The 72,089-nt window shown below is 38.5% G+C and overlaps 1 protein-coding gene across 1 annotated transcript; it reads right to left on the bottom strand.

Moving 5' to 3' along the window:
* Nucleotides 1-18,933: 18,933 nt before the first annotated feature.
* LOC132635803 (DNA polymerase delta small subunit) lies at nucleotides 18,934-49,532 on the bottom strand. Its single transcript, XM_060352340.1, has 15 exons — nucleotides 49,379-49,532; nucleotides 49,148-49,277; nucleotides 48,486-48,592; nucleotides 48,246-48,372; nucleotides 47,933-48,040; nucleotides 47,095-47,210; nucleotides 46,912-46,995; nucleotides 39,137-39,205; nucleotides 38,983-39,054; nucleotides 38,776-38,867; nucleotides 38,572-38,699; nucleotides 38,202-38,303; nucleotides 38,066-38,133; nucleotides 34,477-34,543; nucleotides 18,934-19,221 (listed from the first exon to the last, which is right to left on the bottom strand). Exons 1-14 carry the CDS (start codon nucleotides 49,445-49,447, stop codon nucleotides 34,484-34,486), a joined length of 1,332 nt encoding a protein of 443 aa, XP_060208323.1. The 5' UTR covers nucleotides 49,448-49,532; the 3' UTR covers nucleotides 18,934-19,221; nucleotides 34,477-34,483.
* Nucleotides 49,533-72,089: the final 22,557 nt, after the last annotated feature.

Genomic DNA, 72,089 nt, shown 5'->3' with positions numbered 1-72,089 from the left:
GTGGTCAATGTATATAAATGATGATTGTTGATTGCGATATTGTGAATGTTGTTGTGAGCGTGTGGGAGTTGATATAGCATATGGGAAAGGTAGTATCAACAAAGGAAGTGCTGCCCAATTTTTCCTAGAAACAGTAGCACGTTCTTATAGTCAAATTAACTAACGTTAGTGTGAATTCTCTCTTGAAGGTAGAAATGTGATATCGAAGGAGAACAAGCAAGCGATAACTTAGTTAAACGTCAGAGGTATGTGAGGCTAGTCCTTTCTTTCTAATGTCATGAATCTTCTAGCATGATTTTCCTTCCTCTTTATGAGTTCCTATATTCCAGAAAGCTAAAAGCCTATGTCTATGAATAGCTATATAAGATAAGAGACATGTTATGATTCTAAAATGATATGATGTTATTTATTGCTCACACTCACCTTATATGTTAGTTCCTTCAAGGTGAGGCAGAATGTCAAAGAATGCTCCATAATGAAATCGGGGGATCACGACCTTACGTCACCCCGATAAAGTAAAGTTATTCATAAGCCTTATGCATGTATTATGATAAGTATGTTACGATAAGCATATTATGATGAGCATGTATGATGATGATGATATAACATCGCGCCTATTTGGCCGGGCAGTCACCGCTAAGGCAGGCAGCTATACTATACACCATGGCAGAATGACATGGGCAGACACCACTAGTGGGCAGCATGAGATGATACCCCGGACGCGGGAGGCCTGGACGCAGGCTAATGTTATGATTATCACACCGATCCGATATGGACGGGCAGCTTATACATTATCACACCGATCCTATATGGACGGGAAGCTTATATGTTTATGCATACATGACATGATGATGGTTATGAGTAAGCCAGCATGCATTATTTCTTTTACACTTGACAGCAAGACACATTTATTCCATATTGATACTTCTTTTATATCATTGCCTTATTTCTTTGTTTATGCCTCTCATACTCAGTACAATGTTCGTACTGACGTCCGTTTCCTTTGGACGTTGTGTTCATGCCCACAGGTAAACAGGAAGGAGAGCTCGACTCAGATCCGTAGTAGCTGTCAGCTGATTGAAAGCACTCCTTTGTTCGGAGGTGCTTATGATGATTCTTTTGTGTATAGTCATATATATATATATATTTGGGCATGACGGGGTCTTGTCCCGTCCTTATGTTTAGCACTCTAGTAGAGGCTCGTAGATACGCAATGTGGTTTAGATGATCTCACAAGATTGTTATTATGTACATATATATATATATATTATTTTGATAGCCGAGAGGCTTATGCATATAAAAGTATTTTTATGTTCACAAATGAAAAGTTGTTTTTCTTATGTCCTAAGTATAAATTGACAAAAGAGTAAGATGAGTAGTAGCACGAGTGGTGCTCGGTGGCAAGCCCCGGGTACCCGTCGCGGCCCCTAGCTGGGTCGTGACACTTTCCAACAGCAAATATTACTTCTCTTCTTCTTGCCTTTATTTTTGTTTCTAGAGTTGTAGTTTAGCTTAGAAACTCCAACAAACTCTTTACTTCCATACTAATATTCCATGACACCTCTCATTTTCCTTCTAACAGATTCTTCATTGGTGAGGGAGTCTGTTTCAACAATCAAATTGTTACATCTCGGAAATTTCTCCGTACTTGTATGATAAGTGGAATGAGGAAGAGTTTGAGTGTATATGTTTTGTTAAGTCGGGAATGGCTAATTATGAATTTTCGGAAATAAGAAAGTCGCGGAAAAATTTTCAGCCCAGTGGTCGTATATGGCACTATACGGCCCGTAAAGTGATTTACGGACCGTATAGTGCAATCGTCCTCCAGCTTGTCCAAAATCTCAACTTTCTGTAAATTGTGAAAATGGTTAAAAACGACTTGGAGGACGGCCCGTAAACTGGTTTACGGACCGTAAACCTCAGTCGTAAACTGCCATGTCCATCAGCCAAAACTTTCTGTCTTTGAAATGGTTAAATACGGCCATGGAGGACGGACCGTAAATCAAAATACAGTCCGTATATGGTGGTTTACGACCACTGTTCATCCCGATAAGAATTCATTAAAGATCAGATTTTGTGATTATTAAAAGGGACTTGGACTTCAATTCATTTCATTATTCATCCATACAACTCAAGAACATTCTAGAACTCTCCAAATATTTCCTCCACAAGAATTCAGGAGAAATATCAAGATCATCACCACTAAATTCATGAAAATAAGTATAAGAACACATCAAAGGATCTTCTAAGTCAAGAAATTTCAAAGAAGGTGGAACTAGGGTTTTGGCTAATTGAAGTATTTCCACTTAAGGATTGTTCAACCATCATCCAAGGTAAGTTTCATGATTATTCCATGTTGTTTGAAGTATTGGAAAGCTTAGACACTTGAAATGTAGAAGAACATAGAAATGGGTCATTTTTGAGTGAGTAGTGACATAAATGAATGATAGTGGAATTAAACAATGAATATTGAAGGGTTGTGAGTACAAATCTGTTATAAATGATGTTTATATCATGAAACAAGCATTAAATTCATGAAAACGCAAGGATGAGCTAGAAGTAGAAATAAGGGGAAATTGGAGGAAAATGGTGGATTTTGCCAAATGTACGTAAATGACGATTGTCGATTATGATATTACGAATAATACTATGAATATTGGGAGTTGATATAGAACGTGGGAAAAGTGGTATGAGCGAAGGAAGCGTCGTCCGACTTTTCCTAGAATTAGCGACGCGTTCTTATAGCTAGCTACTAATGTTGATACGAATTCTCTTATGAAGGTAACGACGTGATATCGATGGAGAACAAGTGAGCAATATCTTAGCTAAACAACCAAGGTATGTGAGGCTAGTCCTTCTTTCTAATGGCATGAATCTTTTAGCTTGAATCCCTATTCCTTTCATGAATTTTTACATTCTAAGAAGTTAAAAGCTTATGCCTATGAATGTCTATATGAGATAAGTTATACGATATGATGACACTAGAATGATGATAATGTTATTCCTTGCCTACACTCACCTTATGTACTAGTCCTTTCAAGGTGAGACAGAATGTCCATGATGGTTCCATAATCTAATCGGGGGATCACGACCTTACGTCACCCCGATAGAGTAAAGTTGATCATGAGTCATATATACGCATTATGATAAGCTAAGTATTTTATGATAAGCATATTACTATGAGTATTTACATTAAGCATGTCATGATTGCATTCACACCGGGCCTAGTTGGCCGGGCAGACACCGCTTCGGCGGGCGGCGATACGGATACACCACGACCTACGGGCGTGGGCAGACACCATGTTATAGCCCGTGTTTTGAACGTTTGGAAATTCCAAAGCCGTCGTGGAAAGTTAGGGGCGAGATCATTTTCAAAATTATTTCAATGTACGAGTGGTTGAAGACATTATTTATGACTATTATTAGTATGGAAGTATTGTGAGAGGTTGAGGGCGAAAAAGGAAAATTTGCAAAATGGCCCATGGAAATATTGGAAAAGGCTAGGGGCAAAATGGTCATTTCACAAGTATTGGAAATTTGAAGAAAAATCTAGAAAATAAAAAGAAGAGGAAAAGAGAAGAAATTCTAGAAATGGAAAAAAAAAGGAAAAATCTAGAGAGGGGCATGTGCCCCTCACATGCCACTATATATATATATATATATATATATATATATATATATATATATATATATATATATGTATAAGTCTTGAAAAAAAACAAGACAATTCATTATTTGTCTCTAGAGGATTCAAGAAATAAAACAAGAAAGATGAAGGAAAAAAAAAAGGGGCCATATTCGGCCCTAGCCATGGAAAATTGGCTCCATGAAATCTTGCCCCAAAAATTATTTTCTTGTGGTATTCCTACTAATTCAGGGCCCTCTACAACGTGGTGTAATTGTTTCGGAAGATAGGCCATCCGTTTCATTGTTTTCCGCACTTTGGTTGAGTAAAGAAGTTGGGAGGAAAAGGTAAGAATTAATCCTCTTTTATATGTTATAAATGGTTTGTGTATGTTGTGGTATGTGGAAATGGAAGAGAGGCATGAAAACATGCATGTTGGAAGCTTGGCCGTGTGTGTACATGTTGTGTAGGAAAAAAATGGAATAATTTTTATATGGTAATTTGATTGTTGTTGATAAGTATCCTATGATGAAAATGAGAACTTGATGATTCAAGTTGGAGTTGAGATTAGTGTGTGTAGCCGTGTGTGTGTGTGGTGTGTAGAAATGATGAATTAAGTGTATTTAGCATGATTATGTGTTGTTGTGATGTGCAAAAAAATGGATGAAAATTTTGGAATGTGTGTGTTGAAGGGCTGGCTGAAAATGGGTTGTTTTGCATGTCAAAGAATGAACTAATTTTATTTAGTATGTTTGGGTTGTTGTGTTGTGGATTATGTGATGTAAATGAGAGCTTAATGATCTAAGATGGTGTCGTAATTGTTGCGGGTTGTTTTTGGAAGCCAATTTGAATCAAATGTAGTTTCTTGTAATCATGATAATAATGTTGTTAAAGTGTGGTTTGTTAGTGTAGTTTGTGAAGTTTGAAGAAAGAAATGTGTTGTGATGGTTCCTATGGAAGTTGGAAGATTTCGGGTTCCATGGTGCATTGTTGGGTTGTTTGAAAAATTGTGTCAATTGTTTAAAGCATTCGTGAATATTGTTTGAATGGTCTTGGATTAGTAATCGAATGCATAAACGTTGATATTAGTTGGAATATTGTGAACGTTGTCGGATTATGTAAAAAGAGCGTTTAATGTTAGAATGTATTCTTGAATTGATTATTGATGCCATAGCTTGGTTGTTGGTTGGGTTGTTGTTGAATTGGGCCGAGCCATATTCTCGGGGTTGGTACATTTATAGGGGAGATGCTGCCGAAATTCTGGCAGAATATAAGTGAATGTGTTTGAAAGATTAGGGCAAGTATGTGACAACGAATCTAATGAATGGATGAATCCTCTTGAATGTAGATTAACAAGTTGGAGGCACAAGCGTAACTAGTTGGTCGCGGCGCAGGTATGTAAGGCTTACCCTTTCATTCTTTTGGCATGTCCTAGAGCTAAGTAGGGTATGACATTGATATATACTTTGGGTTATTCCATTCTATGATCCCGAGCCTATTTGTGATCTGTATGTTCTCCCTAATATAGGCAACTAATAACCTGGATAGGTGAATCCTGACTTAAGCAAATCTGACATCCGTATTCTGACATAAGTATGTTTGTCTGAACATTCTGATATAAATATCCTGATGAGAGTATTTGGTATAAGTGTTCTGATATGAGAGATTATGCTACAAGTAATTTGGAATATGTATCCTGATTGAGTAAAAGCGATATAAGTACTTTGATAGAAATATTCTGATAAAAGTAATTTGACATAAGTATTCTGTAATAAGTAATCTGTTATGGATATTCTGAGATAATGTTTGATTAATCTATTGAGTCTGAATTATGTGCATTCGGTTTCTCACTATTCTGCTCGTGCAAATGTTATGATTTCCTTCACCAAGTCCCGGGCCGGTATGTATTGTGCGGATGGTTCGCCGAGTCCTCTGTTGAGGGTCGGGTTCCATATATGAATTCCGAAGTATGATGTGTCCGGTTCCGGGGTACTGTGTTATATGTCCGTCCCCGGTTACCGAGGATATATTATGAAGTATGATGTGTCCGGGCTCGGGGTGCTGTGTTATCTGTCCGCCCCCGGGTACCGTGGTTATGTTATGATGTGTGACGGAGATCGGAGCAAATTTTCTGAAGTATGATGTGTTGTGGCGCCAAAGGTAGGAGTGGCGACCACGTTTCTATGTTACCGTGCGCATCCCTTGGCATTGTTCACCGGTTCCTCGGCGTGTTATCTGTCCCCGAGGTTACCATGTATATGATAGGATGTGATCGGTCCCTCGGCGTGATATTTGTCCCCAAGGTTACCGTATGTATGATATGGTATTTGTCCCGGCATGGTATATGTCCCCGGGGTTACCGCGTATGTGATAAGATATCCGATTCCGATATGCATGACTTGTGTTGGAGAGTAAGCATTCTGACCTTCCGTATATTCTGTATTCCGTTTGCTATATGACATCATTTGAGCAATTTGTACGTTCTGTAATCCGTCTGGCATACGAGATGAGTAAGTATGATTCGTGTCTGGAAAAGAAAAATAATAAGTGTTTGGTATTCTGGATAAGCTATTTGTATGTTGTTCTATCTGTCTCAGTCATGGTTTTGTTTTCTGTACTCATGCCTTACATACTCAGTACATATTCCGTACTGACCCCCTGTTCTTCGGGGGCTGCGTTTCATGCCGCGCAGGTACCCACAAATGGATAGACGAGATTAGTTGAAGATGATCCAGTGGATTGGCGGGCTCCATTTCCTCCAGGAGTGCTGCCGAGTCAGAGTATGTATGCTGTGATGTCTGATCAGTATTAGAGACTTTGCAGACAGCGTCGTGGGTAATGATAGTCAGTCTGTAAGCGGCTCCATCAGCCGATATGTCATTTTGTGTTATATAGTAAATTTTATATAATTACAGCTTTGTTAAATTCTGGAAATAGTAAGCAGAAAATTTTGAAAGCTCAACATGTATTTTATTTGTAATTGACTTTCAGAATTCAAAAAAAAAATTAGGTGTGTAATCAGGGTCTGCGGGTTCGCTCGGCTCTGTATGTGGGGTCGAGTGCCCATCACACCCTAATAAGGTTAGGGTGTGACACACCACTAGTGGGCGGCATGAGATGGTACCCCGGACGCGGGAGGCCTGGACACGGGCTAATATTATTGATTATCACACCGTTCCCGTTACACCCCGTAAGAGTCTGTGCTATTTTAATTAAGACAAGAAAAAAATGAGTTAAGAAAGTTCAAGGAAAGTTAATCGAGTTAGTAAGAATATCGTTATATATGTATGGTTGCCTTAAGTATCCCGAGGTGACATCGTAACCTAAAGGATTTGAAATCGCGTTATGAGCGTATATGAGGTAATGTGAGTGCCCTTTTAAAGTATTTGAGATTATTAGTAATGTTATAGAAGATGGATAAAAGATATGAATATATTTTTGCGATTGGAGTTTCGTCGAAGCTGCGTAAGTTCTCCAGTTACGTTTAAGGTTATTGTGATTCTCCGGACCCTTCGAGATGTGTATGGATTGTTATGTATGTATATGACTATGTATATGCATGTATAAGAGGTTACACGAGGGTCGGAAGAGGATTAGAAGTTAAACGAATCTGAACGAAATGAATCCGAACAACTTCAGAAAAATCTCGGACCAGATTTTTAGCCCATATTGTTGGAGGCATATCTCCTAGTATATGAGGAGTTTTAAGGTGTTTCAAAATCCTAAAATTACGTTCATCGAGTCTAGTTTCCAACACAACAAACCTCTCGTCAAAATGATATTTGGATAAGTAAATATGGACGATGCAATTTGGGCTGGCAGGGCAGCAAGTTTGGACCCGACCCAAACACTAATGTTTCGGCCCATGAGGCCCATTAACGTTAATATATATGGCAAATTCACTTTAGGGCTGATCATTTTCAGATAAGATCTTCCAAGAACATTAGAGAGAGAGAGAGAGAGAAAACTTCAAGGCTAAGGAAGCCATTTTGATCAAAATCCGAGCTCCGAATCCCGAAGCTCATGAAGAGAAAAACGTTGTACGTTGCGTTGCCTTCAATTTGAGATAAATATTGGTCTTGGGGGATGAAATTTTCGTGGTGGAGCTTCTGATAAGGTATTTATAAAATTCCTTTTATGTTATTAAAGTGTTTATTTAGAGTTTTAACGAATTAGAACGGAGAAAACAGCATTATAAACTCGTTTGTTGTTTTGTTGAAATTTATGGGTGAGGGGCTGTTTTAATTGAAATTGATGGACTGATTTGAATTAATATTTTGGTTGTTTTAATCATGGATTATGTGAGGAGAGTGAAGGAACTTAATGGTTATTAAGTTGTTGTAGGAAAACATACAACTTTGTTATGGTTTATGTAAAAATGGAAATGAAAGTATCAAGAGGCAAATTATGATTATTGTGGATGAATTTGGAAGATGGAAATGTATAATGAACTTGTATGTTGAAGGTTAGGAAAAATTGGAAAAGTAGTGGCTTAATGGAAAGTTTGAATGTTTGCATACCTTATGAATATTGTGTGAAAATGGTATGGATGCTTCCGACGTATGTTGTAATGATTTTGATGGATGATGAATATGAGAATAATAAGTTTGGGTTGGAAATGTAAGGTTGAAACGCAAAATGTTTCGTTATGTCAAAAGGATGGCTAGTGATGCCATATCGTATGTTTAATGCATATTGTTGTTATTGATGCTATTTCTGGGTTGTTGTGATGATGAATTGAGCCAAGCTAAGTCTCGGGGATGTCTTATATACAGAGGAAATGCTGCCGAAATTTCGGTAGGCAAGTCAGTGTTAAGTTGGATTATTGAAAAGTTTGAAACTAACAAATGGTAAACTTGACCATTTCTAGATTTTGGACGAAATTGAAGTCGACGCCAAGCGAGCGTAAGGCGCTATCGAGGTATGTGAAGCACTTCCCTTTGTTCCTAGGCATGTTCTGGATGTGATAGGCTCGGCCGCGAGCCTTAAGTACGACTCCGTTCCCCGGAATTCGAGACGGAAAACCGCTCCAATTCCTTCAATTCAACTGAAGCTATTTTCTTACAAATTGCCTTTAAAGTGAATTTTTGTACAAAACTTCCCTAAACGGAGTCGGAACACTTCCAAACGATTATGGATGACCTCATAAGGTCTATTAGCGATAATTTACATATGTTGCCTCGAGTTGGTTCAAGGCGGGCCCGCAAGGCCCGATATCTTCTGTAATACTTTAAATAATTCCGTTTTGTCCGATTTTCTCAGAAACCATCTGAACTATTATTTTGATCATGATACAACTATTTTTATGAAATTCTTACAAAATGATTTCTGAACATCTGAGAATCTGATTCTGATAATAATCAGTCGTGCCTTCCCAAATAGGATATAGGCGCGTACTATGCATACTATCTGTATACTCTGATTCGGACTTGCCGGTTGGCACCCTTTAGTCTGATTGAGTCTGTATGTGAGTCTGTATGTATGTGGTTTCCCATGGATCTGTTCGTGGCTGTCTCAATGAATTCCTTCACTGCGTCCCGGGCCAGGTTCTGTTATCGTGCATATTTCTCTGCATTGTTCACCGCGTCCCTCGGCGTACGGGCCGGGATCTGTTATATCTGTATGATTTTGATATATTGATCTGTGTATGGGGATGGCGGGCAGGATGGCATCTGATATGATCTGATCTGATCTGATTCTGTCTGTCCACCGCGTCCCGTACTAAGAGGGCCGGGTTCTGTTACCGCGCCCCCAGACAGCGCCGAAATCTGTATGTCTGTATGCATGTGCCATCAGTATTTATATAAGCACATGCCTCTGTATGATTCTGTATGATTCTGTATGGTTCAGTATGACTCTGCACTACTCTGCATGCATAATTCTGTCTGTCCGTCTGAATTACGACTATGTCTGTATGTCCGTATGGCTTCTGATTCTATATGTCCGCATGGATTCTGATTCAGTATGTCCGTATGGATTCTGATTCTGCTCGTCTGTCCGGATTATGATTCCGTCGGTTCGTCCGAACCATGATTCTGTTTATCTGTGTGGACCACGATTCTGTATGTCGGTCTGGATCATGACTCTGTCCGTCCGTCTGATGTATGGTTTTGTCCGTTATATTTCTGTGACTCCGGTTCGGACTATGATTGTATCTGTTATGTTTCTGCTTTACATACTCGGTACATTTTCGTACTGACCCCCGTTCTTCGGGGGCTGCGTTACATGCCCGCAGGTACAGGCGCACTCGGTGACACGCCGCCAGTCTAGGGCACAGGTTCTGCTATCTTGAAGAGCTCCTTTTGCTTCGGAGCATGTACTTTGGTATATATATCTTCTGTTTTCCGTATGTTCTGTATGTATGGAAGTTCTGGGTACGGCGGGGCCCTGTCCCGTCATATGATTCTGTATGTCTGTAGAGGCCTGTAGATAGATGTGTGGGTTACGGGTTTCGTCTGTATGTTAGCCTTATCGGCTTATCTGTAAATGTCTGCATGTTCAGGTATATACATATATATGTTTGCGCGCGTGCCGTATCGGTATCGGCGTACTTCTGTAACATCTGTTTTAAAAAAAAAAAATATGTATGGTACGAAATTCGGTCAGGTAGGTATGTACGGGTACCCAGTTAGGGTACCAGTCGCGGCCCACGGGGTTGGGTCGTGACAGAAGTGGTATCAGAGCGGTTAGTCCTCGGAAAGTCTACAGGCCGTGTCTAGTAGAGTCTTGTTTATCGATGTGTTGTGCACCACATCTATAAACAGGAAGCTACAGGGCATCTAGGATGTTACCCTTCTTTGAATCTTAGATCATGCGATAGAGCCAGCTGTAGGATATGAATTCCTTTCGACTAACTTTTAATTTCAGCCAAAGGACGGCATCAACAGAAGGCAATGGCTGATGATATTGGAGGCCGCACAGTACTCAGGTAAGCAATAATATGAAAGTTGTGTGTCGGAGAAGTTGTTTGAAGTGTGGTAGAAATATAAGGTTGAAGATTGAACAGAAAAGTGAACAGAAAGGAGCCTCTGATGTTGTTCGAGTTGGGCATGTGAGGTAAGCCTCGACATCTGTATAATTTTATCTGTAATTGTTAGCCCCGTGTGGCTACGAGACGACATGATATGATGTATATATATGCGTATATGTGTTGGCCCTGTGAGGTATGGTTGGTATTTCTTGTGTACAGGTTTCGGATAGTAAGAAATACAGAGGAACCTCTGCCCAAATTTTTTTTCCAGAGATATGGAAGTAAATATATATAAAGTAAGTACAAACAGGTTCCGCGATACTTGTCGGAATTTAGTTTTCTTCTGTCGGTGGTTGGAGAGCACCTTATGGTGATATTTTATCAGATTTCACCGACTATTTGGAGACGGAATTCGTGGGACGAAGACTTAAATCTGTGGCATGTCTGTAATTGTATGTATATGTGTATGAAAGTGAATATCGGAGATTCAGAAAGGCAATATGGTAATTGTGCAACTTAGCCGGGGGTGGGACCCGCTACAAAAATTTTCCAAAAATTTGCTAAGACCCCGATTTGCCCTAAAATTATGTGACAAAGGTCCTGCAGGGCAATTGACGAAATTATATCAGCCCTAACACGTCAAAATGCATGAAAGTTTCGGGGTTAAGCGTGCTCAAGCCAGAGCAATTCTGGGATGGGTGACCCCCCTGGGAAGTAATGCAAAATTTTGCACAAGAGTAAGTATGATAGATATAAATGGAAATTTGGGGTAACCAAAAGGAAAATAGAATATGTGGAGTAATTTAGTGCCCTTACAGGAGTTGCGCAGAACGAGGCGGACTAAATGGGCAAAAAGAAAAGGTGCAACACCGCTCGGGAAATTGAGCGGATTTGAATAACAGTCAGAAACGTTCGCCAGTAAGATACTAGTAAATATATCTGTATGTGTGTATGTGTGTGTATGATTTTCGTTTGGTGCCCATATGGATCAAGAGCCGAGTCCCGGCAACTAAGGTTGTGACAGATGAAGAATAGTAGGAAAGGTGAAAAATAAGAAGTGTGAATAAGGGGAAATCTCCGAAAGAGTCGATAAGCGACACGCAAGACGATTTGTATGATAACTTGGCAAACAAGTTCACCAATAAGGAATTTTTTTTTTTATAAATCACTGGAGCCTTAATAGGAGTGATCTGACTCTAATTCGGATTCTATCTGTTATACTTCTGCACTTCCGATTCTGATAAGGCTCTGCCTATTACGCCTCTGTACGTCTGATCTTGATCACACGTCTGTCTGATACATCTCCGTATGTCTGATTTTAATTACGACTCTGTCTGATACATTTCTGTCTGTCTGACTTTGATCACGACTCTGTATGATACATTTCTGTACGTCTTATTCTGATTTCGAATCTGTCTGATACCTCTCTGTACGTCTGACTCCGATCTCAGATTTGTCTGACATACTTCCGTACCTCTGATTTTGACTATGAATCCGTCCGCCATAGTTTAATACGTCTGCCTCCGATTACGAATCCGTCCGATATGCTTCTACGCGTCCGGTCCTAGTTCTGAATCTGTTTGGTATGAGGTGTTTGGTATGGAGTGGGATTACGATAATGTGGTAAGAAACTCAGAAGTGTACCAAGAAGTGACGATTACTTATAATGTCTGAAAAGCATTCGTCTGCTACGAGAATATAGTTTATGGTCCGATAATTATGTGGGGTATGAGAAAATATATTATGAAGGCGTTTGAATCAGTGATGTGAAGAATTACCCCATCATGCTGGTAAAGAAGCCATGTCGGAAAGTCCACGAAGGACGATTATGAAAGGAACCCTCCCGAAATGGTATGACGCCCCATGAGGTCAATTTAACATTCGAGGACGAATGTTTTAAAGGGGGGGAGGATGTTACACCCCGTAAGAGTCTATGCTATTTTAATTAAGACAAGAAAAAAATGAGTTAAGAAAGTTCAAGGAAAGTTAATCGAGTTAGTAAGAATATCGTTATATATGTATGGTTGCCTTAAGTATCCCGAGGTGACATCGTAACCTAAAGGATTTGAAATCGCGTTATGAGCGTATATGAGGTAATGTGAGTGCCCTTTTAAAGTATTTGAGATTATTAGTAATGTTATAGAAGATGGATAAAAGATTTGAATATATTTTTGCGATTGGAGTTTCGTCGAAGCTGCGTAAGTTCTCCAGTTACGTTTAAGGTTATTGTGATTCCCCGGACCCTTAGAGATGTGTATGGATTGTTATGTATGTATATGACTATGTATATGCATGTATAAGAGGTTACACGAGGGTCGGAAGAGGATTAGAAGTTAAACGAATCTGAACGAAATGAATCCGAACAACTTCAGAAAAATCTCGGACCAGATTTTTAGCCCATATTGTTGGAGGCATATCTCCTAGTATATGAGGAGTTTTAAGGTGTTTCAAAATCCTAAAATTAAGTTCATCGAGTCTAGTTTCCAACACAACAAACCTCTCGTCAAAATGATATTTGGATAAGGAAATATGGACGATGCAATTTGGGCTGGCAGGGCAGCAAATTTGGACCCGACCCAAACACTAATGTTTCGGCCCATGAGGCCCATTAACGTTAATATATATGGCAAATTCACTTTAGGGCTGATCATTTTCAGATAAGATCTTCCAAGAACATTAGAGAGAGAGAGAGAAAACTTCAAGGCTAAGGAAGCCATTTTGATCAAAATCCGAGCTCCGAATCCCGAAGCTCATGAAGAGAAAAACGTTGTACGTTGCGTTGCCTTCAATTTGAGATAAATATTGGTCTTGGGGGATGAAATTTTCGTGGTGGAGCTTCTGATAAGGTATTTATAAAATTCCTTTTATGTTATTAAAGTGTTTATTTAGAGTTTTAACGAATTAGAACGGAGAAAACAGCATTATAAACTCGTTTGTTGTTTTGTTGAAATTTATGGGTGAGGGGCTGTTTTAATTGAAATTGATGGACTGATTTGAATTAATATTTTGGTTGTTTTAATCATGGATTATGTGAGGAGAGTGAAGGAACTTAATGGTTATTAAGTTGTTGTAGGAAAACATACAACTTTGTTATGGTTTATGTAAAAATGGAAATGAAAGTATCAAGAGGCAAATTATGATTATTGTGGATGAATTTGGAAGATGGAAATGTATAATGAACTTGTATGTTGAAGGTTAGGAAAAATTGGAAAAGTAGTGGCTTAATGGAAAGTTTGAATGTTTGCATACCTTATGAATATTGTGTGAAAATGGTATGGATGCTTCCGACGTATGTTGTAATGATTTTGATGGATGATGAATATGAGAATAATAAGTTTGGGTTGGAAATGTAAGGTTGAAACGCAAAATGTTTCGTTATGTCGAAAGGATGGCTAGTGATGCCATATCGTATGTTTAATGCATATTGTTGTTATTGATGCTATTTCTGGGTTGTTGTGATGATGAATTGAGCCAAGCTAAGTCTCGGGGATGTCTTATATACAGAGGAAATGCTGCCGAAATTTCGGTAGGCAAGTCAGTGTTAAGTTGGATTATTGAAAAGTTTGAAACTAACAAATGGTAAACTTGACCATTTCTAGATTTTGGACGAAATTGAAGTCGACGCCAAGCGAGCGTAAGGCGCTATCGAGGTATGTGAAGCACTTCCCTTTGTTCCTAGGCATGTTCTGGATGTGATAGGCTCGGCCGCGAGCCTTAAGTACGACTCCGTTCCCCGGAATTCGAGACGGAAAACCGCTCCAATTCCTTCAATTCAACTGAAGCTATTTTCTTACAAATTGCCTTTAAAGTGAATTTTTGTACAAAACTTCCCTAAACGGAGTCGGAACACTTCCAAACGATTATGGATGACCTCATAAGGTCTATTAGCGATAATTTACATATGTTGCCTCGAGTTGGTTCGAGGCGGGCCCGCAAGGCCCGATATCTTCTGTAATACTTTAAATACTTCCGTTTTGTCCGATTTTCTCAGAAACCATCTGAACTATTATTTTGATCATGATACAACTATTTTTATGAAATTCTTACAAAATGATTTCTGAACATCTGAGAATCTGATTCTGATAATAATCAGTCGTGCCTTCCCAAATAGGATATAGGCGCGTACTATGCATACTATCTGTATACTCTGATTCGGACTTGCCGGTTGGCACCCTTTAGTCTGATTGAGTCCGTATGTGAGTCTGTATGTATGTGGTTTCCCATGGATCTGTTCGTGGCTGTCTCAATGAATTCCTTCACTGCGTCCCGGGCCAGGTTCTGTTATCGTGCATATTTCTTTGCATTGTTCACCGCGTCCCTCGGCGTACGGGCCGGGATCTGTTATATCTGTATGATTTTGATATATTGATCTGTGTATGGGGATGGCGGGCAGGATGGCTTCTGATATGATCTGATCTGATCTGATTCTGTCTGTCCACCGCGTCCCGTACTAAGAGGGCCGGGTTCTGTTACCGCGCCCCCAGACAGCGCCGAAATCTGTATGTCTGTATGCATGTGCCATCAGTATTTATATAAGCACATGCCTCTGTATGATTCTGTATGATTCTGTATGGTTCAGTATGACTCTACACTACTCTGCATGCATAATTCTATCTGTCCGTCTGAATTACGACTATGTCTGTATGTCCGTATGGCTTCTGATTCTATATGTCCGCATGGATTCTGATTCTGTATGTCCGTATGGATTCTGATTCTGCTCGTCTGTCCGGATTATGATTCCGTCGGTTCATCCGAACCATGATTCTGTTTATCTGTGTGGACCACGATTCTGTATGTCGGTCTGGATCATGACTCTGTCCGTCCGTCTGATGTATGGTTTTGTCCGTTATATTTCTGTGACTCCGGTTCGGACTATGATTGTATCTGTTATGTTTCTGCTTTACATACTCGGTACATTTTCGTACTGACCCCCGTTCTTCGGGGGCTGCGTTACATGCCCGCAGGTACAGGCGCAGTCGGTGACACGCCGCCAGTCTAGGGCACAGGTTCTGCTATCTTGAAGAGCTCCTTTTGCTTCGGAGCATGTACTTTGGTATATATATCTTCTGTTTTCCGTATGTTCTGTATGTATGGAAGTTCTGGGTACGGCGGGGCCCTGTCCCGTCATATGATTCTGTATGTCTGTAGAGGCCTGTAGATAGATGTGTGGGTTACGGGTTTCGTCTGTATGTTAGCCTTATCGGCTTATCTGTAAATGTCTGCATGTTCAGGTATATACATATATATGTTTGCGCGCGTGCCGTATCGGTATCGGCGTACTTCTGTAACATCTGTTTTAAAAAAAAAAAATATGTATGGTACGAAATTCGGTCAGGTAGGTATGTACGGGTACCCAGTTAGGGTACCAGTCGCGGCCCACGGGGTTGGGTCGTGACAGTTCCGACATGGACGGGCAGCTTGCATATGATGCATACATGTTATGATGATGATTATGAGTAAGATAGCATGCATTACTTCATTTATGATTATCAGTCAGATCCAGATGTCTCATGTTGATGTTATCCCCATATTGTTGATGTCTCCTTTCATTATGTATGCCTCTCATACTCGGTACAATATTCGTACTGACGTCCTTTCTTCGGACGTTGTGTTCATGCCCACAGGTAGACAGGGAGGAGAGCTTGGCCCAGGTCCTCAGTAGCTGTCAGCTGATAGATAGCACTCCATTGTTCGGAGGTGCTTATGACTATTCTTTTGATGTACATTCATACATGCATATTTTGGGCATGACGGAGTCTTGTTCCGTCTATGTATTCATTATGTTAGTAGAGGCTCGTAGATACGCAGTGTGGGTTAGAAGGTCTCACAAGATGTTTTCATATGTATGTATATTATTTTGATGGCCGAGAGGCAAATGTATATAAAGTATTTATGTTTTGATAAAATATGATTTTCCTACAATTGGTATGTAAAATTGATAAAAGAGTAAATGAGCAAGACAAGCAGTAGAGTAAGCGGTACTCGGTAATTGCTCCGGGTACCCGTCACGGCCCCTAGCTGGGTCGTGACACAAATGCACCAGTTACTTTCTAACACAGTATTCCATTCCGTCATGGATATATAGCTTTAGCCTCAGCAATGATGTTGGTTGTATCAGGGATTCTGCTAGCACCAGCATAAATGAAATCTCCCCAATTGTTTCTCACATAAAATACTGTTGAACTCAGTCCTGAATTTCTTTTTGATGCCCATGACCAACCCAAAGGTGGGTTCTTCCAGTACACTGGTTTGCGCGTCGCACATGGTCTATAGCCCTCCTTAAGCTGTACCATCAAGGGGTCAGGTCTTTGGTATGTCTCTCATCCATGGATATCTCACTTTGGCCAGCAAATACATGTTATTTATCTCATATATGACTCTATTCCTAGTCATTGAGCCCCATGCACAACAATATTTCTCCACTTCCATAACTGTCATAAAATTATAGCAGGAGCTGCTTGACATAATGGTTTGAGTTTTGTTGCAAAAGATGTATTCCCCCATTGAATCACATCTCGATGCACTTGAACAAAAGGGTCAAGAATACCATCAATAGAATTAAAGTAAATTCCAAATACCAGATGCGAATGAATTTGTAAGATACATGTGTTGAATTGTTTCTTGTTGAGGTTGGGAGCAGCATCTACATCTTGAGACCATGGAAATTCCAATACTTGTAAGAATTTCATCCACTGGTAACTTAGCATTCCATAGTCTCCACAAAAGAATTTTTTTTTTTAATCCACAAAAAGAATGAGATATTATAAGATAATCCTTTTGGCCATATCATCTGAAAGTTCCATGCTTTATGCTCTCTGTGTCTTAGTAACACGCAAGCACTGCTACTGTGAGTGAGCATTCACCAAGGTTTATTCCATTGCTTAGTTTATCCATTGAGACTAAGTTAAGTAGTAACATGTTTCACCAAATCTGCAGGTTGTTTCAGTTGTAATTTTTAAACATTCCATCTTCCTTCCTCAATGAAATAATCCAGATCTTCTATCCTCTCATCCATATTAAACTCCTCTGGAACAATGTGTTAATGGACATAGTTTAGTCCAATTACCAAACCAGACATTAGAAGTTTCACTCCTTGGCTCCCACCATATTTCATGTGGCAGGCAAGTGTATCGCACTCTCTTAGGATGAGATCGTGCAGGGGGTAAAAACTATCAAATAGTCAAGTCCTGGGGGATAATTAAGACTATTGATAATTTAGCAGGATCTGAATAAGACGTGCTAAATTTAGAGGGGGCTTTAAGTATTCTACCAAAGTTGTATGATATACCAACGATTAAATATTAGTCATTTATGATCCCCATTCCCCAGTGGCCAGTAGCCTCGCATTTATGAAATGTTCCACAAACATATGTACCACAAAAGGAGGAAGAAAAAAAAAAACTAACCGTGGTACCACTCCCGTATGATCAACCAAATACCCATCAAACCAATGATCCACTTTATCCCTAACATGCATGAACACATTTTTCATCTTTTTAAACCAAAAAAAAAAAAAAACCTACTAACCTTGGTACACTCCCGTATAATCAATCAAATACCCATCAAACAAATGATCCACTTTATCCCTAACATGCATGAACACAATTTTCATCTTTTCATTATGTGAGTTTTATTCAAGTACTTCTCATGCTATTGATTCGTCCCTATTAGATTAGTTCCATTAAGTTTATAGAAAGTGCCATATGGTTAAAAATGTTCTTACAGGAAGTGGCAGTGATAGGGGTATTAGCTGTTTTGAAGAGACTATCGTATCCCACATAGAGACAAATCTCAATTACTTAAATTGGGCTCTGTTTGGACTTTCAAATATGACTGGTGCTTACTGAACTACTTATAAACTTATAATTACTAAAGTCTAATAGATCTGCAGTGGATGAAGATCAAAAAAAGAAAACTGTTACGATGGATGAAATATGATTGATGAGAACTAGTGTTTGTAGCAAAGAGCCGGCTTCACCCTGTTTCAAGTTTTTAAGCCTAAAATATCAAATTTCCAAACAATAAAAGTACGATCCATGTCCAGAGAAGTCTGAAAATGAATATCTATTATTTGCAAAAGAAAGATAATAGCGGGAAATGAACCAAGAAAGTTCGCCAGCTCTGATATTTTCAAGTAAGGAAATGATCAAAGGCTTTTATATGACTAAGAATATGACTTTGATTCCTACTGGATAGATTGTTCATGTAGGACAGATTTTACATGCTCGAGTTCCCACTAGTTTCCTATCCCATTCATAAGACATGTTCATTTTCTCAATAATTAGAGCCCGCTGAGACTGTTTTTATATGTATTTCTCCCACATCTTGCAAATCAAAAGGTGCAAAGAGTTGTTTCTCAAATTGAAACACAATGTCTGAACAATAACAGAGAATTCCAAAAGTTAATCTGTGTAAAGATACAGGATAAGAGTTCTATAAATCTAGGTCAAATGGATGTCTTTTGCCTATTCAGAAACTAGCTAAGAGCACATACGAATCCTTATAATCTGCATCTCATGTTTTTGCAACAGCAGCTGCAAAAGGGATTTTGTATCTTGAGTCTTGACGGCTGCAAATTTCTTCACCTGCCATTGTACATCTTCCGTGTACATGGCTGACCAATATCCTGTCACAAATTCTAAAGATCAGGAAATAGATTTCACTTCCGACCATCATATAAACTGGGGCTTCCAAACTTCGCTATGGCAATGAAGGCAGAATTTTAAACCAGTTGAATACTTCTGCCTTCTCTAAAGATACAATAAGGGAAGAGGAAGGTTTTGCATCCATGGGGGAGAGGGGTTCTTAGGGGTTGATTAATTAGTTAGAAACAAAAATTTCCTCCTTTAAGCTTAATTTGAGATGTCATTCAAGCGTAAGCTAAGTGGAAAAAGAAGCAAATAATACCAATCTTACTTTATTAGTAATCAACAAGTAAAAGCAGCATTACTGCTACTTCATGATTTAGGGAAGACATGGATCCATCTATAGCAGGTGTTTGAGAACTTTAGAAGTAAATTAAACAGATATTTGAAATTAGCAACTGAAAGTTTTACCAATGTATATCAAGGATTATTAAACCATATCTAAACTAGAGTGAGTTAATAGCATCAAGCTCTATTGCAACACAAAGTTGTGAATGCCCTGCATGTGGATAATTGCTTAGATTTATAGACTACTAAGAGAAACTATCCATCTACTTTTCTATCCTATCGTCTGAATGTCTCCAAGATATCATGATTGGAAGGACCAAAACCAAAGACATCGGGTTATACCCACTCTTTTTACGACAAAAACCCTTCTCTCCCTCTTTTCCAGTACCCGCAGACATACCACTTTCTAACAGGAGTAGAAACTGACGTAAATACTACACGAGCCACAATGTTGTTCCAAATTGAACTTTGCGTAATTATATTTTTGTAACCAAATTTAAACGTTGAGAACCTAGTAGCTATTTAATGATTCATTATTTATCATGGAACATTCACTCATTAAGTGAGACAAAAATCCCTATCATGCTGCAAGAAACTAAGCAAGATACAGCATTGGATATAATTCTCAGCATGTGTGTATACGGTTATTTCTGAAAAAGGAGCCACCGCATAACAAGTAGTCTGTATCTTTGCTTTTTCAATGGCCTCAATTGAAATTACCACCATCCACTTCATTGGATCTTCCTCTCACCCGCTTAGATGATAAGTGTGTATTAGAAGGGGTATGGTTGGATTAAAGCCACAAAACTAGCAGCGGCTAGCTTCCATAATCTAATGTCATGATTTCAGACCACCACATAATCTTGGTTTTATCACAACCTAGTAGTATACTTGCTTAGAGGGGATAAAAAGCAAAGGACGGAGGAGACTGAACTATATACTTTTATATAAAGACGGCGACGTGGCGATGTCCGTGGGCTTGCCTGCCAAAGTCCTGACATACGCTGTCCTGCCTCAACATGCTTTGTTCCAGGTAATTTTCCACCCTACAGCTGTCCTGCCTACCCCTCTGAACTAGATGTCCTCTTCTTTTACCCTACTTATTCTTTTATTTACTCTTTAATTATAATTGTCTTTTTAAGTTTTTTACATTTATTATATTACCGTTTGTAATAGCGCGACCAATTTATATTATTTCTTTCATGTTTCACTAATCATAAATTTCAGCCTATTACTTAAATTACTAACTGAGATTTTCTTCTTCAGTTTCTCATTTACCTTTTTTATTCGTTCATTCTAATGAAACTAGTAAAATAGACACCATACTTTGTTTTTCCACATATTAGTGTACATCTTTACTCAATAAAATATCAGCCTTTAAGTATCAAACAAATGATACAAGAGGGAAAATTTTCTTTGTTGTGTTCTAAGGACCGATCTCAATTTCGACCTGCAATGAAAACTAGTTTCAAGGAGCGTTTCAAAAAATGTTGACCTTTAGTTGTCAAATCATTTGTATCATTTTTGCGTGTTCTTCAAATGATCCAAACCCCGCGTGATCGCGGAATGCTTCATGCATAGGGCTGTTTTTTAAAAGGAAAATTCATCATTGTAGTTCTTAGGGCAGGAGACAGGTCAGGCCAACTGGCAAGCATATCCTCTAATGCAAGGGGCTGAAGAAACAACGTCACTCGAACTAAACGAAAAAGAGAACTTCCAAGAAGCCAGAAGTTCTAGAAGATTTTCTGTATCTTTCTTAGCCACTACTATCAGTAATGCTGTACTTTATTATAAGTGATGAAAACAGCAAACGGAATCTACAGCACCAAAAGCAAACCGAAAAAGGGAAAAAGTGAAGGAGGAAAATGAAAAAGGAAAGCTGCAAAGCTAAAGCAGGCCAAAACCTTCGAAAGCTGGAACACAATCTCAGAGAAAATATGTCCCACCAGCCCAACCCAGCCCACCTCGCTCCTGCCTAATGAAGGACAAGCAAAAGAGAATTAGTTTCTTTTCATCTAATTTTCTAAGAGCTCAAGAAACTTATAAGGAGGAACTGCATACTACTCCTATACCTCTTCTCTTACCCCCCCCCCCCCCCCGGAGACCTTTTGTTGTTCCTACATATACCCCAATAAAATAAGATGAATGCATGAATTGTAGGATGGCTGGAGAATAGTCCAGAATGATGACATAACTTTTTGCTTTAGAAAGGAGAAGGGAAAAGGCCTCGTTGTAACACCCTAACCCCACATTTTGAGTATTTACACTCTTTCATGTTTTAAGACTTCATATAGCGGTATTGTATTTTGAGACCTGTTGGTGCGGTTTGGTTGGGACCCGAGGGAATCAGGAGGATTTCGGCCTCGGGAGGAAATTGAACAGGTGCTAAAAACTGAAGGTTTGGCGCTCTGGTGCACATGGCGCGCCAGTTAGGCCGCAATGGCAGCGTTCGTGCTGCCTGTGCACCAGGTTTGCTCGCACGATGGGAGCGTGCCGCACCTCCCACAGCACAGGTCAGACCTGGAAAGTATAAAAGTTCAGCTTCGTGGTTTCTATTTCATTCTTCAATATTTTAACACTTGAGGAGCTCAATTTTGAGCAAAGATTCCATCTACAAGTTTGCAAAAAGTGACTTAATCATGATTTTGAGTTTATATTAGGGATTTGCCTTTAGATTTATCATTTGAAAATGGAATTTGATAGATAAAATTGGGATTTTGTGCACCCAAGGATGTGGCCTAGGGGTCAATGAAGTGGGTTGAGCACCATGAGGTCTCAGGTCCAATTCCCAGCAGAAACAAAACAGTAGGTGATTTCTTCCCATCTGTTCTAGCCTTCGTGGACAGAGTTACCTTGTACATGTTGTTGGTGGAAGGTGACGGGTTTCCCGTGGAGTTCATTGAGGTGCGCGAGAGCTGGCTTGGACACCACGGTTATAAAAAAAATTGGGATTTTGTAAGATAAACCCTAGAAACACTAAATTGATGATGTGAGCATTTAAATGGACTCAAAATGGAAATTTAAGTATAGACTTGGACTTGTGAGGTTATGGGTAAACCGAATATGAATTTTGTTCTGAGGTTTGACCATGTGGGCTCGAGGTTCTCTTTGACCTAGATCGTGTATTAAATTATGCAATGGCATTACTTACGCCTTTAAGTAATCTTTTGTATAGAGTTGAGCCATTTGGAATGTTCCGGAAATGAAAAAGTCGTTTTGGAAGGTTAAACCTTCGGTTGGACCGAGTTAAGTTATGATTTTGACCTCAATGAGGGAATTTTCCCAAATTGAACTTGTTATACATACATTATGTATATGGGGGTACCGTATATGTATGCTGACGAGTATACATGCGGGAACCGGGTGGTATGCGGAACATATTGTTGCTCTTGCTAAATTCGTGACATGACTACAAATGCATTCGGTATATGCTAGTATAATCTTATAGGCATCAATTACATGTTAGTTTATCATAATAGATTACATGTATGTCGGATTATATGTTTGGACTGTAGTTATGTACTGTGCATATGTATATTCTCTGCATATTTGTGTCACATTGATATATGGAGTTTGGCGTGTGAGTTGGCCATGACTCGGTGATTGAGTTTAGGGCGTGTGAGTTGTCCGCGGCCCGATTATAGCGTGTGGATCAAATCCATTCCTTATGAGTCACTTTTTAGGAGAGTCCTTGACAGAGTGTGCGCATGTATAAATAGTTGAAACTGTTGATTTCAGTGTAAAGGTTGAATCTTTATCATCCATATTAATTCTTGTTACTTGATTATGCATTTCTCTTAAATGTTGCGCATATTTAATTTATGCAATTTATGTGCTGCGTATTTATTATGTGCTTATAACAACTGCACAGGATTAAATTAATTTCGATATTACTCTCATCACTATTTTTTTTTAAGTTGGTAACTGTATCTATATTCCATAATGAGCAAAACAGTACATAGGTTGTACTGAAACCATATTTACACGAGTGCTCCAAAAGTCTATTGTCCTGTTCTATACTGAATTTAAACATCAATGATAGAGACAATCATTTGAGTATATCTGATTACACCAACAGGATCAAAATACAATTCAATTTGACTTTCTCCATACTATTCTCTACATTCTCAAAAGTCAAAACATCTAGAATTCCTCTCCTTCCAAATTGTCCATCAGATGCAAGCAAGGGACCTCTATTCTTAGCCTGCAACCCTGATTCCTCCTAACTATGAAGTGCTTCTGCAATCTTTCGAGTGATAGTCCATGATATGGCTTTAAGATTTAAGAATAATCTCCAAAGTTGCCTTGTAACCTTGCAGTGTAGGAATAGATGGTTAACTGTCTCTGCTTTTTCACCACAAAAGAAACACCTGGAGCATAAGGGGAGGTACCCCTCTCCTCATCAAATTGTCTTGTGTCACGACAACTTCCTTAGCCAAAAGTCACACTAGGCATGCAACTTTGTGTGGATTTTGGTTTTCCAAATGTTTTTCTATTGCCAGTTATTTAGTTGTTGATTGGGGTGGTTCATCTTGTTGTACGCTAAATTCACCTTGAAAGAGTCCCTATTATTATCCTGCCACCATAAAACATCTTGCCCTGTCTCTAGTCCACTGAACTGCTCAATTGTGTTGAGAAAATCAGCCACTCTTTCGATTTCCCAATAATTAAGCTTCTTCTGAAAATAAAGCTCCATCCTTGAGGTGTCCGCAATTCTGCTAGTCCTTTGTTGATGTAAGACTAGACTGTGTAAGTCTGGAAAAAGCAATTCCAGATTGCCTACCTCATGCCAATCATCCTTCCAAAAGTTAGTCTTTTACCCATTAACCACTTTGATCTTGGTATGGTGCTTGAATTCATTCTCTGATGGATCTCCATAAGATAACTCCATAAGGTGTAGTAACCTCCTTGGTCATCCCAATTATCTTCCTCCTCATATTTAGCTCTTTTAACCTTTCCCCACAAAAGCTGATTTTCATTAGTATACTTCCATAACCATTTCATTCTGAGTGTCTTGTTATGTATATTCAAATTCTTAAATAACCAATCCCCCATGTCTCTTTCCTGCCAATAGAGACTTCCACTTGACCAAGTGGTATCCTTTCCTTTCTTTGTTCCCTTGCCACAAAAACTTCCTCCAGACACTATCCAACCTCTTGATAATCCCTGTGGGTATAGGAAACAAGGACATCATATATGTTGGAAAAGCGTCAAGAACTGAGTTAATGAGAGTCAATCTACCACCCAGAGACAGATACTAAGTCTTCCATCTTGCCAATTTCTTTTCACACTTCTCAATCACACTATTCTAGATTTCTGTGGATTTAAATTTAGCTCCCAGTGGCATTCCAAGGTATATGGTTGGTAATGTACCAACTTCACGACCTAGGACTACATTCAGAAGCTCCAGATTTGGTACATCCTTGATGGGATACAAAAAACTTCCCTCCAATTATGTGTAAGCCAGATATCCCTGCAAAAAGGACCAAGATCAGCCTAAGATATTTCGGCTGCTCTTCCTCAACATCACAAAAAATGAGAGTACCATCTGCATACTAAAGATGAGTTACTTCCAAATTATCTGTCAGCTCTAGTAACATCAAACCCTTTTAGCCAACCATAAACTCTTGTTGTTTTTACCATGTTGTTTAGGCCCTCCACTGCTAATCTCCTTGTGTAAGGCCCCTTTGTGCTCTGAATAATCCTAGTGGAGAACCATTTATAAGAACTTTTTTTTTTTTTAAACTGATAATTTAGTATTCATCAGCATTTAGGACATGCTGCAGACCTTCAAAAGTGTAACAGCAGGAGCATAAAAAGGAAATAGAAATACTTACAGAGATTCTAATAAATCTACAAACTGATTTATATCTTCTAATCCTATTTCTTTACACCAAAAGTAGAAAGACACTATACAATTCCATTTGACTTTCTGAAGGTAACTGGATCTATTTTCAAAACACCTATCATTCCTCTCCCTCCAAACTGTCCACCATATGCAGTGTGGGATTGTCCTCCGCCATTTCTTTTGACTCTTACTGCCTCCCCTCTTCATCCAACAGCTAAGTAAATCTGCAGTGTGTTCAGGCATAGTACATTGTGTGTCTGTTATGTTGAGAAATAAGGACCACAGTTGTGCAATGAATTTGCAGTGTAGAAATAGATGCCTGTTGGTTTCATCTGTTTCCTTGCACAAGAAACATCTGGAAACTATGATGGCACCTTTTCTCTTTAGAATATGTTAAACAAGCCCTCCTTGCCACCAACCATGTGAAGCATTTCACCTTGTTTGGAACTGGGCACTTCCATAAGTTTCTCCAAAGCTTTGGTTGCTCTCTATTCTGTAGATTACACTCCCTTTTGTAAGCCCTTTTTACTGAGAATTTCCCATCACTATTATGCTTCCATCTCAGAGTGTCTGGTTCATTGTTGGTGCCACTGAAATCACCAATTTTGCTTAACAGGTCGGCCACCCTTTCCACCTCCCAATCATTCAACAGTCTTCTCAAATTTAAGTTCCAGCCCTGTGCACTCCACATCTCATCTATTGTGCTCTCTGGATTATTGCATAGAATAAACAAGTCTAGAGATATTTCCCTCAATGGAACTTGCTCCTTCCAAGAATCTTTCAAGAATTTCACTCTTTTTCCATCTCCTACAGTCATGTGCATATTATTTTCCATCTTGAGCCATAAAGCTCTGATTGTTTTCCATGCTCCAACACCATAAGTGCCAGTGCTCACTCTAATACACCAAGGATTGAGTTCACCAAACTTGCACTTGATCACCTCTTTCCATAATGCATTCTCCTCACTGTTGTACCTCCATAGTCACTTCATCAACAGACAATTATTCTGTGCTTTCAAGTTTCTAATGCCCAATCCACCCCTTTCTTTATCTCTCATTGTTGTCTGCCATTTAACCAGATTATAACCTTTTCCCTCTCTGCAGCCATGCCATAAGAACTCCCTTCTAAGTCTATCCAATTTCTTCTGAACATTGGAGGGTAAAGGAAATAATGACATTACATATGTGGGAAGAGAATCTAGAACAGAATTGATAAGAATAAGTCTTCCTCCTAAAGATAAGTATTGTGCCTTCCACTTTGCCAATTTTTTTTCTGTTTTCTCAACTATTCCATCCCAAATTTCCCCTGCTTTGTATTTGCTGCCAAGAGGCATGCCTAGATAAGTTGTAGGCAAAATATCCACTCTACATCCTAAAATGAGAGCAAGAGTCTGTATGTTTGGTACCTCTTTTATTGAAACCAAACTGGTTTCTCCCGAATTTACCTTTAGGCCTGAAGATGCTTCAAATAGTGTCAAGATCATTCTTATGTAACCAATCAGTTCGACCTTGGCCTCGCAAAATATCACTGTGTCATCTGCATACTGTAGATGACATATCTCTTTTCTCTGCCCCCCGATATCCCCTATCTCAAAACCTTTAATCCACCTAATCTGCAAAGCTATCCTCATCAAGCTATCAAAACCCTCCATTGCAATTATGAACAGGAAAGGGGACAATGGGTCACCTTGCCTAAGTCCTCTTTCGGAAGGGAAAAAACCTACAAGTTCTCCATTCACAAGAACAGAGAACCTGACAGTTTGCTCAACAAAAATTTCCAATTAACATGGTCATAAGCTTTTTCTATGTCCAATTTACACATGACACCTGCTTCTGCCCCTTTGATTCTGGAGTCCACACATTCACTGGCAATAAGTGCAGCATCCATGATTTGTCTCCCTTTTATAAAAGTCATTTGATGCTTGTTCACCAGATTATCAACTACCTTCTTGAGCCTTTCAACTAGTAGCTTTGCTACTATCTTATAAACCTCACCTATGAAACTTATAGGTCTGAAGTCCTTCAACTCTGATGCTCCTGCTTTTTTGGGGATCAATGCTATAAACGTAGCCTTAAAGCTTTTCTCAAACTTCTGATTCTCATGAAAATATTGAATGGTTTTCAGTATGTCATCTTTCATTATCTCCCAGAAAGTTAAATAGAATGACATAGGAAATCCATCAGGCCCAGGTGCCTTCTCCATAGCATACATTTTTATGCATTCCAGAACTTTGGCTTCATCAAATTGTCTTTGAAGCCACTCTTGCTCTTCCATAGTAATCCCTTGGACTTCATGTACCACCAGATCTGGCCTCCATTCCTCTGTTTCTTTGTAAAGAGTCTTGTAGAAGTTTTGGATTGCTTCTTTGATGTCCTCCGGGTTTGTCACCTCATTTCCCCCACAGTCAGGTTATCAATGGAATTAACCCTTTTCTGCGTTGTTGCTATCCTGTGAAAGTATTTTGTATTTTTGTCTCCCTGTTTCAGCCATTGTATCCTGGATCTTTGCTTCCAAGCTATTTCTTCGTTTCTTGCTACTTCCTCATACTCCATAGCTAAATTTGATTTTTGTACTGCCTCATCATCTGTAAGAATTCTTTGTTCTTGTACAGCCTCCCAATTAGCCAATTGATTTAGAATATCCTCCTTCCTCTGTTTCCAGTTGCCCCTGTTGTTTTTACTCTAGTCCTTCAGTTTTTCTTTTACCATTTTCAGCTTTTCAGCCAGAACAAAGCAAGGCCTCCCGTCTACCACAAATGATCCCCACCACAGTTTCACATTTTCCTTGAACCCCTCTACTCCCATCCACCAGTTCTCAAATCTAAAGTAAGATTTTTTGAAGTTCAACTCTCCACAAGATAGCAAAATAGGATTATGATCAGATCCTATCTTAGGCAAAACTGATTGTTTAATAAGAGTGAATTGTTCCTCCCATGTTGAAGAGTAGAGGAATCTATCAATTCTGGAAGCACTTCTATGATTTTCACCTCTTCTCCATGTGAAGGAACCTCCAAATAAAGGAGGATCCACTAACTCCAGTTCTTCTATGCATTTAGATAACTCAGCCATAGCTCCATTGATTCTCAGACAATTTGTTCTCTCAACAGGGTATCGGATGACATTAAAGTCGCCCCCCACCACCCATGGCCCTGCACACCTTTCCTTCATTGAGTAAAGCTCCCCCCATAGTTCCCTTCTTTCAATGTTTTTACAGTCAGCATAGACAGTTGTTAGAAACCAAGTAAAATCTGAGTTTTGTCCCGTCATTTTACAAGTTATACATTGATTGCCACACTCCACCATCTCCCCTTCCCACACTCTCCTATCCCATAAGATCAGTATTCCTCCACTAGTCCCAACAACCTCCAAATGCACCTCCCCCACCCATCTATTGTCCCATATACTTTGAATAATATTATTTACACTGCCCACCAATTTAGTTTCTACCAAAATGTATACATCTGCTACCCACTGATTAATCAGATTCCTGACTAATCCCCTCTTTCTATCCTTATTGAGCCCCTTCACATTCCATGACACCATTGTATTCTCATTGATGACTAATAGCTAGATTCCTCCCTCTAGTTCTATGTTCACCATCTTTGAACTTCCTATCAAAAATAAGGTTTCAAAGCTCCTTTGGAACAGTGTTGTTGATGTTAATTGAAGCTTTGACCTTTCCTGCTTGTCTTTCCATATATCTCTTTTGGTCCAGTTTCATACACAAAGCATATGCTTCCTTCTCGCATCCCCTTATAGCTGCTCCAAACAATTGGCCTAATTTGATGACATTGAGATGGACCCAAATAGTGGCCCTAGCCTCTATCATCTCCTCTGTAAGATTTTCTTCTATGCATAAATGTATTGGTTCATAGGAAACCAATTGATTATCATAGACTCCCAGAAAAGGTGACTCTTTTTCATCCATGGAACTTTTTTTTTTTTTATTAAGCACCGGGTGTCCGGGTCTCTTTGAGCCCGACTAATTCCGGGGGTGCACAGGCCCTCGGCAAGGAGTTTCCCGCAAGTGCACCACGGGTAATTCAGGGTTTTACCCCAGTCCGATGGCCCTCAGAAATTGTTTGCACCTAGTGGGTTTCGAACTTGAGACCTTGAAAGGGAGCACCCCAAGGCTCAAGCCAATTACCACCAGGCCAACCCCATGGAACTTATGGATATCTCCCCCTCAATCATAAGAGTACCATCTCCTTGAGTTGAGTTCTCAGCATGGAGATGATCCTCTGGTACTTGATGTCTCTGGTTGTGTGTCTGCTACCATCTGCATGTGCTTCTCCAGCTCTACGTCTATTACTGAGTGTTCAAAAAGCTGTCTTGAATCCCCCCAACCCAAATTAATGAATTCTGCAAAAGGTTCTGTGAACTTAATTTTTTTGGGCTTGTTCAAAAGGCCCATTTGTTGTTTCTTTTGGGCTTGTAAAATTTCATACACCTTCATATAGCTTTACTTAAATCAGTGGCCCCACTCCCCCTAGTCACGTGCTCTTGAGCTTGTGTAAGTGCTTCTTCTTTCAAATTTGAAATAATTAGATCTGTGGCCCCACTCCCACTAGCCACGTGCCTTGAGTCCTTACCCATTATCCTTTATGTGTAAACATCGATATCTGATGAACTATCCACAACTCTGCCCTTTCCTTTTGCTGCTACAAATTCTCTGCTTTTCTCAGGGACCCCTCTGACCTCTGCCTCAACTTTTTCATCCACGCTGTCATCTCGAGAAAAGGTTTCATCCCCCATCGCCGGTCTGTAAGTTGCCGGCGACTCACAGCACACTGGAACAGAGTAAATCAACCCATTATCGACTATCTCTACTTCCGTTAGGATATTCTCCTTCGGTCCTTTAACAAGATTCTTGCCCATCTCAAGTGATTTTTGAGTTCTGTCTCCTCTTCGTTTTCTAGCCAACCCCCACAATTATCACCTATCTTCTTCATCACCTCTTTGTTCCAGAGCTGCAATGGAAGCCCTAACACTCTTATCCAGAACCAGTCAAACTTTGTTTCTTCTGGGTAAGCTCCTTTGGTCGGTGACCACCAGTCGAGTTTCAGAATCGAGCCTTGTCTTCTCTATTCACCCATGATAACATGTTCTGCAGCCTTCCTTGTTTGAAATTCGAATAGAAAAAGAAATCCATTCATGTCATACACTTGAACATTCTCGGCCCCCTTCCATATCTGTTGGGCCCAATTTCGAACACCATTGCGAACTGGCGCATCTTCTCCTCCACAGAACCTTCCAACAAGACATCTGCTAAGAAGGCTCCTGTTATCAATGTTTGAGAAAGTCTTCAGCATCGCATCTTCCTTAATTACTACTACTTCTTTCTGACTCCATTTGCTTTTATGTAGAGATTCTTTGTAATTCCCCTTCCCAATGATTGTATTAGGATTTAGTTCCCCTGTTGTAATAAGTGCTCCCTTTTTCTCTGCATTCCTCTTAATGAAGTTTTCCACTTTTGTTACCAAACACCCCCATCCCTCATTTAATGTATTTTCTGGTATAATAATCACTAATCTGCTCTGTCCCTTGACCGAAATAACTGATATGAACCGATCATATTTATTGAACTTTTGTGAGCAATAAATATCTGTCGAGAAGTCACGGCATCTCCATGATTTGAAACTTTTCCCCCTTTTCTTTGTTGCTTCCTTTAGCCTTTTGCATAGCCAAAGTAAAGCTCCCCTGCTCAAAACCATACGTCTGATAGACAGTCTATCACTTTCCACCCAGTCGAACCAAAGTCTCAGATGAAGAAATTATCTCTGTTAGATCATATGATTTTCCCCCGTCTGAAATATAACCTAGTTTCCATGGAGAAAAGAAACCACAAGGGAATAAAAGAAAAAGAAGAAGAGGCTTAGATGGAACTCCAATGGCAGAAGACCACCAGAAGGGTAAGGAACTCGAAACCTAGGTATGGCCGAGTTTCTTTGTGTGTGAGAGAGGATCAGAAGAAGGTGCTATGATGATGAGAAAGGTCACTAGGGTTGTGGAAGAGATTCTGTAAAAGATTCGAGGAGAGAGAAAGTTTAGAAGGGGGGTTGGAAGAGATCGAGAAGTGTTTTAGGAGAGAGAAGAGTGATGGGTCATGTCGGAGTACAGCTTCTAATAGTCGGCGTGAGGGTTTCAAGAGAGAGAAAGAAGAAAGAAGGTGTTTTGGGACTTACCTCGACATCCGTGTCTGAGAGCATTTTTAGGCTAGAAGGTGTTAACTCTAATGAAACTCACTGTTAAGATGCAGTATTTGATCCAATGGATCCATTTCTGTCTGAAACCCATCCTCTCTAGTAAATTCAGAAGATATCCCCAATTAACATGGTCATATGCTTTTTCAATGTCAAGCTTACACAAAACTCTTGTTTCTTCTGCTTCAATCTGGAATCTACTGCTTCATTGACTACTAAGACAGCATCCATGATTTGCCTTTCCTTTAATGAATGCCATTTGTTGAGAATCTACAACTTTAGCCATCACACCTTTCAACCTTTTTTGTTAGCACTTGTGAATATATCTTGTAAATGCTGCCTATCAAACTAATAGAGGCCTGAAGTCCCTCAGCTCTCTAGCACCTTTTTTCTAGGTATAAGAGCTATGAATGTGGCATTGAGGCTTCTTTCAAATTTTTCTCGATCATAGAAGTTCTAGAAGGCACTCATGATATTGCTTCAACATCTCCCAGCACTTGATGAAAAACCCCATGGTGAAACCATCTGGACCAGGTGCTTTGTCAACTGCACACAATTTTAGACATCTCAACATTTCATTTTCCTCAAAGTTTCCTTGTAAGAACTCCTTTTCCTCCTCCGTTAACACTGGACAGTTTGTAAAATGGCAACCAGATCTCCGTTGCACTGTCTCTGTATATAGCTTCTGATAGTAATCAATTATTTCACCTTCAGTTCTGACATCACTACTTTGTTAGGGCGGTTCATGATACCTACTAATTACTACCGTACTCACCCCTTTTCTTTCCTGACTTTATGTGTAGATTTGGATCCGACCACCAGTGGAGTCCGTGAGTGAGAGCTTGTCGTGGATTTGCTATTCCAGGGGTGAGCTACCATCTTGTTCGCGGTAGCTTAGAGACTTTTATTCTGTTTATTTCCATTCAGACAGGCTATGTATTGGTCGTGAGACAGTTGTACTTATTTCTACTATTAGTAGTTCATGACTACCACGTACCAGGTCTTGGGGTGTTTTATGTTTTTTCCTCCGCACTTGTCCAGAATATGGATTTCATTATCTATCTAAATTCCTTATTTAGACTATTTATCTATTAATGGGAATTGTGATTTGCCATTTCTAACTAGTTTTGGTTCGCCTAACGAGGATGTTGGGTGCCAATCACACCAAGGGTGATTTGGGTAGTGACAGTTATTGTCCTAACTAACATTGTGAATCAACCAGTCCATCTGACCAAGATCGTCGGTTAAAGCTCCATATCATCATTTAACAACGGAAGAAGAAAGGAAACGAAACTTAATTTATCGAAAGACAGACTCCCCGGCTGAAAATTTGGAAACTGATCCCTGCAAGCTTTTTCTGGTGTGTTTGGACAGAAAGGAGCCATTGATGTTTTAATGGAATATAAATCCCAAACCAGGATAATAATTTTTTGGACCTTGTATGCTCCCTGCTCTTAGCAGAGCCTTCCATGTACTGGAGCTAAGACACTCTTTTGGATGCATCTACTCGATGCCATCAATGAAACTACTTACCGCATCCAAAAGACAAGACTCTCCAGCCTCACATACTGATATAGACAAACACTTGGCATGGTGAAATTTAGGTACTTTGGGAGATGAAGAATTTGAACTTTAAGGTTCTCTCTTCTGGTAATTGGTAATGTCATGTCATTCTATACTAGCACTTTCAGTAGCATTTCTTCATTACGTTTCCATTAAACGGGGATCCATTTCAGCACTTACTACTCTTGGCATATACTGAACTAGATTACACCCTCCGTCCCAATTTATATGACACTCTTTCCTTTTTAGTCAGTCCCAAAAAGAATGACACCTTTCTATACTTAGTAAAAAATTCAACTTTAAATTTACCTTGTTACCTTTAATGAAATGATTTGTAGCCACAAAAATTTCTATGATTTGTTTTAGACCACAAGTTTCAAAAGTCTTCCTTTATTTCTTAAACTTCGTGCCAAGTCAAACACCTTCATATAAAATGGGACGGAGGGAGTAGTATTTATACCAAATATAGTTATATATTTAACCAAGGCACACATAATCATATACTCTGGTTGTCCCATTTTGTGATACATATTGATTGGGAGCGGCGTTTAAGAAAGAAAGACTAACTTTTGAAATTTGTGGTCTAAAACAAATCTTAGATATTTGTGTGGTTATAAATCTCTCATTAAGGGTAAAATGGGAAGTTTAAAGTTAAATTCTTTCTAAATATAGAAAGGTATCTTTCTTTTTTTCAGACAAACTAAAAAGGAAAGTGAATCGCATAAATTGAGACTATGGAAGTAGTATGTTCCATTAGTAGAACATTCAATAAAACAAATCCTATTACCTTCTAGAAGCAGGCAAAAATATGGTGCACCATCTCTCACCCTCATCCACATTTACTTCTCCTTTTCATTTCTTCTCTTCTTTTTTGCTTCCTCTTCCTCTTCTTCTCACTTATGATTAAGTTCACATATTTTGCCTTTTCATTTTTCTTGTTTATTTTCCTATTCTGTTCCACTTTTCATGCACCTATCACGGATCTAGCAGCAACCACTTCCCAGGATTATAACTTGCATAAATTTCCTACATGAGTTTTCAAGTTCCTTGAGAAACAGCACCGTGTATTCGCAATTTCAATAACATGGATGATATGAAGTCCCTGCTGGATGAAAAAAAGCACCGTGTATTTGCAATTTCAATAACATGGATGATATGAAGTCCCTGCTGGATGAAAAATGGAGAAGAATACTAAACTTGAACAGGGGGTTCAAGGAAACCAAAATCAAGAAGCAGTATCCAAAGAAATGCTGTTTAAAAATATCAAAAAACAGAAATACACTTCCCTGGCAACTTTTAGCTGGAATATTTATGCACTTGGCCATTACATCATACCTTGCTATTATAAGTGGATTTGAGTGGCAAAGCTGAGCAAATGGCACTCAAGGTTTCTGATATTCAACTGCAGCAACAGAAAAGATAAGCTCATATAATTCTTATTCAAAGGAGTAAAATGAAAATAAAAAGGAAATTAAGCTTTAGAAAGGAATGTCATAAGAAAAGATCTTATGACCACATCTAGCATGATCATCAAAAAAAAAAAAAAGGAAAGACAACTCTTACTTCCTCCTTTTCAATTTATGTGTCCTACTTTCTTTTTCAGTCTGTCTTCAAAAAAATGTATTTTTCTATATTTAGTAAGTTTTTAATTTCAACATTCCTTTTTTACCCTTAATGACACTTCCATATAGGAATGACATGGCATGTTTTAGACCGCAACATTTAAAGGATATTTTATACATACCTTTAGTTTCAGACCACAACATTCAAAAGTAAGTTTCAGACCACAACATTCAAAAGTATTCTTTACATTTTTAAATTTCAAGCAGTCAATCTAAGACATTAAAATGAAACAGTGAAAGTATTATTTTAGAAGGATCTCATGTTTTAATCAAAGTTTCTTCTTTGGGACAAGGCCAAGCATTATCCAGAAAGAGACAAAATGAAGAGAATCTGATAAGATATAATCCACAGCATAATTTTACTTGGTCTTTCGGAAACAGCCGTCCTACCTTGGTAGGAGTAAGGTCTGCGTACACTCTACCCTCCCCAGACCCCATGTTGTGGGATTTCACTGGGTTGTTGTTGTTGTACTTTACACCACTAGTACACAAACAATAACAGAAATTTAATGTCTACTTTATTTTGTTTTGATGCCCAATTTTAGTTTAAATTCTTGATTCTATGAGTTTTTTTTTATGTCATTTGGTGTGCTAAATGTTGTTTTATGGTTTCAGAGGCATTGGAGCTTAAACAGACTTAGGCCCGTTTGGCCATGGATAATTTTCCTTTTTTTTCCGGAATCATGTTTGGGCATAGAATAGTTACAATTTTCCGGAATTCAACCTTGATTTTCAGGAATATTCCGGAATACGAAAAGCTCCAAATACCTGATTTCACGTTTTTCACTCCAAATCACTTATAAAAATTCAACATTTTTCCAAGTTATATTCATGTCCAAACACAAACCTTGATTTTCTGAAAAGGCTGCACCAAAGGGGTGTGATGTAGACAGTCTACCCTAACGCAAGCATTAGTGGCTGCTTCCACGGCTCGACCCGTGACCTTATTTCTTAGGTCACACAGAAACAACTTTATTATTGCTCCAAGGCTCCCCTTCATGATGATGATATGATATAAACTAAATGAAGAAATAAGAATTCATATAGCCAACCCCAACTTGTTTGGGACTAAGGCGTAGTCGTCGTTGTTTTTGACACTGTCAGCACTCTGGTAACATCTACTTCGTCATATCTTGGATATCGGTTAGATTTTGCTTTGACTCATCATCATGTCTCTTGGCTCAGATATTTTTTGTGCTAAAATTATGATTTCTAATCCAAACCATTCTATCACCATAGAACCTTTGGTAGGTAGTGCAAAACTTATCATGGCTATTCAATTATGGTGTAAGGGGTAAGGTGTTCAAGATCACGTAATGAAACAGGCTAAGGATATTAATGAAAGGATAAGGGAGAATGGAAAAAGATTGATGTTCAATTGTGTAGCCTATTATGAAAATCTATTGATTCGAAGTTGACGCCTCAGTTTCTTCCATTCCAGACTTGCTTTTTAATTTGGAAATAGCCTTGTGGGTTATACATAAATCATATCTGTCGTTTTTATAATGGAACTTCTCTTAAAAAATAGGGTTTGGAAATGTTTACCTGTCTTGGACAGGTCAGGCAGTGATGAGTTGATGCCTGCTACTACAAATTTTGAGAAAACATTTGGAGCAGCGTCAGAAGATGTTTTTAGTTTTGACACTAGTTAGGCTTCCATCTGAACTTGACTCGGTGCATGAACAAATCCTGGCTAGCCCTATTGTCCAATGGATAATTTGTTCTCTCAATTATTATGGATCGCTTATTTCATCTAGGCATACAGTGACATCAACAAACTCTTCTTTTCAGTCAGACTGGAAATTGGAATGGATGTCGTTCTGGGAAAACTCAGTCAAGATGTAGCTATTGTAACAAATTGAGCTGTACTTTTTTTTTATTGGTAACAAATTGGGCCATATTTGTGAGTTGTGCTATTATTATTATTATTATTTTGAAACTGGTAACGATATATTCCTCAGCTATTTAGATGGTCGACCTTTCAGAAATGCTCATCGTTGCTAAAACTGAATCCACGAAGGAACATCGGTGCTACTCACCTGATCTCCAACGGCACCTTATGTCCACCTATGTTACCTCTTTGTAAGTCAACCCTACTTTGAACCCTCCTCTTCTAAGCAACTCGACATTATAAGGTTTTACTGATTCCACCATTGTCTATCCTTCCGCTCCACTTTCTACTGCTCTATCTCCTACAGCTCCACCTCCACCACTCTTGACTTCTCATCGTCGTCTGCACTCTTCAACCGGTCCAGACAATTCACGCGCAACTCCAAATTCTTTCTCTGGTGCGGACTTGTCTCCAGTGAGTACTCCAGTTGCACTCCGAAAGGTATTTGTTCTACTCGTAACCCTAATCCAATCTATACTTATCTAAGTTATCATCGATTGTCACCACCTCATTATGCCTTTGTATCATCACTAAAATTTGTTTCCATCCACAAGACAACAGGTGAAGCTCTTCCTCATCAGGTTGGCAACAGGCTATGATTGAGAGGTGTTTGTCTTACACTCTAGTGGTACCTAGGAGCTTGTTCCTCTATATTTGGATAAGTACAATTGGTTTTCGTCAAGAAGACAAGTCTTTTAAGGAATGGACTATAAAGAAGGGTAAGACTATGATAACAAAAGAAGAATTCGACACATCCATTTCTATGTGTTCACGACATACACTCATCCATTTTAATGTTAGTGTATAACGCTCGTCCTTGAATTTAACTATTTAAAAAGCTTTTAGACAACTAGATAATGGTTAAATTAACATAAAATTATAAATATCCGTCAAACAACAATTCTTGAAGAACTGATAGCCCCTCCTTCCCAATTTATGTGCCACCATTTGACTAGGCACGGAGTTTAAGAAAGAAAGGAAGACTTGAAATTTGTGGTTCAAAACAAGCCTTAGATATTTGTGTGGCTGTAAATCATCCCATAAAGTTAAATTGTTTCTAAATATAGAAAGGTGACATTCTTTATGGGACAGACTAAAAAGGAAAGTATACCACATAAATTGGGACAGAGGGAGTACAAATTAGCAAGTGCATATCAATTAGCACCATAAATCTCCACCTCCAGATGAAATATATTGGAAAACTAGAATTTATTAAGCATCCAATTCATGTTTCAAAGAGAGACATATCCATTATGCAGAAAAAGTTAATTTCTCTTTCAAAACAGAACTTCTTTCTGTAGTTTCCTTCATTGCAAGAACAGCTAGAACTTAGAAGAGGCTATATAATTGATAAACTAATGCTAATGTAAACATGCTGAGGAGATAGCTGATAAAAAGAGTGGAGGCTTACCACCACTGCGACTCCAGTATCTGCAAATCTAGGAATGCAAATAAGCCTTACCATCTGCCCTTCTGATCCTGCAGACAGTACTAATGATCACATACATTCTCTAGAACCTTTAACAATTAAAAAATTCAGAACATACCTTTTATCAAGCGAGATTCATATTTATTCTGATTGCCAACAAAATAAACGTGAGGACATGTTTCGACATAGAAAGGATCCCTATCAGTGAAAGGATAGCACCCTGCAAATGTAATGGGATGAATATGCCAACTAGCTAGAAGAAATATATGCAATCAAATTGAAGTGTAAACCCTTCAAAGAACAAAAATGGTCCTTTTTATAGCTCTTTCTTTTCCAAGATCATATAGTCTGTGTCATCAACTCGATTTGCAATCTAAAAGCATGAATTTGTAAAATCCAAAAAATATACTGGGTAGAGTAGAAATCTTTAGGCATGGAAACCACAATCATAAGAATTTCCAAGCGTAGCAAAGGCAAAAAGTTTTGACCAAGGGTGTTTGGTGCTGTTGGTGCTAGATGTCTCCACTTCAATGTCCTCTCCATAAATTCAATATTGTTGTTTGCCTCCGAATACTTGCCAAGATCATCAATATTTTGACCAGATGTACCTAGGAACCTGAAGATCATGCAATAACCATATGAACAATGAACAAATTTCTTTAAAACATAACTGATCAACTATTGAATCTTACCTGATGTTGTCAAGTTCAAAGCAATGTGGATTCGTGCAAGATCTGAAAGTGTTATAAGCTGATGATCCAGGGAAAAGGATTCTATGGAGAGGCTGAAATTTTACAGATGATCACTGATAACCAATTAAACCTCTGAAAATCTAAAGAAAATGACTTAAGGAAATGCTCTGACTGGTAGTATTCAAACATGGGCGAAGCAAGAAACACCTGCTGTGGCAGGGCAAAATTTGCTGGATCTCTGGACCCTGGCATTATATCCAAAGGTATACTTGCTGCAATCTGTACAAGGAGAAGAATCACGTTCTGAACCTATATTGTACAGTTTGCACTAGCATATTGGTTCCAATTTAGGATAAGAAACCTGAGTTAACAAAATATCAAGCTCTTTAATCGGCTCAAACAATCTGGACTGGTCCTTTGAACCCAAATTCTGCAACACAATCAAGTTTTGTTAGTATCTTGATGGAGATGGAAACTAGTCATCTGCAGTTCCGAGCTAATTCAAATTAAAGAATTTGCAGCACATGGAAAAAGAACTTTTATTATCATTTTTTTAAGGGGAAGATGTTGATTTGGTATTAATGATTAAGATTGAGATGTTGATTTGATATTGATGATTAAGATTGATAGTTTAATTTTAGGAATATATTGTATTGATGTAAATGATTAGGAATTGATTGTGTAATATTGTCTTTCCTTATTTAGTCTTAGAACTCATGTATAAGTACTCATTCTTATGGATTGTATATTCATTCAGAAATACAAGAAGCCCTTTCTTCTTGCTAAAAATCTTCATGGTATCAGAGCCATTGCTGCCTTTTTGAGGTGAGTTTTCTCCCTCGCAGCACTAGGGTTCCGTGTTTAATCAAAGAGGTCGAGTTTTTCTATCTCTTTGTGGCTGTCCGCACCAAAAACTCCTCCCGTTCAGTTCGTTTCTAGATTATTTTTCTCTGTTGGGGTCGCTGGAACATTCTGAGCCTATCCCTATCAGTTTTGATTTTTTCCGATCACTGGAATTAGGATTCCAGCGTGGCAGCCAACTTTCCGGCGCTTTTTTTTCTGGAATTTTTTTTTCCAGTTCTCGGGTCGTAGGCCTATTCTAACCCTTCCCATCCAGATAATATGGTGACACTACTTCTGGAGAGACTTTGTCTCAAGATGAAGTTCAACATCTTCGCCGTCTTCTGAACAAACTTGACTCTTCTAGTGTTGCTAGCCCCAATTATGTGCAGTCAGGTATTGCTTTTAATGCTCAGCTTAATTGTTGGATTATTGATTCTGGTGCGAATAGACACATGACAGGCTCTTCTAAAGGCCTTCAAAATTACTCTCCTAGTCCCAAAGGGGATTATGTCAGAATAGTCAATGGCTCCCTAACCCCTGTCTCTGGAACAGGTTCAATCTATTGTACTCCTGATATTACCTTATCATCCATTCTTCATGTGCATGATTTTCCTATTAACCTATTATTTGTTAGCGCAATCACCAAAGAACTAAATTGTAGTGTCAGATTCTTTCCTGATTATTGTGTTTTTGAAGACTTTCATACAGGGAAGAAGATTGGCAGTGGTAGATTGCATGATGTCTTATATTTGATCGATGGAACTCGAGACTCTGGTCAGGCCTTTTTTGTAGGAAATAAGGATGTCAACCGAGAAATAATACAATGGCATAGACGGTTGGGACACCCATCTTTTTTTGCTTTAAAAAAGTTATACCCTGGTTTATTTTCTAGAACTGAGTTTGAATCTTTGTCTTGTGATGCATGTGAATATGCCAAGCACACTAAAAACTCTTATCCTCTGAGTGACAATAAAAGCACAATTCCCTTTTCGACTATTCATTCTGATGTCTGGGGTCCTACTCAAACACTTTCTTTGTCTGGTAGTCGATGGTTTGTTACTTTTATCGATTGTTGCACTAGAATGACATGGGTATAGCTGTTAAAAGCCAAAAGTGAAGTTTTCTCCTGTTTTAAGTCATTTCATAAGATGATTTGTACTCAGTTTGAGGCTAAGATAAAGATATTTCGAACTGACAATGGCACAGAATACATGGATAAAACTTTTGGAGCTTACTTGGAGTCTTTTGGGATAATCCATCAAACTAGTTGTCCTTATACTAGTGCACAAAATGGGGTTGCTAAAAGAAAAAATAGGCATTTGTTAGAAGTAGCAAGATCCCTTTTGTTTACCATGAATCTGCCGAAGCCTTACTGGGGGGATGCCATTCTAGTAGCTGCCTACCTCATCAATAGAATGCCACTTAAAACTCTTAATTTCCGGAGTCCTTTAGAAGCTTTAAAGGATAAAAATGACTATACTGTTCCTCCAAAGATATTTGGGTGTGTTTGCTTTGTTCACGCTAGGAACTCTGGGAAACTTGAACCTGGAGCTCTTAAATGTGTCTTTATTGGGTATTCTCCAACACAGAAAGGGTACAAATGTTATCACCCTCCTTCTAGGAGATTCTTTGTCAGTTGTCATCAGAAAAACAACTAACTGATGTGTTTACTAAAGGCCTCAACAAACGGACTTTTCATACACTGGTTTGCAAGTTGGGCATGTGCGACATCTTTGCACCAACTTGAAGGGGAGTGTTGATTTGGTATTAATGATTAAGATTGAGATGTTGATTTGATATTGATGATTAAGATTGATAGCTTAATTTTAGGAATATATTGTATTGATGTAAATGATTAGGAATTGATTGTGTAATATTGTCTTTCCTTATTTAGTCTTAGAACTCATGTATAAGTACTCATTCTTATGGATTGTATATTCATTCAGAAATACAAGAAGCCCTTTCTTCTTGCTAAAAATCTTCAGAAGACTAGAGCAAAAATCTAATGAACCGAAGACATGAGTCCACTAAAATGATCATGTACTAATTACATACTAATATCTTGAATCTTTTGAGTAAGTATCAATTTGCGCAACTATCAAAGGTTCAACAGATTCAAGATCCAAATGCAGCTAACTTAATAACAATAATAGAATCAAGACCTAATTTTGTATTCTTAATAAGTAACTATTACTGGAACATTTTCAACTTTCTACGTCACTGTATTGTTTGTTTTTCTAGAAAGAGATAACTTGTATTCATATCAAAAAAATTAGCATGGTGCTGATGAAAGCCTTTACCACAGAGCCAAAAAAGGAAGGGGATTGTACCTGACTAATTACATTCTTTACACTTTGCCTATAAAATCTACCAAATCTCCTATTTCCCCCAAATCTTGTTTACACCAAAAAAAAAAAAAAAAAAAAAGAGGCTCAGGCAGTTCGTTTTCACTTTCTGGATGGAGCTGCTTTTATCTTCAAAATATCTTGTGTTTCTCTCCTTCTAAATTGTCCACCATATACACGATGGGATGGTCTGCCACCAATCTTCCTCTGCCTCTCTTCTTCCAATTTCCTACCAGTCGCACAAAAGTTCTAGAGTAGTGTTAGGCAGCACCCACTCACTCCTAAGATACAAAGAACAAGCGCCACAAATTTGCAGTTGTCTTGCAACGTAGAACAAATGCTCATTACTTTCTGCATTTTTCCCACAGAGTAGGCATCTTGAGAAAATCTGAAGACCTCTTCTTTGTAAAATCTCATGTTAGGCAAGCCTTCCTTGTGACCAACCAAGTAAAACATGAACCGTAAGTGGAATTTTTTGACTTTCCAAATAAGCTTCCAAGGCCAAACCATTGTCAAAGAATCAACTTTGTTCTTGTTCCAGATTTCCATTACTCTGATTTAACAATGAAAAACCCTTTACTAAACAACTTCCAAACTGGCTTGTCTAGAACATTTGAGGTTCGTGTGAAAGTAGTCAGAACCTAAGCCATACTTGTGACTTCCAATTTCCCAGTCATTCAGATCCTCCTGAACATTAGGTCCCAACCTTGCTCAGTCCAAACCTTGGAAACTTTAGCATCCTTTTGGAGACTAATAGGATATAAGTCATGAAATAAGAGTTTTAAGATTATTTTGCTCAATCCAGCAGTCTTCCCGGAAAGAAGTTTAAACACCATCACTAACCGTTATGCTCATGTTACCACTGCAATCAGGTCATAGCCTTCAAATGCTCTTCCAAACACTGTAGCCATAAGTAGTCTTCACCTTTTTAGTTAATCAATTGGTTCATCAAGTCATACTTCTGAGTGATGAATCTCTTCCAGAAGGCCCTATCCTCAGTAGAAAACCTCCAAATCCACTTTTGAAGTAGACTATGATTGTGGATTCTGAGGTTCTTGATTCCCAAACCACCTTGCTTTTTGCGAAGTGTCAGAATATCCCATCTCACCATATTATAACATCTCTTATCTTTGTTACCTTGCCAGAGGAAATCCCTTCTCAGTCTGTTGATCTTCTCTATTATCCTAGGAATAGGAAAACAGAGACATCATATAGGTGGGAAAGACATCCATTACTGAATTTATAAGTGTCAGTCTATCCCTAGAGATAGATATCGACTTTTCCATCTTGCCAACTTTTTGTCACACCTTTCCAGAACTTCCTTCCACATCTCATCTGCTTTATTCTTAGCACCCAAGGGTATTCCCAAATACTTTGAGGGACCCAAGTTGATAGTCCAGATTCCCAACTAAGTTCTGTAAATCATCCACCTGGTTAACTGGATATAAGAAACTCTTATTCCAGTTAACAAGGAGGCCAAAGATAGCTTCAAAGATGGTCAATATTGCCCTTAAATGCCTGATTAGGTCCACGTTAGCCTCACAAAAGACCAAAGAATCATCTGCATATAGTAAGTGTGTTATCTCCATGTAATCACCTCTGTTACATTGGGCACCGAACCTAATCCACCCATTAGTATTGGTTTTTCTGATCATGTGGTTAAGTCCTCCATGGATAGTATAAAACGAAAGGGTGACATAGGGTCACCCTGCCTTAATCCCCCGTGAGATTGGACGAAACCTTCAGAACTTCCATTAATTAAGAGAAAATTTCACATTGAATATGTAGAATCTTATCCAATTGATTCCACTTGTTGCTAAAACCGACGTCCCTCAGAATTATTATAAGAAAAGCCCAATTGACGTCGTCATAGGCCTTTCCAATATCAAGGAATGTTCTGCATAAGGAATGTTCTCAATCAATCTAGGCTCAACTACCATCTCATCATGTCCATGGATATTAATGAACCTCCCCAGCTTGTCAGCTATGGAATTCCACCCTGAGTTAAATGTCAGCTAAGGAATTATTAAAAGTGACCTCTTTTCCCTGTATATTAATGAGACTAATATACCGGCCAAACCTGTTGTAGTTTCTTAAGCAAAACATCTCAGAGAGCTTGTCACTGTCTCTTCCATCTTCTTACCATATTACATTCACCTTGGATGCCTCTCTCAAGATCTGGGCAATCCAAACCATTGTCTTCCTGCTGAAGGTTGTTCTTATGATGAAGTTGTTGCTTCTCTCTGTCCACTCATACCATGTTTCTGTTGTCCCTGAGGATCTTGTTATGTCATACGACTTGAAACCCATTGCAAAATAAATGCCATTTTCCCGTCAAGTCTGAAAGAAGAGAGAAAAAAGAGGGAAAAGGAAGAGAAAAGAAAGGTAGATGTTTTCCCATGATTAGAATGATCACCGGACTAGGAACAGACTTCCATTTCTGATTCTGGAACATTGTCTCGAGAAATGTGTCTGGGGGCTTTTTTTGTGATTATTGGACTTTAGTTCTGGATACTTCACTGTAATATTTGTTTTTTTAATGAAGTTCACTGTCATATTTGTTAACTACCATGATGACAGATATATTTGAATAACAACGTGCAGTCACTAATGAAGTCGATCGTTGATGCAAGAACAAAAATATACAATGAAGATATGGTGCAAGGAATTCAAGATGTACAAGAATATGAGCCTTACTTGTCCAAAGGAGATGGACTTGTGAAAGGCAAACCACTTCCAAGAAGGGGGAAGATGAAACTGCCAAAATTCAATGAAGAAAAGATCACTCCTACAAAGGGAATATTTGAGAAGCCCTCACTCAAGGAAGAAACATCTTCTGAATATGGCAACACAGGATAGAAGGCCTTGATTCTAGGAGTTGAAAAAAGGGCAGATCTTCAATACAAGGCTTCCTTCTTTCCAGTGGAAGCTATGTCTATGAGCACTTTAAAGGAGACCCTTTTTCCCAAAGGCCAAATCAAGGTTGAACCAAGACTACATTCAGGATTGAGTACAAAGTCAAAAAGGGCGCTGGACCATAATCAAAGACAAGGATCATACAAGGAATCTCAAATGTAATCAAGCAAGTCAAATACTGATTTCCAAAGCAAGAAACCGGTAAAATTAATGAGGACTAACAGTCAGAAAATTCAAGAGGAAGATCTTAGAAAAGGGGTATAAAAGAGAATCGGCAACGACATAAAGTACACAGCTTACTCCAGAAAACTCTCTTGTGCTTCTAAATACATTTTAACACTGTAGTGACGTACAAAGTGAGAAAAAAAGAAAGCGGTTTGTGTGGATTTCTTTTTTTTTTTTTTTTGGTAATCGAGTGAAAACTGAAGGGTGTGTTCGTTGTTGGTGATCGAGTGAAAACTAAATGATGGTGAACATTAATGGTGATTGAGTGAAAACCAACTTAGTCATGTTGGTGGTGAGCACTAGAAAACCATCCAAGTTGTCGTCAAATTAAAAAAAATCCTCGAAGTGCTCTAAATATAACTCACTTGTGACCCAAGGGAACTAGACTAGGCACACAGTTGTGATCTGAAAAAGCATAAAGTTCCTTGTCTCTTTCTATTTCTACATATTTTTTGTTGTCCAGGTATATTTCCACATATTTTTACTTACTTAATTTGAATAAATAACCAGTATCTTCTGCAGTTCTTGAACCTCAGTATAAAATCGGCTTAATCAGACTAAGTCGACTAAATTTTATTTGCATATAACCCCCCCCCCCCCCCCTCTCTCTCTCCTGTGTTTCCAACATTCTCCTTCACCATATAATACCTTAATGTAAATAATGATTTAGCTGAATAGCTGAACCAAAGTCTTACATCTAATTTGAATCACTAGAGAAGAAAGAAAAATTATGTAACTTCAAGGACTTGAGGGTGTTCAACAGGGCTAGGTAAATGGATTTGGAGGTTTGAAGTGGAAGAGCCAGTATTATGGAGAAGTGTTATCACAGAAAAAGATGGCACTCCACAAGAAGATTGGATATCAGCAAGTTTAGTATACCATATAAGGTAGCTCTTTTGAAAAGCAATATGAAAGTGTAGGAGAAGTTTTATAGCAATATCCGATGTAGAATCAAAGATTGCGCCAACACATACTTTTATGTACTGGTTTTGAGTCTGTTAAAATATCTTGTCGGCAAAGGCAGATGGAAAATTCTATTGAATATACAGTTTAGGTATATGTTAGGAGAAACTTTCCGGACTGAGAGATCGAAAAGGTTATTAATCTTCTCAGGCTATTGTATAAATAGAAAATGTGAATAACGAATGAAGAACTTGGGAATAGGAGGAACAGTGGAAATAATGTCTAGTTAGACCATTTTACCGTGGACTGATGTCAGTGAAGGAATGGGAGTTCCCCTATTCATAAGTAAGGATCCTTTGGAACCATTTCGGAACAATTCATTAAAACTAAATTATTTGTCTTTAAGTAAATTAGGGCTCTCTAAAACTATATAGTCTCTCTAAATCTCATTTAACCCTACACTGACATAGAGGTTTCTAACTAAACTGAACGACTGGAGAAAACTGGATCTAATGCAAGTGCAACAAGAAGTCTTGACACCAACCAGTTACTAGTGTTGTTTCTTGCTGCGTTCATTTTTTCCATTTTCTAATGAGCAAAACCAGACTAATTAATGTAGCACTTATAATCACAGAGCATTTGAATTGACGCATTAAAACAAGAAATTGCTCAAATATGCTTTTTGGTATTTAATCTACATCTGGAACAGCAAAATGCTCCTCCTGTTTTTATCAACATGTTTGAGCCAGAGAGAAGTGTTAGCAATTCTGGAATGTGACTGCAAAAAATCCTCCTCTATAATGAGAGGTAACAATTCTCTGAGGTATACATGGGAAAAGATAATGGATGGATAAGGGATGGGTAGTCAGAAGTTTGCTAAAAGGACAAAAGTAAAGATTAGTACCTGTCCATTGAGAAGTCCATGAGGAACTTCAACAGAGTTTCCAGCAATAACAACTTGAACTATTTGAGCTGCAATATTTTGTTCCTTTTCAAGTGGCACATTTACAGGATAGCATAATATTAGCTAGATTGCCATGTATCGAATATTTATTAGTAGAAAGTAAAGCATAGAATACTTTTGAACCTTCTCATCTCCTAAATGTCCAGTAATGTGGTCAACAAAAAGTTGAAACTGGAGAGGATTAGAAGAGCTTCTCCCAACACTCAAACCAGATATGAAAACCACATATTTATCTTCACCTGTTAAATCCAACAGAAGATGTCTGGTTATGTTCCAGGAAAAAAAAAAGGAACTGGAAAAAAAATACTCTTTCCTTGTCTAACAACCTTTTAGTTATGAAAAAGAATCATATTTAATTGATTATGCAATTCCACTGAGCTTCATAGTTCACATGGACAGGGTGATGAAAATTCAGAAATGATCCCATACATAGATGAGACATTAACAACAAGAAAATCAAGACACCTTGTTTACTGATGCTGTCTAAGAAACAGATATATTCTTTATAATTGAGTCAGCAACACGTGAAGTAGCTACCGTAATACAGAGAAGTGACTGAGTAGTAAGGGGACCTTGTAGAAAGTGAAGGTCCAGCAAGATATTAGAGACGTGAAAGGAAATAAACTTAACTAGACAAAAATGGCCAGAATTTTAAAATCAAATATGCCAAGCTTAAATGATGTGTTGAACAGGATCTGATCTATTTCCACTATTGAAATTTACATTGTTCTCATACAATAAAGCATAGGTTTCAACAAAACAATCTTAGGAGAAAGAGTAGGCTAAAATAAAGTAATTTTTAGCTCAACTTTTTGTGCAGAAACTTATATGATGGCCCCAGGTGTGCCAATCAGAAATCTAAAATGAAAAAATGCTGCCTGTATAGATGCAGTATTCGATGAACATAAGCACAGATCACGAGATAATGGCATTGACAACTAAAAACGGAGAAGTTAGGTACCTAATTGAATTGGTCGCTCTATTTGCTGTGGTAGGCCAGCCTCTAGAATATCTTCAATCAAAAAGTCACCAGCACTAGTTTCTTTTCCATGCAATGCAATAATATTACCTACGAAACATTCACATATATAAAAGCAATTCATTTCATGGGCCAACTAACTTACCCATGCAAAAGGGAGAAAAAGCAACGTCAGTCAATGACTACATCTTCAGCCAAAAATGTCATTAGAAAAAAGCTAAAAAGCAAATCGTACAACCAAAATCAGTTACACGACAGTCCAACCAAATGACAGGATTGAGCTAAAGCTACTCACCTGTTACATATGTAGACGGCAAAAGCAAAGAACCGCTTAGTTTGACTCTTCCGCTTTCATCTTCCAGAACTAAACTATCATCTGGATGCGTAAAGTTATGACGCTGTACAAGCGGTGAAGCAGATCGCTGTACAACCAAGTTTGATTATTAATTGCTTAAAGAAGGGAGATGTTTGCACAAGAAAGGTTCTAAAACATTAGATAGGAAAATCAACATGTTGTGTGATCAATGTTTTATACCTCCTTAGAGTACTCATCAAGAATAGAAGGTTTAAGCTTCATGTGCTTGTAGAGAGTCCCAACAATAATGCATTCTTTGCCTTCCTCTAATCTCAGAACAGTACAGACTGCAAACAGATACAGTAATGAAGGAAACAAAACACAAGGAAAAATCTAATATTTGATACTGTAAATGTTCTAAGCAACAATAAGCCAGCTCTAAATGATGCTACAGTAACAAGTGGAAATCCCAGATTTCTCTTTCTTGAGTTTCCACCTTGTGTTCTGAGGAATAAATTTAGCCACTTTTTGAAGATAAAATCACCATAGGATCACCAAAAGCTACAGTTAGATAATTAAACATAAACAAGGGAGATAAGGCAACAGAAAATAGGATGAATTGGTTACCAAAATGGGGGAGCTGAAAATTTTGAAACTCAGAGAATGAAGATTTTGGTATTTGCAACATGTAAGGATCACCTGTGCATTTTATTCGTAAAACTGTATAATTTGTTGCCTTACAAAAATCAGCCTTGCAGTTGTGTTTTAAATTGTAGCACCCACCAAAATCACCAGATTAATGAAACACAAGTGGAAACTAAAATTATGAAAAAGCCAGCAGACCAAATTAAAGAAAAAATGTAAATGAGGTAAAAGAAGGAAGGGGGGTAAAGGGTAATTACCAGGTAAATGGGGTTTCCAGTTGGGAATGAGAGAGTAAAGGAGAGTACGCATCAAATGGAGCCTCGCAAAGTATATTTGGCTGTACTGTTGACCTCTGTACACCTCCTTCTCAATCCCAAAACCCTCGTCCTGTTTTGTCAAATTAATCAAATCATAAAATTGAAAACAAGAAGAGATATTTGCTCGAATTGAAAACCAAAGAAGGATGAAGGAGGAGGAATCATTCATACGAAAGATTGGTAAAGGCATTGTTTTCGCTGGAGAGGCTTCTTCTCTGAATCCACTTCCATTGATACCATGGCGGGAAAAATTACTCTCTTTTTCCGACTGCGTGCGCTACTGTATAAAGAAACCAAAGTTTCCCACTTGAGTTTATAAGGCCCCGTTTGTGCATAGACACTAAAAAAAAATATTTTTTTTTAATTTTGGAGTTGGAGTTTGAATTGTGTTTGGTCATAATTTTTGAAATTATAGTTTTTGGTGAAAAGTAATTGTAAAAAAGTAAAAAAAGTGAAATTCTTTTAAAAAATAAGTTTTTTGAGTTTTTGATATTCCGAAATACAACTTGATAACTTCAAGTTGTATTTAAAATTTTCATGGCCAAACGTTGATTCCAGAAAAAAGTGAAAAAAAATTCTGGAATAAAGTGAATAATATTTATGGCCAAACGAGGGTTAAGGCTTGGGTTTGGGCAAAAACAAAATAGCGGGTAAACTTAACACGAATAAGAAAAAAAGGCAAAAATGCCCCTCAACTATACGATAACTTTGGGGGAAAAAACACAAATAACCGCCAATTAATGTTTCTTTCTGAGCCTAGCCCTAAACTCTATATTACTCTAATAAACTTATAATGTTTTAGCCGGATAAAAAGCATGCTTCTTTCAATTTCTTGGTAACCCAGATTTGATCAATCAAAATGAAATTAAAACATAATTGTGATTCACTCAAATGAAAAAAAAGAAAATAACTTGCTGGAAAATGTATTTTTTATTTTTACTAAATTCATTATTTTGAAAATCAAAATAGGTAACATGTATAAATGACATATAATTGGCATATAAACACTATACATAGAGTATAAAATGATTATACAAGAGTAACCAGTGATTATATATCTTAAAATTTAATGTGTAATTTGTATAATCAATGTATAATTAATATATAATCAGTGTATAAACTAATTATACATTATCATATGAATATACACGAATATTAATCTAGAACCACATTGATTGCGGATTTGAAGAAAAAAAAGGTGAATCTGAAAAAAAGAAGAAGAAGAAGAAGAAGAAGAAGAAGAAGAAGAAGAAGAAGATAGGATAATGCCTAATGGTCGAAGATGTGTAATTGAAGTGATAAACTATTTGAAAAGTTAAACACTTTCACTGAACAACTAAGCACTGTAACAATCTTAGTTATGGACTCTTCGTAGTTTCATATCAGAAAAGAACAATTCTTCTTGGTAAAAAACTGATGGCTGAGATAGATTTTATATTTTGGTAATGTGGATCCAAGTGTTGGGGTAGATATTCTTTTTCAACTTTGTGGATGAACAATTATTTTGAAGAGCTAAAGAAAGAGGCATCAAAAGAGAGAAACATCGAGCAAAGAAAGGGTCTTAGGGTTGGATAAAAAAAGAAATTCAGTAGGCTAGTAAGTTTAAACTTGGTTGTTTTAAAAAAAGTGGGGTTATTTTAAGTTTTTTTTACTATAATGGGCTATTAATTGGGTTAATTATTGATAACTTTTTGACCTCCCTTCGAATTTGGTACCAAGAGCCTTTTTGGATGGGCTTATAAGCATAAGTCAATTCTAACTAACGGTTTTTGGCTTAATTTTTTTATTTTGGCTTAAAAACACGTTTTTATCTTACTCAAATACTACAAAAGTGCTTCAAGTCATTTTGACTCAAAAGCACCTAAAATGAGTTAATCCAAACAGGCTCTAAATATTACCTTATTGTTAGTGAAATGGCTTATTTTTGTTAGGCTCAACTAAGTATGACCTTATTGTTAGTGAAATTGCTTATATCTGTCCCTCAATTATGAAAATGTTTACCCCTAAAATGGTATAGTTAAATTTGTACACATGATTTATGGACACGCGAATTGAGTTGACCAAATTTAACAGATAAGAAACGTAATGTAGCAATATGATTAAACGACAAAATAGCAACAATTGAATAATTGAATAAGTAAACAAGAGCAGCCTAAATTCCGGCATTGTAAGCTGCCAAAGCCGCCAAGAAAGCTGTTGAATTGAGCAATGCAATAATATATAATGAAACTTAAGAGTGACCAAGAACTCCAAGAATTTCTAAGTATGAGTATGACGCTTTGTATACTAGTTAGAATTTGAATGCCCTTCAACAAGAATGCAAGGTCCGATTTATACCTACACTTCAAGGAATAAGATCTACGAATCACGCTCTCATTAAACCCAATATATGCCTATTATCAGGATTGAGTAACGGCTGGCAAAGTTCTGGCATTCCTCCGTAATGGTTGAACTCTATATCTTACCTTGCCCGGTCAAAATCCTATGCTCGGTTCCCCAAGCTATGACTCAGGTAACCGTTGGCTCGGAATGCTAGCTGGCCGAGCGCATGAGCTGGACCAAACGTTGTTCCTGCTGACTCACGTTTGACCTATCGCTATTTTCATGTAATACTACCTGATTTGTCCACTCATCGATTCCAACTTCACCCCATACAGATAGACCCCCAACTTGTCGGTCAGATGTGATCGGGAAGTGGAAAGGTTTTCCATTTCTTGGCAGGAAAGCATTCAAAAGGTTCTACACCATTTAATAAGACGCACGCCTCTTCGAATCAAATGCTTTGAACACCTTTCCTCTTGCAATTGAGCTAAGGGGTCGCCAATTAGCAAGGTAATGATGATTTTGATACCCAAAACTCATACAAACGTCTCTCTTCTTCATTTTTAACTCATCACCTTCAAAACTAGTTCGAAATCCTCTAAAACCTTCTTATCAATCATTCTGATTATTAGACTTAGCATCGGCGTGAATCTATTCCTCCTATTATTTTACAATTATTTCTACCATGTCGTCACCATATCTGCATACTCGATGAACAAATATATTTACTGCATCCGACGGCTCATAAATCAGTTTCGGGTCAATCGGAGTTAGTATACGAAAGTTACAAACTTTTGAAGTACAGAACTTTCTAAAAGCATTTTAGAAACTCTTTTCAGAATTTCAAGTGACATTCATATTAGGGGAACTTTCAACCATTACTATGGAGCAAATCAAATGGAGCCTTTAAGATCATATGTATGTATCAAAATATATGTATCCAAAACTTTAGCCATATCAAATTTTTCTCGGACATCATTACGGATCACATAATCATACTAGGAAACTTGCGGATAACATTATGGATCAAATCAAATGGGGACTTTAAGACCATATTTTCATGTCGAAATATTCATCAAAGGCCTTAGTCTTCTCGTTTTTCTTTCTTTCGAACAACATTCGGAACATAACAAATAGGATCTTTGAACATCATAAAATATGTATCTAGCCATATGGAATAGCTTATGGAAGTCAAAGATGTTAGCCATCCTAGTGGCTCTAAGAATAGGATTTTCTTTAGGAGCATACTCATACGTTATTTGTTCATTCCAAAAAAGTCATGCCAAAAGAAAGAAAGGTAGGCGTTACATACCTCAATCGCTCGCTAACCAAATCCCGACTCAAGTCTCGGGCTCTCCAATATCTACAATAATATTATCAATTACCAAATATTAGCTACAAGTACTTAGAAATCCAATTCTAACTGGTACTTGTCTACAGAAATTTCGGCAACATTTCCCCTATATATTCGCCTATCCGAATTTCCAATTGCTCTCCTGTTGACACAGAAATACCAACAATAACATATGGATACAACCATATCTTCAATTCTTTTATTTCAACAAGAACAACAACATATCAAAACAGCCCCCAACTATAACATAACGATGCCCGAAATTCTAACGAACGCTTACAATACACCAAGCAGCCCATATGCACTTCTTATACCTTATTTCATGCAATCTTTTCAGCAAATTTCAGGGAAATACAACAGCAGTCACACGACACCACATCATCTATTCATATGCAACTAAACCACATTATTATCTCTATAATCCTTACAACAACCCACAACAATTTTAACTCCAACTCTAACCTTTAAATTCCTTCATTCTCATCACATAATCTATGATTACAACAATCAAAATATTAATTCAAATCAGTCCATCAATTTTAATTAAAACAGCCCCTAATCCATAAATCTCAACAAAACAACAAACGAGTTTATAATGCTGTTTTCTCCATTCTAATTAGTTAAAACTCTAAATAAACACTTTAATAACATAAAAGGAATCTTATAAATACCTTAGCAGCAGCTCAACCACGAAAATTTCATTCCCCAAGACCAATATTTAGCTCAAATTGAAGGCAACGCAACGTACAACGCTTTTCTCTTCATGAGCTTCGGGATTCGGGGCTCGGATTTTGATCAAAATGGCTTCCTTAGCCTAGGAGCTCTCTCTCTCTCTCTCTCTCTCTCTCTCTCTCTCTCTCTCTCTCTCTCTCTCTCTCTCTCTAATGTTTTTGGAGGATCTTAGCTGAAAATGATCAGCCCTCAAATGAATTTGCAATATATATTAACGTTAATGAGCCTCATGGGCCGAAACATTAGTGTTTGGGTCGGGTCCAAACTTGCTGCCCTGCCAGCCCAAATTGCATCGTCCATATGTCCTTATCCAAATATCATTTTGACGAGTGGTTTATTGCGTTGGAAACTAGACTCGATGAACTTAATTTAGGCTTTTGAAACACCTTAAAACTCCTCATATACTAGGAGATATGCCTCCAACAATATGGGCTAAAAATCTGGTCCGAGATTTTTCTGAAGTTGTTCGAATTCATTTCGTTCAGATTCGTTTAACTTCTAATCCTCTTCCGACCCTCATGTAACCTCTTATACATACATATACATACTCATATACATACATAACAATCCATACACATCTCGAAGGGTCCGGAGAATCACAATAACCTTAAACGTAACTAGAGAACTTACGAAGCTTCGACGAAACTCCAATCGCAAAAATATATTCATATCTTTTATCCATCTTCTATATCATTACTAATAATCTCAAATACTTTAAAAGGGCACTCACATTACCTCATATACGCTCATAACGCGATTTCAAATCCTTTAGGTTACGATGTCACCTCGGGATACTTAAGGCAACCATATATATATATAACGATATTCTTACTAACTCGATTAACTTTCCTTGAACTTTCTTAACTTATTATTTCTTGTCTTAATTAAAATAGCATAGACTCTTACGGGGTGTAACAAATGCAACCTTCATGCCTACCTCACCAAGTTGCACAACCAAGAAAATCGCCAAGCTATTCTTTAAGTGTTACACCTCATGTTTCGTCATCGTATCGTAAGATGGCTAATATGAAAACAAGGTAATTTCATGAGGTACTTAAATAATATTATAGTCATATGTTAAGTTTTGAAGTTAAACGGTTTATAATACGGAAGTCGACAATGGTCGTCGCAAGTTATGGTTGTAAATTTGCTGGAATTTAGCGTCAGATGTGGCATAAATTTTCTCTCAATCTACTAGGAGTTACAGGGTGATCCGCCCAACAAATCGAAGATCTACGAGTCTAGTTTCCAGCACATTTAACCGTTCATCGATACGACGTCGGAGTAGAGGGATATTTGCATTTCCGTCCAAAGGTGCAAACTGCCGTGGAACAGAGGGCATGGTCGGTGGCAACTTAAATCATCTCATATAATCAAGCCCCAAAATGAATTGGAACTTAATTTCTCCCAAACTCCAGACCCTAAACATCTCCTACACTCTCTTAGACTCTCCTCCATGAATCAAAACCAGATCCAAGAGCTAAACAAGTAAATACAACGTAAGTAATCACGTGGTACTCGTAGAATCGTCGTTTCTCCGTCGTTTCGCTTTTCGGAAGGATTCTTCAACTTGAAGTAATCTTGGTGCTGGGTTTTTTTCTTCTTCATAAATTAAGGTAAGTTTCCTGATCTTAATGATCCTCCTCATCTACAAGTGTTTTACATAGAAATCGAAACGAGAATTCCCTAGAACAAGTCCTTATGAATTTTATATGGAGGAATTGAACTACAAATGACTCTATAAACTTATGCCCGCAAGTTATTATACAAAATGTCTCAATGAAAGTTCCTATAAGCTATGAACCTGGAATTGATCCCGAATTGTGCATGTAATGCAGATGATCAGTTGTAAAGGATACGAAAGCTCGTGTGATGGGATTTGCTTCAACAACAAGGTATGTAGGGATTTCTATTCTCTTTGCGGTATGCCTAGATTTCAAATGACCTTTCATTGAAAAGTTGTTCCGTAAACTTGGATCGATCACGTTCCATGATAATTGAGCTGACCCATACTTCATCTATGACTTGTACCAAAGTATGTTCCACGTTCCATATTTCCTTTTGGTAATCGATTAAAAGACTTTCCGTTCAACTTGTGTCGATTATGTTCCAAAATGGTTAAGCTTACCCTTTTCTCATGAATAACTTGTATTGAAGTACTTTTCGCATTTCGGGTCCCTCTTGTTTATCGAATGAAGAATGATATTCGTTACGGTACTCTTCACGTCAAAGTTGAGTTGATTGTACTTCCTTTAATTGAGTTAATCCTTATCTTCTTGTCTATTGCTCAAAGGTGACAAACCTCCTGTTGGTACACTCTTTCTGATAAAAGTTGTGTCGATCATATTTCATAAGAGTTTGGCTAACTTCGGCTTCATGTATAATTCGTAACAAGATGTTTCCCGGTACTTTTATTTCTTTGGCCTATTGATTAAAGAATGATGAATGTAGCGACAATAATGATAGTCGGAGGATAATGATGATAGGTCACTCCGACTCTTTCCATGATATCACTTCTGAAGTCGGTCTTGCATTGCACTTATATATATGTATTTATTTTAATTACCAAGCCGCGCTATAGTTGGCCAGGTAGGTACGTAAATGTGCCCCTAGATGTATTTCTTTCTCTACCGCACCGTGTCATAGACGGGCGGGTAGACACATAGCTGTGCATGCTACTGATCAAGTTGGCCGAGATGATGTTATGATGATGAGCTCACCCCATAGAAGGATTTATTATTATAATATGATATGATATGATATATGCCTCCACAGTGAGGAATGATTTTACAAGCATACATTTATATTCATGCCGTGGTTATGGTTTCCCTCAGTGGCCTTGTTCCAAGTTTCAGGTTGTCTTTACACCTCTTCTCATGTTGTTTACATACTTTATGTTTATGCTTACCGCCTTACATACTCGGTATATCTTTCGTATTGACGCCCTTTTGTGTGTTGTAATCATGCCCACAGGTGCAGATAGCCAGGCAGGTGCGCCTCCTTAGTAGGGTACCTGAGTTCAGTAGTTGGTTGTCGCGCTCCACTTTTCCGGAGTTGGTGGTCAGAGTTATTGGGTAGGATGCATGCATGTATGTGTATATGTGTGTGTGTGTGTGTGTGTGTGTGTGTGTGGTTCTGGGTATGGCGGGGCCTTGTCCCAACCAGTTCACACATCTTATTACTCCTTGAGGCTTACAAACTATCAGTCGGTGCATATATGTTATGTTTGGCCTTGTCGGCCTTCTGGATAGTTGTCTTTCTTGGTTATGGCTTGTCGGCCTTAGATATGCATATATGTATTGTTGGGCCTTTCTGCTTGCAGATTGTCATGTTTTATTTTTACTATTGTCATACAGCTGCCTTGTCTGCCTGCGGTTCATGTCATAGAGTTCAGATATCATAGTTGGTTCGCTCGGGCCTTCGGGTGCCGGCCACACACCTCACCCAGGGTTGGGGTGTGACAAACTTGGTATCAGAGCAGGTTTGTCCTAGGGATGTCTGTAAGCCATGTGTAGTAGAGTCTTGATTATGGATGTGTAGCACGCCACATTTATAATCAGGAAGCTACAGGGCATTTAGGATGTTACCTTCCTTGAAATCTAGATCGTGCGCTGGAGAGAAGTCGTAAGTATTTGAATTTCTATTTTCTCACCTTGGTCCTCTTTTTAAGTAATGCCGATATCAAAGAAGAGTACCACTAATAGGAAACTGGACAAACGTGACAGATCGAAGCTCCCGGGTAGAATTCAGGCAAACACAATGTGATGTTGGAAGTATTAGACCGCACTGTCAACAATGCAGGATGAGGTATGACGGGTCATGTTTACGTGATACCGAGTTATGCTCTGGATGCGGAGCCTTGGGCCATAGAGCCAAAGAATGCCCCGAGGAACTTCAGTTGTTGTGCCACCAGTGTGGGCACGTGCACTATGGCAATGTCCGGGTGATGTTGAGGAATGTTATTGGTGTGGAAGCAAAGGCCACAGAGTATATAGATGCCCAAGATTGAGTTAAGGGGAATAGTAGATCCTTACGTTATCCAGAGTTACGAAACAAACAGTTATATTAAATTTTATTGGGGGACTAATTGTGTTGCGTTTATAATTGACTTGGCTATTATTTATTATAAGAAAGTATGGTATGTAGATGAGTGTAGACGCAACTGGAAAATAAGAGTGGGAGGTGGCAAATGAAAATATAGTTATATTCAATCTCTAAGCAAATATACTCCTGAACCAACCCTCTCTTAACCCTGAGCATATTCGACACTCTTAGATCCCATAATATTAAGTGATATTGAAATGTAAAAGATACAGGAAAATGCGATTTCAAGACTCCTAGCGAGGCCATAGAATGGTTGTCAATAACAGGAGGACATTATGACAAGAAGTAAGTGAAAGGAGAGTGAGATAGAGGGAGTCGACGACTCGATAAGCGTGGGACAATGGTAAGAATTAGAAATAACAAAAATGGCAAGCTATACGATTCCAGTTGGTAAACTAGTGAAAGGTCGATCTGATAAAATGAATTTAGGAAAGGATGCCCTTGGTGCGATAATAAACTACGACAATGATGCTTGGACAAAATTGTCACGACCCAAACCCCGTGGGCCGCGACTGGTACCCTAACTGGGCACCCATACGTACCTACCTGATCGAACTCGAACCATACAGATTTTTTTTTTTTGTCAAAACAGAAGTACAGAAGTAGGCCGATACAAATACGGCGTGCGCGTAACATACATATATATATATACATATACCTGAACACACAGACATTTACAGATAAGCCGATAGGGCTAACATACAGACGGAACCCGTAACCCACACATCTATCTACAGGCTTCTACAGACATACAGAATCATATGACGGGACAGGGCCCCGCCGTACCCAGAATATACAGACATACGGAGTACACAAAGACAGAAGATATATATACCAAAGATATATGCTCCGAGTCAAAGGAGCTCTTCAAGTAGCAGAGTCGGAAACCTACGCGGGCGGCGTATCACCTGGTGCGTCTGTACCTGCGGGCATGTAGCGCAGCCCCCGAAGAACGGGGGTCAGTACGGAAAATGTACCGAGTATGTAAAGCAGAAACGTAACAGATATAAACATAGTCCGAACTAGAGTCGCAGAAATATAACGGGCAAAATCATAAGTCAAACTGACGGACAGAGTTATGATCCAGACAGACATACAGGATCGTGTTACACACAAATGGACAGAATTATAGTTCGGACAGACAGACGAAATCATAATACGGACAGACGAGCAGAATCTGAATCCATACGGACATACAGAAGCAGAAGCCATACGGACAAACAGAAATAGTCGTAACATAGACGGACGGACAGACAGACAGTAGTATGACGGACAGAATTATGCATGCAGAGTAGCACAGAGTCATACAAATTCATACAAAGGCGTGTGCTTTATAAATACAGATGGCACACGCATATATTCATACAGATCCCGGCCCTGTCTGGGGGCGCGGTAACAGAACCCGACCCTCTTAGTACGGGACGCGGTGGACAGACAGAATCATATCAGATCATATGCCATCCTGGCCGCCATCCCCATACACAGATCATACAGACATACAGATCCCGGCCCGTACGCCGAGGGACGCGGTGAACAATGCAGAGAAATATGCACGATAACAGAACCTGGCCCGGGTCGCAGTGAAGGAATGCATTGAGACAGATACGAATCGATAAATGAGAAACCACCTACCTACAGACTCAACATATAGACTCGATCAAACTGAAGGGTGCCAAACGGCGAGCCAAAATCAGAATATCCAGATAGTATGCATAGCACGCGCTCATATCCTAGTTAGGAAGGCACGACAGATTATCAGAATGGGATGCTCGGATGTTCAGAAATAATATTGTATAAATTACACAAAAATATCCATAATATTCACAAAATAATAGTTCAGAAGTTTTTGGAGAAGATCGGACCAAAACAGAAGTATTTTAAAAATCGTACCGGAAGTATCGGGCCTTGTGGGCCCACCTCGGACCAACCCGAGGCTACATACGTAAATTACTGATGATTGACCTTATGAGGTCACCCATACTCATTCGAAAGTGTTCCGACTCCGTTTGGGGAAGTTTTGTACAAAATCTCACTTTAAGGGCTATTTGTAAGAAAATAGGTTCAATTGAATTGAAGGAATTGGAGCGGTTTTCCGTCTCGAATTCCGGGGAACGGAGTCGGACCTAGGGCTCGCGGCCGAGCCTACCACATCCAGAACATGCCTAGGAGCGTATAGAAGTGCTTCACATACCTCGATGGCGCCTTATGCTCGCTCGGCGTCAATCCAAATTTCGTCCAAAATCTGGAAATGGTCAAGTTTACCATTTGGTTAGTTTCATTCTTTCAATACTCTATCTTTACACATAATTGCCTACCGAAATTTCGGCAGCATTTCCTCTGTATATACGACATCCCCGAGACTTAGCTCGGCTCAATTCCTCAACACAACAGCCCAGAGAAAACATCCAAACAACAGCAAACATCAATAAACACTAATTCATACACTATGGCATTATTAGCCATCTTTCGACACAACGAGTTATTTTTCGTTTTAAACTTGCATTTCCAACCAAAACTTATTATTTTCCTATCCATTATCCATCAAAATCATTACGACACACACATCGGAGGAATCCATACCATGTACACATAATATTCACAAGATATTCATAAAATTCACAAACATTCAACTTTCCATCAAGTCACTACTTTTCCAATCCCTTCCTAACTTTCAACATGCAAGCTCATCAACACATTTTTATATTCCAAGTTCATTGTCGTAAGCATAATTTGCCTCTTAACACTTTCATTTTCACTTATACACAAATCATCACAAAGTTAAATAATTTCCTTCAACAACTTAATAACCAATCTTCCATAACAACACAATTAACATGCTAACAAGATTCAATTCACCTTCCAACACCAACACACACCACACGGCCACACCTTAAAATTCTCAATTTTCCTTAATTCATTCAACTTTCATTTCTAATACAATTCCTACCACACTACAACTAGATTTCAACATAGTTTCAAGTCACCATAGACATGCAATCTATATATATGCATACGGCCAAACAAATGCAAACACACCTACTTGCAAACTTCCATATTTTTACAAGTTCTTCTCATTTATACATACTACAACATAAATCAAACTCCATAACATAAGAAAATGAATTGTTTCTCACCTTTTCCTCAAGTTCTTCACTTGCCACCAAACGTGTCCTCTTGCCAAAATAATTGTACCAAGTTGTAGAGGACTTTGCACTTAGTAGTATTCCCACAAGAATAAGATTTTTGAACCCAAGATTAGGCTCCAACAATTTTTCTTTCTTTTCTTTCTTTCTTTCTTTCTCACCCGAAATGCCCTCTCTTCTTTTTTTCCTCTTGCTTGTTCTTTCTCTTTCTTGAAGTTTCTAAGGATATACATTAGTATATAATGTCACATGATGAAATAATGGACTTGGGCCATTTGTAGCACTCTATGGCCGGTTGGGCCTTCCATTATTGGGCCTTGTTTTATTATTTTTGAGTCCAAATTGGTGGCTACATATTGTAATCCATGGGAAAAGTTTCCAAAATTCCAATTTTGCCCTTGGCCACCTTTCGTAATTCCACCCCATTGAATTCATAACCTAAACATGCATACAAAGTAAGGTCCAATTGTGGCCTTATTCATCACAAGTCAATTCACCTTGAATTTTTCGAATAAACAAAAATGTCGGATGTAACATCCTCCCCCCCTTTAGAAACATTCGTCCTCGAATGTTAAATTGACCTTATGGGGTGTCATACTACTTCGGGAGGGTCCTCTTTGTGGTTGTCCTTCACCGACTTTCCGACATGGCTTCTTTACCATCATTATGGGGTGAAAATTTTTCATCATTGATTCAGATGCCTCCATAATATATCTTCTTGCACCCCACGCAATCGCCGAACCATAAGCTATATTCTTGTAACTGACAAACGATTTCCAGACGTCATAGTCCGTATCATTTCTTGTTACCCTCCGGAGATTTCTACCACATCAATATAATCCCACTTCATACCAGACACTTCTTACCAACAGGTTCAGGACTGGAACCGGACGCGTAGAAGCATATCGGACGGATTTGAAATCAGAATCAGACTTACAGAAATGTATCATACAGAGTCGTACTTAGAATCAGACATGCGAAGATGTATCAGACAGATGCGTGATCAAAATTAGGCGTACAGAGGCACACCAGACGGATTTATATCCAGAGTCAGACATACAGAGGTGTGTCAGACAGAGTCGTAATCGGAGTTAATTGTACAGAGATATGTCAGACAGGAACGTATTCAGAATCAATCATACAAATCGTCTTGGGTGTCGCTTATTGACTTTTTCAAAGATTCTTCTTATTTGCCCTTTTTATCTCTCTTCTTCCCTACTATCCATACACTCTTTCCTTTTACAACCATCGCCATACCAGACTAACTTATGATGTAATTGGGCGTTTTCTATCCCCTGATAACATTCGGGTCGTTGCTGACTGTTATCCAGATTCGCTAAATTTTCCGAGTGGTATCGCACCCTTTGCTTTTTGCCCATTTAATCCGCGTCGGACTATGTGGTGTCTGTAAAGGCGCTAATTACTCCATACATTCTCTTTTCCTTTAAATTACCCCAAATTTTCATTTATATCAGTCATACCTGCACTTGTGCAAAACTTTGCATTACTTCCCAGGGGGTCACCCATCCCAGAATTGCTCTGGCTTGAGCACGCTTAACTCCGAAACTTTCATGCATTTTGACGCGTTAGGGCTAATATAATATCGCCGATTGCCCCTCACGACCTTTGTCACGAAATTTTAGAGTAAATCGGGGTCTTCGCAGATTTTCGGAAAAATTTTGGTAGCGGGTCCCACCCCTGGCTAAGTCATACCATTACCATATTGCCTTTCTGAATCTCGGTATCTACCAAATTAACATTTATCTTACTATTTCTAATACCCAGAAGTATGAGATCACGTGATTCAACAAAATACAAAATTATCCATACATACATTTCTCAAAAAAGGATTGGCTGGCGTACCTGGGCGTGCACTCGAAGACGCTCCTGGACCCTGCCGGCCGGTTAAAGCAAACACGCGGTTCGAAGGACCGCTGTAACCAGAAGCTGCACCTCGTCCTCTGCCACGACCCGCTGGCGCTGGTGCTGGTGCTGGTGCTCCTCGCCCCGCAGGGCGCATGGCTGCTGAAGGAGAAGATGAGCCTGCAACGGACCCAGCAGGCCGGGCTGAACCCGAACTGCCCTTAAGTGGGCACTCTCTGACTCGATGGTCTGGGCTCCCACAAAAATAACAAGCGCCCGTAGCGCGGTAACACTCCCCCGGGTGGGGCCTCCCACAGTAAGAACACGGGGTTATGGGTGGCCTCGACTGACCGGGACCTCTGGAGCTCTGTCCTGTGAACTGTGGGGGCGTACTGTAGGCTGGCTGGGACGAATACCTATTTCTCTGCCGCTGGGAAGGCTCGCTCTGAAATCCCTCTGAATACCCAGCCGATCTGGCTCTCTTAGGCTGGCCCCTGTCGTAACCCCTATCAGGCCGACGTTCCCTACGTCGGTCCTCCATGCCCTGGGCGTGTGCCTGTACCCGGGCTACATGCATCCCTGGCTGAGCAGCCACAGCCAAACAACCATCAATCAGATAAGAGTCCAGTCCCATCACATACCTGTGCACCCTGTCGGCCATCTCAGCTACTATGGTGGGTGCATACCTAGCATAAACACATTTTTATATTCCAAGTTCATTGTCGTAAGCATAATTTGCCTCTTAACACTTTCATTTTCACTTATACACAAATCATCACAAAGTTAAATAATTTCCTTCAACAACTTAATAACCAATCTTCCATAACAACACAATTAACATGCTAACAAGATTCAATTCACCTTCCAACACCAACACACACCACACGGCCACACCTTAAAATTCTCAATTTTCCTTAATTCATTCAACTTTCATTTCTAATACAATTCCTACCACACTACAACTAGATTTCAACATAGTTTCAAGTCACCATAGACATGCAATCTATATATATGCATACGGCCAAACAAATGCAAACACACCTACTTGCAAACTTCCATATTTTTACAAGTTCTTCTCATTTATACATACTACAACATAAATCAAACTCCATAACATAAGAAAATGAATTGTTTCTCACCTTTTCCTCAAGTTCTTCACTTGCCACCAAACTTGTCCTCTTGCCAAAATAATTGTACCAAGTTGTAGAGGACTTTGCACTTAGTAGTATTCCCACAAGAATAAGATTTTTGAACCCAAGATTAGGCTCCAACAATTTTTCTTTCTTTTCTTTCTTTCTTTCTTTCTCACCCGAAATGCCCTCTCTTCTTTTTTTCCTCTTGCTTGTTCTTTCTCTTTCTTGAAGTTTCTAAGGATATACATTAGTATATAATGTCACATGATGAAATAATGGACTTGGGCCATTTGTAGCACTCTATGGCCGGTTGGGCCTTCCATTATTGGGCCTTGTTTTATTATTTTTGAGTCCAAATTGGTGGCTACATATTGTAATCCATGGGAAAAGTTTCCAAAATTCCAATTTTGCCCTTGGCCACCTTTCGTAATTCCACCCCATTGAATTCATAACCTAAACATGCATACAAAGTAAGGTCCAATTGTGGCCTTATTCATCACAAGTCAATTCACCTTGAATTTTTCGAATAAACAAAAATGTCGGATGTAACAAAAATATAGGGGATGAACATTATAAAAGAATGAAAGGTAATCAATATTAATGAAGTATCATGATTAGAATTAGAAACTCGAGAAATTCCGTAATATAATTAAGGCATCGGATGACTGCGAGAGAAAGTATACCTGTATATATAGACATGGGGAAGAAAAGCAGCAGAGAATATAAATATTACCCCTACGTGAGAGGAAATTACTTTGATAAGAGAGATACTTGTGAAAGAAGACTAAATTGTTAGGAAGAGAAAAATTGTGAGAGAATGGGACGATAGGAACCGAAACTGTAATAAAGTGAAGTTTCGGAGAATATTACAGTGAAGATATCCCTAAAGGGGGGAAGTTATCAGAAAGAAAAAGTCAACAGGAGCCTAATCCACTCGACAAACATGCGATGTTAGAAGAAGTATACGTAAAGGAAAATGAAACCATTATTGAGAAAAAGAACTAACACAAGGGAAAGTAACCATATTAGCAAGGAAGATACATATTCGAGAAAGCAATTTGAATTTTCGGACATCAACCAGTAAACAAGACAGACGGAAGCGAACCGAGGAAGAATATAGTTATACTTACGAAACAGAACAATAAAGACGCACATAAGGAGGTATACAACAATTGAGGTATAAACATGACATAACCATTGGAAGATGGATTCATCATATAAGCTAAGGATATTGAAGCATATTGAATTCCGAAGGAGAAGATACGTAATGTTGCCAGTAATGAGATGGAAAGGAATAAACTAAAGGGGTTGGTAAATCAAAGAAATGTGAAGTAAGAATGGATATAGCAGCAAGATATGAAAAGTATCGGTAGGGAAACAAAGCTATATAAGGAGTTCGACTTCGGGATACAATACATCCGCTGGATGGGGGTCAAAACTAGGGACTAATGGATTTTAACCAAGGAGCATACGAACGAAGGATATGAAGGGAGATAGTAATGGAAGAAGAGTTTAAGTTATTTGAGGATAATAAAACAACTCAGTAGTAAGAGGACTAGAGAAAAAGAGGAGAAAAAATAATCCATGGATTAGCATAGAAAAAGGACCTAAACAATGCAATATGAAGAATAACTACAAGACCTTAAGAAATCGGTAAGGCCACGACAAGGATTAAATCGTTAACCCGTTATACGTTGAGAAATAGAGATGAAAAAAATGTAACCGGGTTGTACAAGGATTCAAGAAGTAAGCCCGATAACTTGTTAAAAAAAGAAAAAGAGGCCACTGCACTTGGTGTGGATCTAAAAGTGTAAACTATAGTACAGGTTTCCATTTCAGGGTTATTTAACGTCCGTCGGAAGTTCAACTCCTTTGAGTAATCGTGGATAAGCCCAGCTCTTACCTGTTCAAACTACATATATAGCCAAAATATTATGCCAGATTATACAGTAATGAAATGACTCAGCTTCATGGAATTCCAGTTCCTATTTTGCCTAGTTCAGGTGCACAGTTCTGAAAATAATTCCAAGAGAACCTGGGTACTCTGTTACACCTTGGAAATTTCATGTCGTCGTGTAGTGAATGAACCAATGCGAGCTTAAGGGTAACATGAATTTCTTAAGACAATAAGACGGATATTTAGTAGTCTTAGAATGCATACGTTAAGATTTTGAAGTCATATTAATTGACGAAATAAGGATTGATATGGACAAGTGGAGTATAAGCGGGGTTTAGGAAAGGTTTCATAAATTATTGCGTTAAGGATTGTTTGGTAAGGCCTTGAGGACGAGTTATAGGGATGTTTAGATTATTAATGAAGTATTAAACAAGTGTTAAGAAGGTTGTATAAGGATTGGAGATCAAACGAAACGACGAGGAGAACGTCAGAAAACTGTGAGTTACACGACCACCTTACACGGACTGTGGAACTTTATACGGACCGTATAAGGGTCCGTATAACCCAACAAGAAGAATTTCTTCCATGGTGGTGAACCACGGACACTTATAAGGATAATACAATGTTATACGGACCGTATAAGTGGTCTGTATAAGTCCCGATAGGCTGAGTATTTCCAAGTATTTAAATGTGTTCCCACCTCATTATATTCATTCTTCTCACTTCTCCACTTCTCTCCAAGCCTCTAGAACATTCCATTTTAAAGAATACAAGGGAAATCAAAGGTTCATATCATAAATTCAAGTGAATCGAGTGCAAGGAAGCTCTTTGGGGTTGCTAGAGTCAAGAAATCCCTTGGAAGTTGAAGCTAGGGTTTTCTTCAAGTGAAGTATTGCCAACCAAAACCCGTTCCTACACATTCAAAGGTGAGTTTTATGATTATTCCATGTTGTTTAAGGTATTGAAAAGTTGAAACACTTGGATTATGGAAGAATATGGAAAATGGGTTACAAAATATGAGATTTGTGGCAATTGTGAGTAGTAGATTAATATGAATCATGAATATTGATATGTTGTGATTGTAATTACGTTGTGAATGATGTTAAGAGAATGAGAGAAACATTAGATGAGAATGAATGTAATATTGTATTATGATCATGATTATGGATGACCTTGAGAGGAAATTGTGGGGATTGGATAATAATGAATTTGACAAAAGTTATTGATGATGATATTATGAATGTTATTATTGACGTTGGGAGTGTCACACCCTAATATCGCTAGGGTGTGATGGACACCCGACCCTTACTTAAGGCCGAGCGAACCCTCTGACTCTTAGTACACACATAATCTCTTTGGACTTTTAAACCGAATAAGAATGAAATACATAGTAAAGACTTTCAGAAACTTTCTTTTCATCATGCTTAAATCAAGTAGAATCTGTAATCATAAGGAATCTGTAACATAATACATAATACCAAAGGTCCTACTCCTCTTAGAAAGGGGAATGAATCATTTTTCCGATTTTTCATTTTGTTTTAAGGCCCAATCGACGAAAGAACAAATCGGAAAATAGTAAATTACATTCTATACCCACGACTCTGTCTGCAAAGTCTCTAACATAAATCAGAAATCATAACATATATACTCTGACTCAGCAACACTCCGGAAGGAAGTGGAGCTCTCCAATCCCACTGAAACACCTTCTAGCAAAGTCTTCTACTCATCTGGGTGTACTTGCGCGGCATGAAACGCAACCCCCGAAGAAAGGGGGTCAGTACAGAATATGTACTGAGTATGTAAAGCATGAAACACAATAAAGCGCATCACAACTGAAACAGAGATTTACCAAAAACAAGTATGACTTTTAAAAACATCAATGCACTTGCCTTTTTGAAATGAAAATCATGTATGTCATCATCATATATCATATATACATATAACGTGTCCCGAACCTCTAGTGAGGGACTCGGTGGATAAAATCATGCATGTCAACATCTTATATCATATATGCATAACGTGTCCCGGCCCTCAAGTGCGGGTCTCGGTGAATGAGTCATCATATGCCGTCCTGGCCGCCATCCCTGTTATATCCCGTGTTTTTGCACATTTGGAAAAATTAGAAATAATCTTGACTTGTATGAAATAAAGTCATAATTGATTTTATGTAACACATGAGTTGTTTACGAACAAATATTTTTGTGGAAGTGTGGAATAGGGCTAAGGGCAAAAATTTGGAATTTCGGAAAATTAGTTTCGGGAATTACAAAATATGATATACAAGCCAATTGGGCTCAAAATGAGAATTGAAATGAGGCCCAAAGAGAGATGGGGTGGCCGACCAACTATGGCCCAAACCCAATGGCCCAAAGTAATTTCCATGTGATAAATTAACTAAGGGGGACCATATTATACTTACTATATATCATCTTCATCCTTTAGAAGATTGAAGAAAGAACAAAAAACAAAAGAACAAGAGCAAAACAAAAGGAGGGTTTCGGCCTTGGCAAGGAAAAATTGGCTATCAAAAATATTGCTCCAAAAATTTTTCTTTTGTGGTTTTTCTACTAAGTTGAGTACCCTTTTCAACTTGGTGTAGTTTCTTTGGAGGAAGGAGCCCTTGTTTCATCAATTTGATCATATATCCAAGTGAAGAAGACTAGAGAAAAAGGTAAGGATTCATTCCTTTTTATTGTGTTATGAAGTTTTGTTTGTGTTGTAGTATGTGGGAATGAGTTGATTGTACGGAAAAATGGAAGTTTACCAAGTGGATATGTATATAGGCATGTGGCCGTGTATATATGTATGTGTATAATTATAAGGTGTTGAATTTATATCATATTCTAGTTGTGGTTGGGATGAAATGCATATTGGAAATGAAAGTTGAATGAATTTGATAGAAGTTGGAAAATAGTGATGTAGCCGTGGGGTGTCTTTGGTAGAATGAGAATGAATCAATATTTGTTTAACAAGTTAGTAGTGTTGTTGTGATGTTTGCAAGGTATATGAAAGTAAAACGATATAAGTTTGTTATGAAATGGAATGTAGAAGTTTATGTCGTTTTAGAATGATTTTACGACATTATGAAAATGAAGTTGTTAAGTTGCAAATTATGATGAGTATTGATGAAGTTGGAAGCTAGAACCATATCATGAATATGTTTGTTAAAGATTAGACGTTTCGAGTGAATTATGACTTTGGCGGAAAGTTGTATATTATGTATATCGTGTGTATAATTTGAGGAAACGATATGAAACGCTTCTAAGCTATGTTGTGGTGATCTAGATTGATAATGAATGTGAAATCATTGAGATTAGTTTGAAAGTTAAGGTTAAAGTGAAGGTTATGATATTGTATTGAAAAGATGGCTAAATAAGTTATATTGCGTTTATAGTGATTGTTGTTGTTGTTGATGTTGTTGTTTGGGTTGTTGTTGATGATTTTGAGCCGAGTTGAATTCTCGGGGGTGCTATATGTATAGGGGAAGTGCTGCCGAAATTTCGGTAGACAAATATGAGTTGAATCGAATTCGTAGCATCTATAACTTACGATTGGTAAATGTGATCATTTGCAGATTTTCGACGAAACGGGGAGTGAGCTTGGATAGGCGTGCAAAGCTCAAAAGGTATGTAAAGATACCCCGATCCTTCTTTTGGCATGCCTAAGTGTAGTAGAATCGGATTCGGGCCTCGGAAGACTTTCTGCCCATCGGAATCCGCAATTGAAAATCTCGCCTTTTCCTTCAGTAAGATTGAGCCCTTTTGGTTTGTATTCTTGAAAATCATGCAAACTTTCCTTAAACTACTTGGAAAGCCATAGAACGTCCGTAGAACCTTTGTAGATGACCCCATATGTTTAAAATATGCAATTTGAGCCCACCGCCTTGCTTGTCCCGAGGTGGGCCCACTATTCCCGGTTTTGCCCGTATTGTACTTAAGTCCTATTTTCGAACGGTTTTTGAACAAAATGTTTTGACTACCATTCTCATTACCTAACAAACATGGTTTTAAATATTCCATTATGTCTGATGAATTGTTTTGACACTTGAACCTCATTTACTATGATCCCTTCCGACCCCATTGGATCGGTTTGTCTTTGATATGCCTCATCGAGTCTATGGAAACAATTATGATACTTTAATTACATTAGTCTCTCACTACTCCATTCGTGGATGCCCCAATGTTTCCCACACTGAGCCCGGGCCAGGATATGTTGTCAAGCGTGATCCTTTGCATTGTTCACCGTGCCTCGATGTGAGGGGGCAGGTATACGCGTACATGGGTTTGTGGAGTATGCTGTGCCATGTACGCTTGTTCTGATATGATTTACTATGGCCATCTGATACGACATGTTATGATGCGGGGTTATGCCCCCTTTTCTGATTCTTTTAAGTTGTGGCACCAGCGTCGGGAGGGTGGCCACGTTCTATCTGCCGAGTCCCTTGATAGGGGCCGGATTTGATATGACATATGTTTCTGTACACACTCTGCATGTTTTGAAATTATGTATCTGATACTTTGGATTTTCTGTTTACTTTCTGTATGTTCTGTACCAGTTATGATTTTGTCTCTGTAATTCAGGCTTTACATATTCAATACATATTTCGTACTGACCCCCTTTCTTCGGGGGCTGCGTTTTCATGCCGCGCAGGTACCGACGACAGGTTTGCTGATCCGTCCGCTTAGGATCTTATTCTGCTATTTGGAGTGCTCTCTTATCCAGAGCCCATCTTTTGGTATAGCCCGTCACTACTGTATATATATATTCTCGTTCGTGGGTACGGCGGGGCCCTGTCCCGTCATATGATTCTGTCGGTCTGTTTAGAGGTCTGTGGACATGTTTGTGGGTTGGGGTCTTTCTGTACAGTTGTGTGCTTATGTTGTGTTTGGGCGATCCCATTCGCCGCGGCGGCCGGTCCGCATATATTTAAATGTTGCTCTGTTGGCCCTGTGTGGCCTTTGTTGGTATTTTCTGCGTGCAGGGTACATGGGATAGTCCGTAAAACAAAGGAAACTCTGCCGAAATTTTTCTGGAAATTATCTAAGTTTAAAATAAAGCCTTGTCGGCTTCTGCCATATACTAGAATGCGTTTGAGTGCCCAGATCGGGCACTAGTCACGGCCTACGGGGTTGGGTCGTGACAATCCGCGTATCATCATATCATCATATACATATACATATAACGTGTCCCGGCCCGCAAGTGAGGGACTCGGTGAACAATGCAGTGGAGTACGCACGAGAACATGTCCTGGCCCGGGACTCAGTGAAGGATACATTGAGGCTTGCACGAGCAAAGTAGTGAGAAACCATATGCACATAAATCAATTTTTAATACTCTATGAATAAGTACACAAACGACACGTGAAAGATCATAAACACGTTTCGAGGCAATCCGAGTTAGTTTACGAAAGTTAGGGACATTTTACTACAGAAACCTCTTTGAACGTTTCAGAAGCTATTTTTGGAAAATCAAAGCGATAGTCATATCAAGTACCTTTCGAATATCGTTATGGATGAAACCAGAATAGAACTTTTGGAACCACGCACACATATCAAGACATAGCAAAACAGTTTTCGGAAGTCAAGAACGTTAGCCATCCTAGTGGCTCTAAGAATAGGAGTTTCTTTGAAATCATACATATACATTGCCTATTTGTTTCACAAGGATCATGCCAAAAGAAAGAAAGGGTAAGCCTTACATACCTGTTCCACGTCCTATTAGCTATGCTTAATTGTCCAAGCTCGCTATCGCTAGTCTACATTCAAGAAGATTTACACAATCATTAGATTTGTCATCATATACCTGTCTTAGTCCTTCAAATGAATTCATTTACAATCTGCTGAAATTTCGGCAGTATTTCCCCTGTAAATACAACCATCCCCGAGAATCTAACTCGGCCAAATTATCAATCAACAATCCGAGAATTCAACTCGGCCAAATTATCAACAACAATCCGAAATCTTCCAAACTTAATAAGGACAACAACAACACATTCCTTTCTTCCAAATTCATGAACTACACCAACAATCTACACATTAACAACTTCATCAATCAATCCAAAATACATTCTAACGTTAGTAACTCGTTTTACATAATTCGACGACATTTTTCTTATATTCAATTCAATCACAACAACCCAACTTACAATCTTCTAAACACATCTCTTGCTTCCAAATTCATGAATTATATCAACAACCCACACATTAACAATTTCATTCATACAAATATAAGAAACCATACTAATATCATATAACTTCTTCAACAATCGCACAATGATTACAACTTCATTTCAAACCATCAAACCTTCATTTTCATCATGGAATCCACAACTACA

This window comes from Lycium barbarum, chromosome 1 (genome assembly GCF_019175385.1).
Source record: "Lycium barbarum isolate Lr01 chromosome 1, ASM1917538v2, whole genome shotgun sequence".
Classification (NCBI taxonomy): Eukaryota; Viridiplantae; Streptophyta; class Magnoliopsida; order Solanales; family Solanaceae; genus Lycium; species Lycium barbarum.
Note: the sequence above shows the minus strand (reverse complement) of the source record. Positions and strands in the feature narration are given on the sequence as shown.

Coding starts and splice junctions, on each gene's coding strand:
- LOC132635803 (XM_060352340.1), bottom strand. CDS start 49,447: ATGGTATCAATGGAAGTGGATTCAGAGAAGAAGCCTCTCCAGCGAAAA. Junction 38,134..38,201: donor TGAATCTCGCTTGATAAAAG/GTATGTTCTGAA, acceptor TACTGTCTGCAG/GATCAGAAGGGCAGATGGTA. Junction 34,544..38,065: donor ATACTGGAGTCGCAGTGGTG/GTAAGCCTCCAC, acceptor CTGTTGCTGCAG/TTGAATATCAGAAACCTTGA.